Genomic DNA, 72,089 nt, shown 5'->3' on the forward strand with positions numbered 1-72,089 from the left:
GAGCTTGACTTCTTCACTTCCAATCTGTATTCCTTTGATTTCTTTCTCTTGACTGATTGCTATGGCAAGAACTTCCAATACTATGTTGAAGAGTAACGGTGACAGTGGACAGCCCTATCTAGTCCCCGATCTGAGGGGGAATGCTTTCAGCTTCTGTCCATTGAGTATGATGCTGGCTGTAGGTTTGCTATATATAGACTCCACTATCTTGAGGAATTTCCCGTCTATTCCCATTTTTTGTAGAGTTTTGAGCATGAATGGGTGTTGGATTTTGTCAAAGGCTTTCTCTGAATCTATTGAGATAATCATGTAGTTTTTGGCTTTTCTTTTATTGATGTGGTGAATGACATTGATTGACTTATTGCTGTTGAACCAGCCTTGCATTCCTGGGTGAATCCCACTTGGTGGTGATAAACAATCTTTTTGATATGTTGCTGTATCCAGTTGGCCAAGTACTTGTTTAATATTTTGGCATCTACGTTCATAAGATATATTGGTCTATAGTTTTCCTTTTTGTTCTGTCCTTATCAGCTTTTGGTATCAGGGTGATGTTGGCTTCATAAAAGGTGGAAGGGAATATTCCTGTTTCTTCAATCTTATGGAAAAGCTTCAGAAGTATGGGTACTAACTTTTTCCTGAAGGTTTTGTAGAATTCATTTTTGAAGCCATCTGGTCCAGGACTTTTGTTGTTGGGGAGATTCTTAATAATGGTTTCAATTTCTTTGTCTGTGATTGGTGCATTTAGATTTTGTAGTTCTTCTAGGCTCAATTTTGGAAGGGCATATGCTTCTAGGAATTGTTCCATTTCTTCCAGATTCTCTATCTTGGTGGCATATAGTTCTTCATAGAAGTTTTGCAGGATTCTCTGGATTTCTGTGGTGTCAGTTGTGATATCTCCTCCATCGTTTACAATTCTATTAATTTGAGTCTTCTCTCCTTTTTGTTTGGTGAGTCTGGCTAGGGGTTTGTCAATTTTGTTTAATCTTTCAAAGAACCAACATTTGGCTTCATTGATCTTTAGTATGGTTATTTAATTTTCGATGTTGTTTATTTCTGTTCTAACTTTAATGATTTCTGTCCTTCTGGTTGCTTTAGGATTCCTTTGTTCCTCTTCCTCTAAGTCCTTGAGGTGTGCAATAAGGTAGTTCATTTGAGCTTCTTCTTGGTGTTTTATATGTGATTGTATGGCTATAAGTTTCCCTCTCAGTACTGCTTTAGCTGTGTCCCAAATATTTTGATAGGTTGTATCTTCATTTTCATTAGTTTCCAGGAACATTTGAATTTCCTGCTTGAGTGAGTCTCTGACCCAGTGGTTCTTAAGTAGTATGTTGTTTAGTTTCCAAATTTTGTGACTTTCAATAATTTTCTGTTTGTTATTAAATGTTAGTTTTACTCCACTGTGGTTTGAGAAGATACTTGGGATGATTTCAATGCTCTTGAATTTATTGATGCTGTCTTTGTGGCCTAACATGTGGTCTGTCCTTGAGTATGTGTTATGTGGATTTGAAAAGAAGTTGTATTCCAGTTTTTTGGGGTGGAGGAGTCTGAAAATGTCCAAGAGGTCTACTCTGTCAATCTCTTCATTCAATTCTCTCATATCTTTATTGGTTCTCTGCTTTGTTGATCTGTCTAAGTGTGAGAGTGGGGTATTGAAGTCTCCCACTATTATTGTATTACTATTGATGTATTTTTGGAATTCTTTCAGTAGATGCTTGATGTATTTAGGTGGTCCCTCGTTGGGTGCATAGATGTTAATAATTGTTAAGTCTTCTTGGCTGACTGATCCTCTAATCATTATGTAATGTTCTTGCCCATCTTTTATTGCTTTATTTAATTTAAAATCTATCGTGTCTGAGATGAGAATGGCTGTTCCTGCCTTTTTTTGTGGTCCGTTATCCAGTATGATAGATTTCCATCCTTTCACTTTAAGTCTGTGTTTATCTTGTTGTGACAGATGGGATTCTTGCAAGCAGCATATGGTTGGGTTATGTTTTCTGATCCATCCCCCCACCCTGTGCCTTTTGATGGGTGAGTTTAAGCCATTGACATTTATTGATATTATGGATTTAATGTATTGTAGTGCCATTGTTCAAAAAATTTTTTTTGTTTGCTCTGATATATTGCCAGTATTATAGTGATGTTCTTGTTTATAAGAAGTCTTTTAGAACCTCTTTCAGGGCCGGCTTGGTGATGGTTGCCTCCTTTAACTGTTGTTTTTTTAAGAAGGTTTTGATCTCTCCATCTAGTTTGAATGAAAGTCTAGCAGGACATATTATCCTCGGTTGAAACTCTTTTTCATTCAGGGCTCGATAGATATCTTGCCATTCCCTTCTGGCTTTTAGAGTTTGAGTGGAGAAGTCTGCAGATAATCTTATGGGTTTTCCCTTGTATGTGACTTTTTGTTTCTCTCTTGCAGCCTTTAGGATCCTTTCTTTATCCTTACTTCTCCTCATTGTGACTATGATGTCTCTTTGTGTCTTCAGGTCTGGGTTGATTCTGTTTGGTACTCTCTGGGCCTCTTGAATCTTGAGGTCCTTTCTGTTATTCAGGTCTGGGAAGTTTTCTTGTATTATTTCCTCTAGAATGTTTGCTTCCCCTTCCTCTCTTTCTTCCTCTGGCAGGCCAATTATATGAATGTTACTTCTTTTGAGATCATCCCATATGTCTCTGCTGTTGTTTTCAGTGTCTCTCAATCTCTTTTTGAGCTCTTTCACCTCTTTCTTAGTTTTCTCTAACTCATCCTCTGTCTGACTGATTATGTTTTCTGTGTCTGTTAGTCTGATTTCCCTTGCCTCAGCTTCTTTTTTCATTACAGCTATTTCAGCTTTCAGTTCTCTAATTGCCTCAAGATAATCAGTATTTTCCTTGGGGGTCTCAACTGTTGTTTCCCTAATACTGCCATTCCTTTCCTCCAATGTTGTTTTCATTTCTGTGATTAATACGTTTATTATTGCTTGCATACTTTTCTTATCTATGGTTACTTCTGGATGATTTGTAGTTTCTTCTGGGCTCTTGTCTTCATTCATTGGAGTAGCAGTTTTATTAGTTTTTGATCTACCCATTTTTTTGATTTATGTGTTTCTTTTTTTTATGCTCTGTTGTTCCTCAGTTGTTTTGTCTTGAGTACAAGTAACACTGTACTAAATACCTTTATGACAATTGCACTCACCAACCTCAGGAACTACAGTAGCTACTGAAGCAAGTATTGAAGCAGTTTGATCATTACCAGTTAGCCAAACAATTTCTCCAGTCCGTGAATAAATAGTAACCAAATCCCAGTGAAGAAGAAAGAGAAAAGAAAGGATAGCAAGAATAGACAGTTATGAAAATCTACTATGCACTGTATATTCTAGAGGTAACACGAGGGGAAAGGGAACTAGAGCAGAGATACACACATAGAAAGTCCACTCTGAGTCAGATTTCTTCCCCAAAATAACTCACAAATTCAGAAAGGCAAAGAAGAAGGAAGAAGTGTATGACAAGATAAAAAAAAAGAGGCAAGAGAGAGAAAAGGGAAAAGATAAGAAAAAGAGCTGTAATTAAAGAGCAGTGAAAGGAAATTCCCAAATGTGTATCAGTGAATTCAAAAAAGCATACTGTTTGGTGGTGTGGGGGCGGGGGACTGTGACTTTGGAAGCTATAGGATTAAGGAAGAAAGGATGACAATAATGAGAAAAAGAAAAAAAATAAAGAAAGAAAGAGAGAGAGAGAGAAAAGAAAAAGATAAGAAAAAGTACAGTCATAAAAGGGCAGTGAAAGGAAAGGTTTTTTTTAATGTATGTATTTATTTTTAATTATTTAATTAGCTATGCGGGGTGAGGTGGGTGGGTTGGCTACTTAGAAAGAAAAAAGGCCAGAGGTTTCGGAAGGGAATAGACTTAGAATTAATGATACTCCCTCGTGGGACAGGAATTTGGTAAAGAAAAGGATCCCCTGCTAGGAGCTGGTCCCCATGGACTGGTTATGGGGGGGGGGGCGGGGAAGGAGGTATGCTTAGAAATTAAAAGGAAAAAAAAAATTTTTCCCCTTTTTTCCTACTCTAATTCTTAACCCAAATTAAGTTATAGTCACCTCCTTGGTGTCACCGCTAGGACTCCTTATTGGCTGGCCTACTAAAGGCAGAAAATCCTACTGTTTGCAGGAGATGTGGTCAGAGCTCAGCCACTAGCAGCTTCTCAGTCCGCCATCTTCCGGGAACCCCTGTCATACATTTTATTCTCATTTTACAGATGGAAAAACAGGCTCTAGGTGTATAAGTAAATTGATTAGTGCTATTTGGTAAGTTCAGATGCTGGAATCCAAATATTTCTTCAAGCTTGAGATTATTATTAAGTCAACAAATGATCTTTAAAGACAGATGCTACATTGTTTACACTGTGCTAGCATATTAATTATGCCTGGAGATACTCATGAAAACAAAACCAATTCGTTTAATGACTATTCCAAAAACACTACGAAAATTGCTAATTACTAAGAAACTTCTCTATTCATAGAAGAAAATGCAGTTTATGAACCCTATAACTAATAGTAAAATGCCTTTTATGTTTATGGTAAATTTGAAATCCATTTTAAAGTATAATGACCTGTAGTATCCAGAAAAAGTTATATCTTGCTGACTATAATTTGATATAAAAGTTTTTATATTTCAATATAATAATTAAAAGTAATGGAGAAGATCATACTATACATAGCATGTAAATAATGAGAGACATTTAATTGAATTCCAGGTACTACTGAGACCTGCAAGTCTCCCTTGCCCTGGAGGTTTTGTGTAATGTGTCTTCGTTTCCTTTAGTGTCTTTTTATTGTTTCTGGTCTGAGTTTCTCATTTGATGAGAGATTGTTTATGTGATAGGAGAAGACCATTGGAGCCAAATAAATTTATATCTCAAGATATATTATTTCTTAGATCTCCAATTTCCTTATTGGTAATTATGGAGGAAAACACTAACTTTTTATTACCCGAGGATAAGTGAAATAATGATAATGATGTGTAGTGCCAGAAATTCAGTCGAATTACCATAAATTGGGTGATTTAAACACAGACCTCCCCCACAACACATATACAGGATTCTAGGGACTGAAAGTTCATTATCAAGGTAATGGTTATTTGGCTTCCTATGACTAGTCTTATCTTTGTTTTCAGATGATGGCTTTTAGAGAGAAAGAGAGACAGACAGACATAGACAGAGAAGTACAGATATAGAGAAAAGATGAGTAAGGGAGAGGGAAGAGGTGAAGAGAAAAAAGGAAAGGAGAGTAAAGGGAGTACCAGGAATAGCATTGGATGGGTTGCTCACATAATGGAGAAGGAAGAGAAAAGATGATTAGGGGAGGAAAAGAGCAGTGGAGAGGAGAGGAGAGGAGAGGGGAGGGGAAGGGAGGGGAGGGGAGGGGAGGGGATCACTAATTTCATCTTTTTGTTAGATCATCACCTATGGGATTATGATCCACATCATTATGATTTCAATTAACTTCACCTTAAAGCATCCTGTCTCCAAATACAGTCACACGGAGAATCAGAATATCTTATCTGTTTTTCTTCCCAAACATACGGATTTTGGAAAGAAGAACATATGATATCTCATCACAGATCTGCTTCTTGTATTTTAAAAACAATTTTAAAAGTACTCATTTTTCAAGCTCCACTTTCCTTTCAGTTAAAGGAGATGGTAGAATATATTTTAGATCAACTTTCTGAAAGTCCTACCAGCCCAAGTGACCTAATTAAATTCCATGTCCTCTATGAGTTTATTTGTGAGGAAGCAAAGAGGACATTTTCTTCTTTTATGATCTTAAGTCTCTGATCTGTGTTTGACAATGTCTACCACAGGGTCTTTAAAAGCTTGATAGGGTCACTAATAGAATTTTTTGGCAGAATAGCTGGAAGGTAATATCACTTTTAGTTCTGCAGTTAGTAGGAGTGTATTATTGCTCCAATCGAGCTATTTCAGAACTCACTGCTTAAACAATGACATTTTCTCAGAATTGGCCTTTACTGCTAATTTTCATTATAATTGGTGGTACTCCCTTTCACTAACATCAGTTTTCTTGATAGGTAGCTAATTACTGTTATTATTATTTTCTCATTGATGTTGCAGGGAATTAAGTATAGGTTTCTTCTTGTCAATTTTAAAGCATCTTAACAAGAGGAATGAAGTTCCACTAATAAAATAAGGTGGGAATATTCTTGAACTGGAGAAGTGAACTAGAAATCAAGAGAATATATTCAAGTTAAAATACATAATTAAATATATTTTTGGAATGTTTGTAAGAGTGGAAGAAAGAGATAAAGGAAAGGTGGAGAGCAAGAAAAGAGAGGAAGAGAGTGGATATGGTAAGAAAGAGGGACATGTAGAATAAAAGACCAATATAGAAAAATAACTACATTTAGACAACAAACCAGAATTACACAAAAAGATGAATGGCATCAACCTCAAGTTTTCAGAAATCTTACCAACTCAGGGACAAACATTAGTAAGAATATACATAGAGTCCTAAGCTTCCAGGCTGGGGGAAGTATGGATTTTAAAGAGAATGAGGAAGATTTTTTTTTTTCTGAGTTAGAGTTGAAGAAGGCAATAGCTAATTATTACTAGCAACTTATTTTTTTAAACATTTTATTTTATTTTATTGATGCTTATTTATTCCCTTTTCTTGCCCTTTTTTGTAGTTATTATTGTTGTCGTTGTTGGTTAGGACAGAGAGAAATGGAGAGAGGAGGAGAAGACCGAGAAGGGGAGAGAAAGACACCTGCAGACCTGCTTCACCACCTGTGAAGCCACCCCACTGCAGGTGGCGAACCAGGGGCTCGAACCGGGGTCCTAACTCTGGTCTTGTGCTTTGCACCCCATATGCTTAACCTGCTGCGCTACTGCCTGACTGCTTACTAACAACTTATTAAGGAGTTTGGTTTACTTTGAAAATCCCATGGTTAAGATTTACTATAACATACATAACTTCACCATAATTTATGTCATTTAATGCTATTTACAAAGAACTATATATTAGATATTAACAGGACCAGTTGCTTCTGATCTACCTGGTCTAGGATTATAGGTAATTTAGTATTTAAAAAAAATGTCAAAGAGGGTATAGAGGTGAGGTGATCTAAGTTAATATATTATGTAAGTGGTAAAATAATAAGTCGGGATGAAAATTGGAATGTTATAGTTAATGTACTACTTTGTACTCTGTCTCTCAAAGAAAAATGAAATTAAATTAAAATTCTATGTTAACTCAAGAAAATTTTCAAGTTTTCACAGAAAGTGTTATTTGAAAACAGAAGACTTATCTTCAAATTAATTTTTATTTCTTATTAAACAGAAACCACAAAAGTAGAAGTAGTTAATCTATATAAAAGATCACTTAAAGCCCACCCCCAGAGTACCATATCCAATCCCCTCCCTCCATAGCTTTATCCCCATGGGAAAAAGATAAGCTCTGGGGGGTAGGCATTGTGTGGAAATATACCCCTCTTATCCTATAGTCTTGTCAATATTTCCATTTTATAAATAAATATTTTTTAAAAAAAGGGGAAAAAAAGCTTTGCTGTCTTTGTAATTGCTGGGAAATTATGCAGATGCAGTCACATCTGCCATGTTGTCCCCTCAGGCTACTGCTAGTTCCCGTGAGAGTTGGGACATTCTCGGAGTGCCTGTTTCGCCATGTTGTGCCCTCAGGGCATTGTCTATTTACCCGCAATATTTGGAGTGCTTTGGTCACTCCTCCCCCTTCCCATTCTCATGAGAGTTATTATCCTATCCTGGAGTGCTATGATTACTCCTCCCCCTTCCCATTCTCACGAAAGCTGCTCCTATAAAAGCCCTTCTTCTTCCGCACCTCTCTCTCTTGCCAGCGCTTCACTTCGGTGTTCAGACGCAGGAAAGGTTACTGCGTGAGGCGGCCATTTTCGCTACCTCCACATGGCCCAACCTGCTTCTCTAGCATCCAACTCTGAGGTGCCAGCGCAGATAAAGATTAGTGTTTCCTCTTCGCTCTGGACCTCCTCTCTCTCTTCTCCGCAGCACACAACATGTAATAAAAAAGTTTTATTTGTATTCCTTAGAATCCTTAATGAAAGCTCATTTTCCTATCTGTAGCCTCTGTACATGTTTAATAAGGTCCATACCTTCTGTTACTTCATTTAAGTCCAATATTTGTAGTTGATTATTTTTGTCTACATGATCTCTTACCATGATGGTATATTAAGTCCCTAACTACTATTGTATTGCTTTCAATATATATCGTCAGTTTTGTTAGGACCTTTTTCAAATACTTGGGTCTATATATGTATGGATACTAGTTATATCTAATAAAATCATATATGTTTTTGACTATACTATATATTGCATATAACTTACAAAGTTATTGTAAATTTATAGACTTTAACCAGGGTTAGTACTTACTATTTCCTATGCTTTTTCCAGATGTTATCAACAGAACCTCTTGTGCCACTATTATTCTTCAGTAAAATGTGTCTTCTAAGCAAGAGCTCTCATAAATGCCTAAATTAACTCTATTGCTTCATTTTTACACTTTTCTGACACTTCAGAGTCTGTGGTGCATCTTGAATGAATCATCATTTACACAGAAATCTCCATTGAAGGAAAATTTATGCATAGGGATTATGAAAGAGTTTATGAAAGGCAGAATTCCTACAAGTCTTTTTATGCATTGTGATTAGAGAATATAATGTTTCTTTGAAATTAAGCTTTTAACTGAAAGTGAAGAAGCCTCAGGGCCTCATCTACATTTCCATAATAGGCTGACTTACTTACTCTTTTATTGGATTCTTTAAGTAAGAAGCTACTTTTGTTTCTATGGGATGCAAAAACTCTCTAAAAATAAACTCAGAGTCATTTTTGACTTTTTAAAAAATATCTCTATTTTGTTTTTGGAAATTATATGATGAGTAAATTGTATGTAAAAACAGATCAAAATACTTCTTAATTGTGCTTTCATGATACATTTTTTTCCTCAATTAAAACATGTTCACAAATTTAATGGGGATATAATATTATATATTAAATATTACTCTGAAACTTACTTTTATTTAAGCAAAGTTAAAATATTTGTGTGTTTTTATTTGTGGAACTAACGATTTTAGGTAAGTTAGTAAACATGTATATAAATATTAATTGGGTAATGACTGTAGACTTAATCACAGGAAACACAAAAGTTCTTTTTTCCATTTGATTAAAGAAACTTATTATGTTAAGCTACTGTGTATATGGAACTCAGATGTCAATTTTTAGAAAGAATAATTCTCCTCATGTACTTTTATTTATTTTAATTAGATTGTATAACTATTCAAAGAGAAACTTCACCTCTGTTCACATAAAAGACTAATTTAATCTATTTCTTAACTCTGTTCTTTTAATGAAAAGACAACTGTTTACCCTAGAAGTAATAAGCTCTTGAAATTAAGTTCAGGTACTACTTACTCTCTTCCTTAACTCAACTACATTTTTATATGCTGTGTTGAACTGTCTATAATAAAGACATCAAGTTCATTCTCAATGACCTTTTCATGGATTTCTAACCATAATTTAATTATTAATAACTATTTTTAAATTTTATTTGTTATTACAGGGGTTACAATATTAGTTATAGTTCCATACCACACCCACCAGCAAAGTTATTTTTCCTCACTTTTCCATTTCCCAAAAATAGCCACCAGATTCTGTATTTTTTTGTAGGTTCATGTGTATCAATTCTCTATATTTCACATATGAATGAAACAATCTGGTAGTTGTCTATCATCTCTTTTCCTATTTGCTAAGTTATAGTTATTTGCAAACCTCCAATTCAGTTTATTTTTTCCAAATGACACAATATCAATCATGTATTTCTTCTTTCTCTCTCCATCTCTCTCTCTCTCTCTCTTGCTTTCTCTTTCTTGCAAAGAAGTATTTTATGGACTATATACCCCATAAATTTTTTAGGTAGTCATCTGTTGGTGAGTATTTAGGCTGCTTCCACTCTTTGGCCATTGGGAATAACACAGCTGTGAATCTGGGGGTAAATGTGTCCCTTTGGATGTGTTTGTGTGCCTTTTGGGGAAATGCCTGGAAGTGATATTGCTAGGTCACAAGGCAATTCCATTATTTTTTGTTTAAGGACTCTCCATACTGGCTTCCAAGGGAGTGCAGCAGTTTGAAGTCCCACCAACAGTGAAGAAGAGTTGGTTTTTCTCTGCAACCTTACCAACAGCTGTTCCCTGTTCTGTTGAGTTAGGCCCCATTCTCACAGGTGTGAAATGGAACTTCAGTGTACTTTTGATTTGCATTTCTTTAATGATAAGTGAAGTAGTACATTTATTTATATGTATGTGGGCTATATATATCTGTTCTATGGAAAACTACCTTTTTTTCTTCTTGTTGAGCTGTACCATTTCTTTATAGATATTTAATATTAACTTGTTTGTCTGGTGTGTGATGTGTAAATATTGCCTCTCAGTTAACGAGTTGACTGGTTATCCTTAGGTAGTTTGCATTCAATATCTAGAAAATTTTACTTTGAGATAATCCCATTTATTTAACCTTGTTTTCATTTCACATGCCCATTGAGACTAAATACTCCTTTGATGTTAATATTAATGTTTTGCTGAAATTATTCTCTACCATCAAGCCCCCAAATCAAGCATGTGTGTGTATGTATGTGTACAAATATATGTATGCATATCATGAGGTCCCCAAAAAATATTTTAAGATCTCACTATTCACATAGTTATGAAGGTGATCTTTGTGTTCAGCACATGGTCAATTCTTGAGAATGTTCCATGTGCACTTGAAAAGATTATATATGGGAGAAGGGGAATATGGCGGACTGAGAAACTGCTAACAGCGTGTTCTCTAATCACATCTTCTAGAAACGGTAGGATTTTCTGCCTTTAGCAGGCCTGTCAATAAGGAGTGACACCAAAGAGGTGATTATAATTTAATTTGGGTTAAGAATTAGAGTAAAGGTGACACGGACTAGCGGGGCTCCAGACTTCCCAGACAGCGCCGGGCAAGGCGAGTGCCCTGGGCATTGTCCTCCGCCCGGGAAGGCGGCTCCTCCGCCAGTTGCAGAGTGCTGCTGGGCGGCGGGCAGAGGACCCGGAGAGAGCACTTTAGCTCGGGGGCTTTCTCTTGGGAGTCTCCAGGGACCAGCGCGACCCTGAGGGCGGATCCAAAGACTTCTTGAGTATATCTCTCATTGGATCAAAGGACTTGGAGCTAGTTTTCATTTTGGAGAAATCCTTTAAAAAAGTCTGGAGGGGGGGGGTTTCCCGGAAGATGGCAGATGGAGAAGCTGCTAGCCACTGAGCTCTGAACACACTCCCCTGGAAACAATAGGATTTTCTGCCATTAGCAGGCCAGCCAATAAGGTGTCCTTAGACACCAAGGAGGTGACTATAACTTAATTTGGGTTAAGAATTAGAGTAGGGAAGAAAATTCTTTTTTCTTCCTTTTAATTTTCAAGAATACATCCTTCCTGCCCCTCCCCCCCATAAGCAGTCCCTGGGACCACCTCCTAGCAGGATACCCCATACCACCAAACAGGGTGGTTTTTTTTGGAATTCACTGATACACATTTGGGAAGTTCCTTGCACTGCTCTTTAATTACAACTCTTTTTCTTATCTTCTCCCTTTTCTCTCTCCTATCTCTCTCTCTCTCTCTTTTTTTTTAAATCTTGTCATACACTTCTTCTTTCTTCTTTGCCTTTTTGAATTTGTGAATTACTTTGGGGAAGAAATCTGACTCAGAGTGGACTCTCTATGTGTGTATCTCTGCTCTAGTTCCCTTTCCCCTCTTGTTACCCCTAGAATATACAGCGGATAGTAGATTTGCATAACTGTCTATTCTTGCTATCCTCTCTTTCTTTTCTCTTTCTTCACTGGGATTTCGTTACTATTTTTTCACGGACTGGAGAAATTGTTTGGCTAACTGGTAACGATTAAACTACTTCAATACTTGCTTCAGTTGCTACTGTAATTCCGGAGGTCGGTGAGTGCAATTGTCATAAAGGTATTTAGTACAGTGTTACTTGTACTCAAGACACAACAACTGAGGAACAACAGAGCATAAAAAAAAGAGAGAAAAACACATAAATAAAAAAATGGGTAGATTAAAAACAAATAAAACTGCTACCCCAATGAAGGAAGACAAGAGCCCAGAAGAAACTACAAATCAGTCAGAAGTAACCATAGATAAGAAAGTATGCAAGCAATAATAAACTTATTAATCACAGAAATGAAAACAACATTGGAGGAAAGGAATGGCAGTATTAGGGAAACAACAGTTGAGACCCCCAAGGAAAATACTGATTACCTTGAGGCAATTAGAGAACTGAAAGCTGAAATAGCTGTAATGAAAAAAGAAGCTGAGGCAAGGGAAAGCAGACTAACAGAAGCAGAAAACAGAATTAGTCAGACAGAGGATGAGTTAGAGAAAACTAAGAAAGAGGTGAAAGAGCTCAAAAAGAGAATGAGAGACACTGAAAACAACAACAGAGACATATGGGATGATCTCAAAAGAAGTAACATTCGTATAATTGGCCTGCCAGAGGAAGAAAGAGAGGAAGGGGAAGCAAACATTCTAGAGGAAATAATACAAGAAAACTTCCCAGACCTGAATAACAGAAAGGATATCAAGGTTCAAGAGGCCCAGAGAGTACCAATCAACCCAGACCTGAAGACACCAAGACACATCATAGTCACAATGAGAAGAAGTAAGGATATAGAAAGGATCCTAAAGGCTGCAAGAGAGAAACAAAAAGTCACATACAAGGGAAAACCCATAAGATTATCTGCATATTTCTCCACTCAAACTCTAAAATCCAGAGGGAGTGGCAAGATATCTATGGAGCCCTGAATGAAAAAGGGTTTCACCCAAGGATAATATATCCTGCTAGACTTTCATTCAAGCTAGATGGAGGGATCAAAACCTTCTTAGACAAACAACAGTTAAAGGAGGCAACCATCACCAAGCTGGCCCTGAAAGAGGTACTAAAAGACCTCTTATAAACAAGAACATCACTATAATACTTGCAATATATCAGAGTAAACAAATTTTTTTTAGAACAATGGCACTACAATACATTAAATCCATAATATCAATAAATGTCAATGGCTTAAACTCACCAATCAAAAGGCACAGGGTGGGGGGATGGATCAGAAAACATAACCCAACCATATGCTGCTTGCAAGAATCCCATCTGTCACAACAAGATAAACACAGACTAAAAGTGAAAGGATGGAAACTATCATACAGGCTAACGGTCCACAAAAAAAGGCAGGAACAGCCATTATCATCTCAGACACGATAGATATTAAATTAAATAAAGTAATAAAAGATAGGCAAGGACATTACATAATGATTAGAGGATCAATCAGCCAAGAAGACTTAACAATTATTAACATCTATGCACCAACAAGGGACCATCTAAGTACATTAAGCATCTACTGAAAGAATTTCAAAAATACATCAATAGTAATACAATAATAGTGGGAGACTTCAATACCCCACTCTCACACTTAGACAGATCAACAAAGCAGAGAACCAATAAAGATACAAGAGAATTGAATGAAGAGATTGACAGACTAGACCTCTTGGACATTTTCAGACTCCTCCACCCCAAAAAACTGGAATACAACTTCTTTTCAAATCCACATAACACATACTCAAGGATAGACCACATGTTAGGCCACAAAGACAGCATCAATAAATTCAAGAGCATTGAAATCATCCCAAGTATCTTCTCAGACCACAGTGGAGTAAAACTAACATTTAACAACAAACAGAAAATTATTAAAAGACATAGAATTTGGAAACTAAACAACATGCTCCTTAAGAACCACTGGGTCAGTGACTCACTCAAACAGGAAATTCAAATGTTCCTGGAAACTAATGAAAATGAAGACACAACCTATCAAAATATTTGGAACACAGCTAAAGCAGTACTGAGAGGGAAACTTATAGCCATACAATCACATATTAAACACCAAGAAGAAGCCCAAATGAACGACCTTACTGCACACCTCAAGGACTTAGAGGAAGAGGAACAAAGGAACCCTAAAGCAACCAGAAGGACAGAAATCACTAAAGTTCGAGCAGAAATAAACAACATTGAAAATTAAATAACCACACTAAAGATCAATGAAGCCAAATGTTGGTTCTTTGAAAGATTAAACAAAATTGACAAACCCCTAGCCAGACTCATCAAACAAAAAAGAGAGAAGACTCAAATTAATAGAATTGTAAACGATGCAGGAGATATCACAACTGACACCACAGAAATCCAGAGAATCCTGCGAAACTTCTATAAAGAACTATATGCCACCAAGCTAGAGAATCTGGAAGAAATGGAACAATTCCTAGAAACCTATGCACTTCCAAAACTGAACCAAGAAGAACTACAAAATCTAAATGCACCAATCACAGACAAAGAAATTGAAACCGTTATTAAGAATCTCCCCAACAACAAAAGTCCTGGACCAGATGGCTTCACAAATGAATTCTACAAAACTTTCAGGAAACAGTTAATGCCCATACTTCTTAAGCTATTCCATAAGATTGAAGAAACAAGAATACTCCCTTCCACCTTTTATGAAGCCAACATCACCCTGATACCAAAAGCTGATAGGGACAGAACAAAAAAGGAAAACTACAGACCAATATCTCTGATGAACATAGATGTCAAAATATTAAACAAGATCTTGGCCAACTGGATACAGCAACACATCAAAAAGATTGTTTATAATGACCAAGTGAGATTCATCCCAGGAATGCAAGGCTGGTTCAACATCCGTAAGTCAATCAATGTCATTCACCACATCAATAAAAGCAAAGCCAAAACCACATGATTATCTCAATAGATGCAGAGAAAGCCTTTGACAAAATCCAACACCCATTCATGCTCAAAACTCTACAAAAAATGGGAATAGATGGGAAATTCCTCAAGATAGTGGAGTCTATATATAGCAAACCTACAGCCAACATCATACTCAATGGACAGAAGCTGAAAGCATTCCCCCTCAGATCAGGGACTAGACAGGGCTATCCACTGTCACCATTTCTCTTCAACATAGTATTGGAAGTTCTTGCCATAGCAATCAGGCAACAGAAAGAAATCAAAGGGATACAGATTGGAAGGGAAGAAGTCAAGCTCTCACTATTTGAAGATGATATGATAGTATACATAGAAAGACCTAAAGAATCCAGTAGAAAATTACTGGAAGTTATTAGGCAATATAGCAAGGTATCAGGCTACAAAATCAATGTACAAAAATCAGTGGCATTTCTTTATGCAAACACTAAATCTGAAGAAGAAGACATCCAGAAATCACTCCCATTTACTGTTTCAGCAAAATAAATCAAATACCTAGGAATAAAGTTGACCAAAGAAGTGAATGACTTGTATACAGAAAACTATGAGTCGCTACTCAAGGAGATAGAAACTGATACCAAGAAATGGAAAGATATCCCATGCTCATGGATTGGAAGAATAAATATCATCAAAATAAATATTCTCCCCAGAGCCATATACAAATTTAATGCGATACCCATCAAAGTTCCACCAAGCTTCTTAAGAGAATAGAACAAAAACTACAATCATTTATCTGGAACCTGAAAACACCTAGAATTGCCAAAACCATCTTAAGGAAAAGAAACAGAAATGGAGGCATCACACTCCCAGACCTTAAACTATATTATAAAGCCATCATCATCAAAACAGCATGGTACTGGAACAAAAATAGGCACACAGACCAGTGGAACAGAATTGAAAGCCCAGAAGTAAATCCCAACACCTATGGGCATCTAATCTTTGATAAGGGGGCCCAAAGGATTAAATGGAAAAAGGAGGCTCTCTTCAATAAATGGTGCTGGGAAAAACTGGGTTGAAACATGCAGAAGAATGAAATTGAGCCACTTTATCTCACTAGAAACAAAAATCAACTCCAAATGGATCAAAGACATAGATGTCAGACCAGAAACAATCAAATACTTAGAGGAAAACATTGGTAAAACACTTTCCCATATACACCTCAAGGACATCTTTGATGAATCAAACCCAATTGCAAGGAAGACTAAAGCAGAAACAAACCAATGGGAGTACATCAAATTGAAAAGCTTCTGCACATCCCAAGAAACTATTAAACAAACAGAGAGACCCCTCAAAGAATGGGAGAAGATCTTCACATGCCAGACATCAGACAAGAAACTAATCACCAAAATATATAAAGAGCTCAGCAAACTTAGCCGCAAAAAAGCAAATGACCCCATCCAAAAATGGGCACAGCATATGAACAAAACATTCTCCTCAGAGGATATCCAAAAGGTTAACAAACATATGAAAAACTGCTCTAGGTCACTGATTGTCAGAGAAATGCAAATTATGACAACACTAAGATACCACCTCACTCCTGTAAGAATGGCACACATCAAAAAGGACAGCAGCAACAAATGCTGGAGAGGATGTGGGGACAGAGGAACCATTTTACATTGCTGGTGGGAATGTAAATTGGTACAGCCTCTGTGGAGAGCAGTCTGGAAAACTCTCAGAAGGCTAGACATGGACCTTCCATATGACCCAGTAATTCCTCTCCTGGGGTTATACCCCAAGGACTCCATAACACCCAACCCAAAAGAGGTGTGTACTCCTATGTTCATAGCAGCACAATTCATAATAGCTAAAACCTGGAAGCAACCCAGGTGCCCAACAACAGATGAGTGGCTGAGAAAGCTGTGGTATATATACACAATGGAATACTATGCAGCTATCAAGAACAATGAACCCACCTTCTCTGACCCATCTTGGACAGAGCTAGAAGGAATTATGTTAAGTGAACTAAGTCAGAAAGAAATAGATGAGTATGGGATGATCCCACTCATCAACAGAAGCTGACTAAGAAGATCCGAAAGGGAAACTAAAAGCAGGACCTGATCAAATTGTAAGTAGGGTACCAAAGTAAAAACCCAGTGGTGAGGGGTAGACATGCAGCTTCCTGGGCCAGTGGGGGGTGGGAGGAGCGGGAGGGATGGGTCACAGTCCTTTGGTGGTGGGAATGGTGTTTATGTACACTCCTAGCAAAATGTAGACATATAAATAAGTAGTTAATTAATATGAGAGGGGGAAATCAATTATATGTCTCAAAGTTTCTCAAAAGACAAACTGAATCTTTTTAATATATAGGCTGTGTATTTGATATGCGGACTCTCTCAAAAGCCTAGACCAAGTAGATTAGAAGCATCCAATAGCACAGCTATATACAAGATACTGGGTACTGTCCAGCAAACCATAACTAAGGGACTTTTCAAAGTTAACCCAATTAACAAATAATGTGATGATAGTATTAACTATCGATTGTCTTTTTGAACCCTAAGACAGCAGGAACCTCACATCTTCAATATAGAGCCCCTACTTCCCCCAGTCCTGGAACCCTTGGATAGGGCCCACTTTCCCGTATGCATCTCCCAATCCAAACCAAATAATATTGCATCCATCGTTCACAACCTAACCAAAGCAACGATGGCCACCTCAACATGCTTCACCTCAGACTGTATCCAGAGACTTCACGTGTGGAATGACAACCCGTCAGCTTCATTACTCGGGTGAGACCTTTCCTTTTATAGTACACTCTAATTTCATCTCAGGTAGTTCACTTTCTAACAAAGTCCCATAACCTAGATATACACCAGTTTCTGTGAGAGAGAGCTTATGTGCACACATATCCATAAACTACTGCAAAATATATACCTGAAAGCAGAAGTACACTAGAGTTTGCAGTGAGTACCCCCCTAACACTTCCTCTCCACTATTCCAAGCTTGGGATCCATGATTGCTCAACAAATTGTTTGGCTTCATATGTTAACTCTCTTTTCAATCACCAGGTTCCAGATGCCACCAGGATGCTGGCTAGGCTTCCCTGGATTGAAGACCCCACCAATGCGTCCTGGAGCTCAGCTTCCCCAGAGACACACCTTACTAGGGAAAGAGAGAGGCAGACTGGGAGTATGGACCGACCAGTCAACGCCCATGTTCAGCGGGGAAGCAATTACAGAAGCCAGACCTTCTACCTTCTGCAACCCTCAACGACCCTGGGTCCATGCTCCCAGAGGGCTAGAGAATGGGAAAGCTATCATGGGAGGGGGTGGGTTATGGGTATTGGGTGGTGGGAATTGTGTGGAGTTGTACCCCTCCTACCTTATGTTTTTGTTCATTAATCCTTTCTTAAATAAAAAATTTTAAAAAAGAAAAGATTATATATTATTATCTTTTGAAATAAAAGGTTCTAAATATGTCTGTGAGGTTCCTCTCATCAGTGGCCTCACTGAAGGCCTATATTTACTTGTTGAATATTTCCTGGTTATTTCTCTTCTGCTGTGAGTGGTGTGTTGCGTTCTACTATAATTTTGTTGCTATTGATATCTCCCTTGAGTTCAGTTAATGCTTGCATTATATATTTAGATGCCTTCATATTAGGAATATTTATGCATATGTATACATATGCATACATATATATGTACACATACACACACATACTTGATTTGGGGCCTGATGGAAGAGTAAAAGGTGTATGATATATGTATTTTAATGTTATTAGGGACCACTACAAAAGACATACATTCTAAAATAACATAAAGTAAAACTCAAAATCAAGGGGGAATTACTGGATTATTGGTTTGTGTGTGTGTGTCCTTTGGGTGTAAGTAATCTGCTAGCCATTTTGATAGTCATCAGTAAGCAGTTACATGGATATGAAGTTAGAGATTTTGGTTTGGAGCATCATATGTTTCTCTCTGTTCCTCACCCCCACCACCACTCTTCTAGGTATGCCTTTCTACCTTGGTCTATGGTTGCAAAATAAATAACATTAAATCTGTTTTCAAGGCTCTCATTCATTAAATGGAAGTTAGATATAAAATCAAACAGTTTTAATAAGATAAGTGTCATATTAAGCCATTAGCAAGGAGTTATAATATGAGAGTCTGATATTTGCTTAGGATAATCACGCAAATCTTGACAGATGGTGATATTTCAACAATATCTGGATGGTATAATATGGGCAACTTCCCAAGGGAAAGAGTGAAAACTTGACAAATTATCAAACTACAATCGTCTCAAGATAAGTATAATGCAAGATAAGCATAATACAGGGGAGGAGAGGAAAAGAGAATATTAGACCACAAATTAATTTTATGTCAGTCTAAAATTATTTAGGATTTATTCTATACTATATCTTTGAGGAACCTAACTGGAGGAACTATAAAATGAATTAATATTTCATAAATGTATCCAAGATTGTATGATATTAAAATGGGCTGTAACACAGGTAGATAATCTGTCATATTATTCTAATAGCAAGCTAGAAGAGACATAATGAGTTCCTTGTCTTGAAAATATTGACATAGATGCATCTAATTTTCAAGAATGACTCAAAATTGTTAATTTTTGGACCATAATTCTCCTATGTTTCATGAGTTTTATTGGAAGTATTATATGAATATTAGATAAACTATCCTACATGTGTTTTATTTGCACATACACATAGACTCAGATTCATTGCCTTGAAAATAGTTTAGTGATAAAGGACAAATTATCTTAAAGTGTGATAAAATTCACTGTGACTTCTACTACTCCATAACTTCCCTGGGGAAATGTTGACTTATAACACAGTTGTCCTACCAGATTTTTTTTTTTTTTTTGCTCACTTGTAGGATATAAGGACTTAAGATACATAAACTTCATTCTTCATTTGTAGGATAAAGGATTTAAGATACATAAACTTGCAAAAAAAAAAGTGGCCTGTCTAACATTTTTCTGAGTGGCTGGCAAAATAGTTCTCTTGAATAGTGTGCTGCTTTTCCATGAAACCTAGTTTTGAGCCTGGCCCCCAAAGCAATGAAGAAAGCTTCAGCGTTATTCTCTCTCTCTCCCATTCTCTCTCTCTCCCATTCTCTCTCTCTCTCTCTGCCTCTCTGTCTTTATCTTAAAAAACAAAAAGACTTTGTGGTGACTCTGGTATCTATCATAAAGAAGGAAGCCACAACGTTTGTGATATAGAAATATAACCATGTATTCTTATAATCTTGTAAGCCATTATTTTAATATATTAATTTACTATGTATTGATAGAGACAGAGAAAAGGGGAGAAGATATATCTATCATAGATAGATAGATAGATAGATAGATAGATAGAGAGGAAATGGGGGTGATAGACAGATGATACATAGATAAACCCTTGCATTGTTTCTCGTCTTGTAAAGCACTGTTGTGCAGGTGATGACAGGGGCTTGATTCCAAATCTTTGTGTGTTGTAACATGTGTGCTTGACCAAGTATGCCATTGCTCAGTCTCTTATAAGCCATTATTAAATCACTGATAAATATTTTTTTAAAAAAAGACTTGTCTCTGGAGTCGGGTGGTAGTGCAGCGGGTTAAGTGCACGTGGCACAAAGGACAAGGACCAGCTTTAAGGATCCACATTGGAGCCCCCCGGAGAGTAGCTTCACAGCCGGTGAAGCACGTATGCAGGTGTCTATTTTTCCCTCCCCCTCTCTGTTTTCCCCTCCTCTCCATTTCTCTCTGTCCTATCCAACAACGATGACAACAATAAATACAACAATAAAACAAGGGCAACAAAAGAGAATAAATAAATATTTTAAAAACTTGTCTCAAATGTGTAATTGTACATCTCCTTGTGATAGATGTCAACACACTACAACTTTCAACACTTAATCATCTTCCTTACAATAAGACACTGGATTCCCAAGCCCTTCTTGAGTTCTCTTCCATTTTCCTCCTTTAAAATTCTTGTGTTGATTGCATAGTACACATCTAATTAAGTTTATTTAAATTTTTTATGATCTTTATTTATTATATAGAGAAAGCCAGAAATCAAGGGGGATGGGGGTTATAGAGAAAGCCAGAAATCAAGGGGGATGGGAGAGAGACAGACAGACACTTGCAGCCCTGCTTCACCACTTGCAAAGCTTTCCCCTAACAGGTGGGGACCAGGGGCTGGAACCGGGTCCTTGCTCACTGTAGTGGGTGCACTTAGCCAGGTACATCACCACCCAGACCCTTAAGTTTATTTTTTACTAAAATTTTTTGTTTATTATTTATTCTGGATATAGACAGAAAGAAGTTGAGAGGTTAGGGGGAAATAGGAGACACCTACAACACCACTTCACCAGTAGTGAAGCTTCCTCTTGTTGATATCTAAATAAATGTATAAAAAAATATTTCAAAACAGAATATATCAAGTTTTAAGTATCATTAAATTGAAATAATCAGGCATGTTGGAAATCTAGAAAAAGATTGATATCTCAACGTGAACAAGAGAAAGGTATAAACCATTCCCTCAAAATAGTTTTCTTAGATAATCTTATTATATTTTTGTTTGTTTCTCTTTTTCTTTGAAATATTTACTACAATTGCCATTTTAATTGTTTCTATAAACAATTACAGAAAAATAGGACCTAGTGGGGGTTGTACTGTTATGTGGAAAACTGAAAAATGTTATGGGTGTACAAACTATTGTATTTACTGGTGACTGTAAAACATTAAGCCCCCAAATAACAAAATATAAAATAAAAATTATAGAAAAATAACTAAAAATATTTTACTTTCTTATTAGTCAAGTTAAAATAATAGTTAAAGCAGAGATCTAATGCAACATTTTATGAATGATATGACATCTGCTGTATGAATCTGTCCCAGTTTGATGACATATGGTAAAGTAATAATTCAGTGCCATTTTACTTTCATTATATACAGAATGTCTGGCAAAAATTCTAAGTACCAGTTGTGCTTCAGGAAAATATATTTCTTATATCCTTTTATAAGTTATACTATGCAGAAATTTCTCATGGAATAGAATCATACTTAGTAAGACAAAGTCACATTTTATTTACTGTAAATACAGTTTATAAGAAATTCATTCACAATTTCATTGTACATCTCATTTTTGAAAAATAATTGATAAGCGTTAACTAAACATTTACAGCCTATACTCAACAATTTGATATGAAATTTAATAATATTCTGATAAATATAATTCTGACATATCAACATAACATCTTTTATAGAGATCTTTTTCCTTTTGCTTGCCTTAAAGTTCCACGAAAAATGCTAATATTTGGATGTATAATCTTGTTCTTAGTACTACATCTGTACCCAATTAAGATTTGCTTTACTTTAAAAATTAAAATATATCTGTGTAGATACTTTTTAGAAACATCAATTTCTAATCTTTTTTTAAAGTTTTTTTTTTCAGAAATTTCTGAATCTGTTTCGAGGAATAAAACAGAGTTCTTTCTTGCCTTTTGTCACTAAACACTAGTGATTAAGTGAAAGCCTCTCCTTTTCTTGTTGTCAATCTTGAGAACCCCCTGAACTCCAAATGACCAATTAGTGCCAAAGCAGTGAAGACACTTCAGTTATCTTGGGTTAGACTCTGAGCTGAGCTTTCATTTACGACTGTTAACAGCCTGACAATTAGATTTCTTTCTTAATTTAAGATGGGTTATTTGGGGATGCTGGAGTTTTATGACTACACTTTTCAGTTTATTGTAGTCTAAATTCAATTTTGAGCTTACTCCCCTCTTCCTTCCATGTATGTTTTATAATGTAAATCACTGTCACAAAATAAAATATCATGTAGAAGTTACAGAGACATGCCTTTAAGGATTGTCTGGTATATTTTATAAATTCTGTCAACTTTTGATACATAAAAATAAAATTTGGATGTTTTAAAGTTCTTTAACCAAACAATTCCTACAATTTCCTGCTGAAATATTATTTTACCTGAAAATTTGTGTATTTTTTAAAATTTTTACTTATGAAAAGGAAACACTAACAAAAACCATAGGATGAGAAGGGTACAACTGTCCCATAAATGATTACCTCTCCCCCCAAGGTGATATAAGCTAACCTTGTCAGACAAAGTAGAGACAACAAAAGCTGAATACGGGCAAGAGACTGGCATACTTTATTTTTATTTTTTATATATTTATTTATTTCCTTTTGTTGCCCTTGTTTTTGTTGTTGTAGTTATTATGTCGTTGTTGGATACGACAGAGGAAAATGGAGAGAGGAGGGTAAGACAGAGAGGGGGAGAGAAAGATAGATACCTGCAGACCTGCTTCACTGCCTGTGAAGTGACTCCCCTGCAGGTGGGGAGCCAGGACTCAAACCGGGATCCTTCCTCCAGTCCTTGCGCTTTGCGCCACGTGCGCTTTGCGCCACGTGCGCTTAAACAGCTGCGCTACCACCCAACTCCTGAGACTGGCATACTTTAATCATGACTCTTTAGTCACTACCAGGTCACCACATCAGGTGGGGCCCTAATCAAGGAGGCCTAGGATACCCACACAGACATAATGGTCCTAGATCTCTAACAGATCCCTCTCACTATTGTCACTGGTCACCTCTATCAGGAACTACATAATGGACTCCTGGTGGGCTCCTATAGGACCTGGTCCTCAGTGTAGATGAGCAAGGGTGGGGAGTCTTCCATTCTCCAAAGGGAGGTTGGATAGCATACTCTGCCTGTCACCTGAGGATGATGGACCCTGAAATTAGCATAGCCTGGAATGTTCTAGCCATAACCATGGAATGAGAGCTCAGACCTACAGGGATGCAGTGGTTACATAGGCTCCTGTACTGACTATGGGCCCCAGATCAAACCTGTGGGGTTTATAGTTAACAATATTTATATACTTTCCCTATATTTGGGGAGCTACTTTCTTCCATGATCCTGCTTTATGGTCCTTTTTCCAACTATGACACTGTCTCCTCCAGACAATACCTTAGGTCACCTGAATATTAGATGTCAGGAGCAAGCAAAAAACTAGTAAATTTATGAGCCCCTTAGAATATACCTAAAATAGACCTACTAGCTTCTTATAAAATGGAAACCCCAAATCTTCATTTGCAATCAGACTTTAGGTTCATGATTAATCAACAATTTGTTCTGCTTTCTTTTTTAATATATTTATTTATTTATTATTATTGGATAGAGACATAGAGAAATTGAGAGGGGAGGGTGAAATAGAGAGGGAGAGAGACAGAGAGACACCTGCAGCCCTGCTTCACCATTTGTGAAGATTTCCCCCTGCAGGTGGGGACCAGAGGCTTGAGCCCATGTCCTTGTGCACTGTAATTTGAGCATTTAACCAGGTGTGCTTCCACCTGGCCTCTTGTTCTGCTTTCTCTCTTAACTCTTTTTCAGCCACCAGGTTCCAGATGCTACCATGATGCCAACCTGACTTCCCTGGGCAGACAACCTCACTAATGTGTCCTGGAGCCCCACCTCCCCAGTTCCCTACCCCACCAGGGAAAAAGAGAGACAGGATGGGAGTATGGATCAATCTATCAACACCCATGTTCAGCAGGGAAGCAATTACAGAAGCCAGACCTCCTACCTTCTGCACCCCATAATGAAACTGGGTCCATGTTCCTAGAGGGATAAAGAAGGGGAAAACTATCAAAGGAGAGGATTGGATATGGAGTTCTGGTGGTGGGAATTGTGTGGAGTAGTACCCCTCTGATCCTATGGTATTTTCAACATTTACATTTTATAAATAAAAAGAAAAAAGAAGACATAACTATTATTTTTAGTATATGGATAATATATTTGAATTTATTATTTGAAGAACCATAAGGTGTCTTTAATATCTTATACATTTCCCCTTATGTTACCATTTTGGTTTAAATCATTGCTTCAAGATTTAAGTCAATTGATTTTGGGGAATTTCCATATCTATAACAACTTTTTCTGGAAGTCCAGATTTGATGACTTATGGCTTCTCAGTTTTAGCACTTCTTACAATCATAGAAGTTTCTGACCAATTTTAAGGTTTTGTAGAACTAGAATTCTAGGACTAGTTGTCAATTTGTTTCAGAGAATTATCAACAACAAATCTCTCACCTATGAGATTTCACACTTTCACTGTTAGTATTTACCTGATGTGATTTCATGAGTGTTTTCTCTTGTAAATATGCTTCTGACTTGTTCTCAAACTTATTACTATAAAGATTTAACTTAAAACTGAATTCTTGATTTTTCTCTGTGTCCTATTCCCTGCCACATCCTACTTACCCTAATTTGTGAAAGTGGATTCTTTCTTTTTTCAAGGACTAAAACACAATATTGTCACAGTTCCTTTCCTTGTCCTGAACAGTAAAGAACTGACAAGGAACTTTCACATCACCTGCATGATTTCTTGAATTTAGTATTGCTAGTGCTGTCAAAAATAATAATATCAATTTTCCAATGTATTAAATATCTCCAATGTATTAAATATCTTAGGAGGTCATGCTAATTGATTTCCTACTAGCAGAAAATATTTACTTGCTTAAGACACCTTTTATTAGACTTGCTCAATAGGAGATGATTTTTGCAGTATTCAAGATACATCCTGTATTTTGTCTTTCTCATGCATAAAACTGTGGTTTCAGTGCTTCTTTATCCCAGTTGACCTCATCTCTCTCGCTCTCTCTCTTTGTGTGTGTGTGTGTGTGTGTGTGTGTGTGTGTGTGTGTGTCTATCACTCACTCTACCCACCACCAAAAAGTCCTGGTATTACCATGCCAATTAATTTCTCTTCATCTCAATCTTATTTTAATTTTGCCCCACTGGAGTTAGTTTTCCTTTTTGTAAGAATCCACTTTTTGATCAGGAACAGAATTTTCTGAATGGCAAATTTACCAGCATAACCTTAAATAAAAAAACTAAAAGGTAAATTATTAGGGTAAAATTTATTAGGTAAAAATTAGGACTGCATGAAATGGGTGAAAGTTCAAAATCTGGTGTTAACTAGAAAAGTCAGCAAACAATTCAAGAAAAATACACTTGAAATCTGTGAAATTAGTATGGACAAAGTATCAAACAAGCCCAAAATGAAAATACCTCCCTGGAAAACAGACCAGTGTGACAAGGAATGCTATGTGTTCACTGTTCCTTTCAGTTTTAAAGCACCTGTCAGACCCTAACACTGTGTCATCAGAAGGCTTGGGGACTGAACTAGGAAAGTTTATGGCTAAAATCAGAATGCCTCCAGGTTTTAGACTTCATTATGAAGTTTCTTTACTAAAGAAGTGGGAGATAATCAGGACAGCATAGTTTTCTAATAATAGTGACATATTAACACAAAGTTATTACTTTAAATCATTATCTATTTATGGATATTATCTTATAGTACTGTAAATTATCCAAATTCAAATAAGTTTTCTGTAACCAGAAACCTGGTGAGACAATTTCCCAGAGACTCTGGGATAGGATTTACCTCCCAGATCATTGAGCTCAATAACTGAAATCACTTCTATATGGTTATAGGACTGAGATTTGTTTTCCTTGTTTTCTGGTGATTGGTGGTTACTCTTAGTTCCTAAATCTACTTTTATTTTCTAAACTGAAAAACAGGAAAGGAAAAATTTTCCAGGGTAAAAATTTCTACAGGAACCTCTACAGTCATTATCCAAAATATAAAATAATAAATATAAAATAATATAAATAATATAATATAATACAAAATAATAAGAATTATCCAAAATATAAAAAAATTAAAGGAGAGCTACTGGTATAATGAAAATATGATTAAAATAATAATAATAATAGCAGGACAATGTAGAGAAATCAACAAATGGTGATCTAGATTTTGGATTATAACTGTCTTTAATAAAGAAAAAAGCATTAGTTATGATACATAAAATAAAGAGAAAATAAGCTATACAAAAGATAACAAATTACAACAAATATTTATACCATTAATAATTCTAGTTTCCTAATCCTTATGCTTACAAGAACCATGGAAATATACACATAATCATTTGTATTACTCAGTAATAAATCAAGAGTAACTAATAAAACATAACAAATAAGTACATATGTGCAAAGTTAATAGAAAGAAAAATATAGTTATAAGGTATTGGATTAATACAAATAAAGTCAAAATAAAGAAATAAGGGTCAAAGAGATAGTCCACCAGTTAAGGTATATGAAGTACTTGGCACAGGTTCAAATCTCAGCAGAATATAGGTGATTTTGCACAGAGGAAGGTATGGTGTTGTAGTATCTTTATCTTATTATTTCTCTCTTTGTCTCTTCATTTGAATTTTAAAAAACAGTCTGGGACTTCCAGGGCAAAGATATAGCTCCCTAGTCATGGAAAGTTAGATCTATCCCAGAAAACAAATATCACAACAAAATAATTCAAAGGACTTCACATAAAAACTTCTGGGACTTCTGTTAAAGAAACATTTCTATCTAAAGGTAGGTGATTATGCATGGAGATCAGGAACAGGAGGGGAAGGAAAGAACAATTCTTAACAACACTGCCTGTGGGTGCCATTTGCAGTGCTTCAAATCCATGTAGCATATTTAAAGGGCCTATGTGGAATCACATAGGGACCAAGTGGGTTAAACAAAACAGAACAACAACAACAACAGAACCAACAACAAAAGTAGATCTGGACTGCCTTTTACAGCTTGAGAACCCAAAGCCCTCTGATTAAACTCCAAAAATCATTTAGAGAAACCAGGGAATGTAACATGGTACCATTGTGGCATCAGGGGAATTTAATGACATTTTAAACTGCCCAACTGTCATAGAGAACCTCTTGATGGAGGTTAAACTGCTCTGCATGAAACAAAAGTGACTTTGACCTCACAACATAGTTTGGAAAAAGGAGGAGACAGGATTTTATCCCTCACTACTGCCTGGACTAAGTCTCTATTTAGGAGACACCAGGTGTCACATAAGATCAAAGCTTTTCTCATTCCTCTGCAACACACATGCAAATCAGATAACAGAACCACCTGTGGGCAACAATGGAAACCAAAACAGATGGGTAAAACTAGGAACATAATGGTTCTACAAAATCATGTGAAGACAAGAAGCTTGATGTAAATCCAGAAAAACTATTAGAAAAAATAGTTTAGGGAATACATTTTTAGGAAATCTGGAGAAATACAAAGCTCTGAATTTAATATAAAAAAGTAAATTAAGAAGAAATCCTTCACTTCAAAATTTTGCTTGCTAGGAAAACATTAAAAGCAGAGTTACAAGGTATGAAGGACACTTTGAATACATTCCAGTCTCCAATAGCAAGTCAAGGAAGTACACTTACCCATGTAAAAGAAATAACAAAAGCAATAGAAGAAAAACTAGCTACACTCTTTAACTTCAAAGTAGAAAGAGAAAAAAGGTTTAGGAAAAATAAAGGAACTCTTTAAGAGATTGGAGACTCCAACCACACACACACACAAAAGTCTCAGAATTATAGGGGTCTCTAAGGAAGAGAAAGATCGAAGATAGAAGAGAACACGGAGGTCAATCAGTAGTGCACAGGGCTAAGCACACATAGTACCCACTTAAGGATCCCAGTTCAAGTCCCCAGCTTCCAACATGCGGGGGGGGGGGTCCCCTCACAATCCATGAAGCAGCTCTGCAAGTGTCTATCTTTCCCTCTCGCTCTCTACCTTCTTTTTTCAATTTCTCTCTGTCCTATGTAAACAACTGAAAAAATGGCTGCAGGAGCAGTGGCACTGAGCTCTAGCGATAACCCTGGAGGCAAAAGAAAAAGAAAACAAAAACAGGGAGCAGAATATATATATATTCTTCTTCTTCCTCTTCCCTCCTTCTCCTTCTCCTTCTCCTTCTCCTTCTCCTTCTTCTTCTCCTTCTTCTTCTTCTCCTAAATCTGGGAGGTTGTAAGGGTACAGATGGTCAGAAAGTAGAGCGAACTTCCAAATTCCTAAATTCCAATCCTACCCCAAGACACATTACTGTGAAACTTTCAAAAGTCAAGGACAAGTATCAAGCAGTGACACATCTGGTTTAACATTTACATCACAGTACTCAAGGATCCATGCTCAAGCCCCTGGTCACCACCTGCAGGGAGAAAGCTTCACAAGTGGTGAAGCAGGGCTGCAGGTATCTTTCTGTCTCTCTCTCTCTCCCTCTCTATCTTCTCCTTTCTCAATTTGTCTCTGCTTAATAATAAAATTTTAAAAAGTCAAAGACAAAGTAAAAATAACAAGCTACCAGGGAAAAGAAGAAAGTGACATAGTCAGCATAATCGGACTTACATCAGATTTTCCTATGGGACCCAGGGAAGCTAGTGGAGAGTGTCATGGTACACTCAAGGTTTAAAAGACAGTGAGTGCCAGCCATGCATAGTTTACTTTGGAAAACATTCAGATATGAAGAGGCAATCAAAACTGTACCAGGCATTCAAAACTAAAGGGGATTGTTATTACCACACCAGCCTTGTAAGAGTTATTGAAAGGCATATCACAAAGAAAACAAACAAACAAACAAAACAGGGAACAATGAACTCTCAGTAAGGTAATGCACAGTGAAAACAGTATGCAAAGCACAAGCCATAGAAATAAGAAATGGGGCCTGCTGTTGGCACACTGGTTAAGCACAGGCATTGTCATGCACAAGGACCCCAGATTCTAGCCCCTACTTCCCACCTTCAGGGCGGATGCTACAGAGTAGTGAAGCAGGTCTACAGGTTTCAGTCCTTCTCTCTCCTTCTCTATCTTCCCTTCCTGCTCTCAAATTCTCTGTCATATCAAATAAAATGAAAAAAAAAAAAGCAAAGTGGTGGGTTCATAATGCTGGCACCAAGCCCCAACGACTATAAATAAAATAAATAATAGATAAATAAATTGCTCTTAGATGTAATTTCATATGGCACATATGAAATTAATTTACATATAATTAATTTATATAATACACATATATATAGCACATTTATATACACACAGTCCCCTATGTCATTTTTAAATTATATGATTTTTTCTCTTTAGTACTTTTTAATCTTTCATAATTCTTTTTTTCTTTGATTTCCTCATCCTTCTAATATATATATTAACTTGCATCTCTTTGAATTGTTAATTATTTATGAAATTATTCTGTTCTTACTTGTATTTCTTTACACACTTCTACCAAAAACATTTCTTTTTCCTTCCTTTTGATTAGCAATTATATAGTGGTATCTGCCTATTTCTTCCTTAAGAATACATATTTTTATTTGCCATGTTTCATACATGTGCTAAAACTCATTTTGCAGTAAAAATTGTGTATTACATTTCACTCACTTTACAGCAACTTTTTTCTTTATTTTTTTCTTCACAATGGAGTTTCTTTCAGCTCTGGTTTATGGTGGTGCCTTGGACTGAAAGTGAAACCCTTCAGTCACATGTAGGAAAGTCTTTTCTATAATTATAATCCATCAGCCCCTCCAGACTCTAGATTTTAAAAAAAATGATGGGAAAAGGAGGATGTTAAATCAAGGAGTTTTATTATTCAGTGTTTTTTTTTTTTTTTTAGTTTTTTTTATTAGTGATTTAATAATGATTAACAAGATTGTAAGATAACAGAGATACAATTCTGTAGAAGTACCTCATGCTAACCGATTGCGCCACTGGAGCTCTTGCAGGGATACAATTCTTACCTATTTAATTATATTTTTATATGGTTTGGAGGTGGGTTTTTTTTTTTTGTCTCCAGGGTTATTGCTGGGGCTCAGTGCTGGCACTACAAATCCACTATTCATGGAGGCTACTTTTCTCATTTTGTTGCCCTTCTTGTGGTTGTTACTATTATTGTTGTTATTGCTGAATAGGACAGAGATAAATAGAAGGGGGAGACAGAGAGGTAGAGAGAAAGATAGACACATGCAGACCTGCCTCCCACTTGCGAAGAGACCCCCTGCAGGAATACAATACTATACAGTTCCAACCAAAAAAGTTTCATGTCCCATTGCCTCCACTGGAAGTGTGTTGGTTTTGCCCTTATCCAGTTTTTATACTCCTTACTTTATCTAACAAGGTTAGACTTAAAGTGATTGAGGGAAGAGTGGTAAGAGAGGAGAGTATTTAGACCCAAGTAGTAAATATTTGATTAGGCACTTTATAGTGTCTTCTTTAGGTTTTCCTACTTACTTGCTGAACTTATTGCATCTAAGTTTATCCCCACCTCCCTACAAAGGAGCTGAAACTCTACCATTACCCACCCTAACCCCCCCCCCCAATCATTTACTGTATATTCGGTGTGTGTGTGTGTGTGTGTGTATAAGGACTTTCATTGCTTTCTTTTTATATCTGTTACCAAATGTCCTTCATTTCTCTGAAAGAAAACTACCTGATTATTTTATTCATGTGTATAATCTATAGATCTAAAACATTTGAACTTGTAAAAATATAATTAATCAAACTATTTCTAAGACTTTGTGAAATCTATGGTGCTTATCCTGGAGGGGAGGTGTAGAGTCAGGAGAGGAAGGTGGAGAGCACAGAACTGTGGTGATGGGTGCTATGTGGAACTCTCTGTGTAATCTTATAATATTGTAAATAATTGTTAAATCACTAATAAGTTATATTTTAAAAAGAATAGGGAAAACTTCCAGGTTGTAAATCAATAACATTAAATTATAAAATATATTATCACTGAGGAGAAGATAACACAATTGTTTTGTTGGATATTTTTATTTATTTATGGGATAGAGACAGGGAAATCAAGAGTGAGATGGGAAGAGAGAAGAAGAGATATCTACAGCATTGCTTCACCTTTCATGAAGATCTATCTCCCTACGTTGTGGCCAGGAGCATGAACCCAGGTCTTGGAGCATTGTAACACATATGATCTACCTGTTGTACCACCATCTCACTCATAATAGCATACTTTAAGTTTTTATTTTTTTACTATTTATTCATTCCCTTTTGTTGCCTTTGTTATTGTACTGTTGTAGTTATTGTTGTTGCTATTGATGTCATTGCTGGATAGGACAGAGAGAAATGGGGGGGGGAGGGGGAGAGAAAGATAGACATCTGCAGACCTTCTTCACTGCCTGTGAAGCGACTCCCCTGCAGGTGGGGAGTTGGGGTCTTGAACCAGAATCCTTATGCCGGTTCTTGCACTTTGAGCCACTGGCACTTAGCATGCTGTGCTACCACCCGACTCCCAATAACATCATTTTTATGCAAAAAGATTTCTATGCCTGAGGCTCCAAAGTCCTAATCTCAGTTCCCTGCCCCACCAAAAGCACAAAACAATACTCTAGTTAAAGATGAGTAAACTATATGTATATCTCTGAACTAATACTGTCACTATCTTAATATCTTAAAAAGCAATAGGAAAATTCAATCTGAAGGTCAGGAAAACGTGAAATGATTAAAAAGGAAAGTGCAGGCTCTTGGGTTTGTCTGTGATGTATTCTATGGGGAAATGCAGGGTGGACTAAATATTGTATTTCAAGAGATTACGTAAAAGGAAACTGGTTATTAATTCAGTTGGGGTGAAGCCAGGGACACTTTTGAAGTTATTTAAAGTGTGCAAAGTAAGGAGTTTGATGTGAGCTGCAGATCAGTACATGGATTTAATTTACTTTTAATGCTGTCAGAAGAAAACACAAAAGTGCTAATGGGAAAACTTGTGGTATTTCTCCTCAAACAAGCTAAAATGACAGCATGTTTGTTTTCAAAATAAATGACGTAAGGCCTAAAGAAATTGGTGTAGTCGATCTAAAAATTCTATTATGTTATACTAGTTACATAAAAAAGTATATCTACCCTACACCTATGGAAATCTAATCTTTGATAAGGAGGCTCTCTTCAATAAATGGTGCTGAGAAAACTGGGTTGTAACATGCAGAAGAATGAAATTGAACCACTTTATCTCACCAGAAACAAAAATCAACTCCAAATGGATCAAAGACCTGGATGTCAGACTAGAAACAATCAAATACTTAGAGGAAAACATTGGTAAAACACTTTCCACCCACACCTTAAGGACATCTTTGATGAATCAAACCCAATTGCAAGGAAGACTAAAGCAGAAACAAACCAATGGGACTACATCAAATTGAAAAGCTTCTGCACATCCAAAGAAACTATTAAACAAAGAGACCCCTCACAGAATGGAAGATCTTCACATGCCATACATCAGACAAGAAACTAATCACCAAAATATATAAAGAGCTCAGCAAACTTAGCAACAAAAAAGTAAATGACCACATCCAAAAATAGGCAGAGGATATGAACAAAACATTCACCTCAGAGGAGATCCAAAAGGCTAACAAACATATCAAAAACTGCTCCAGGTCACTGATTGTCAGAGAAATGCAAATTAAGACAACACTAAGATACCACCTCACTCCTGTAAGAATAGCATACATCAAAGAGGACAGCAGCAACAAATGCTGGAGAGGCCTTGGGGACAGAGGAACCCATTTGCATTGCTGGAGGGAATGTAAATTGGTACAGCCTCTGTGGAAAGCAGTCTGGAAAACTCTCAGAAGGCTAGACACCATCCAGTAATTCTTCTCCTGGGATTATACCCAAGGACTCCATAACATCCAACCAAAAAGAGGTGTGTACTCCTATGTTCATAGCAGCACAATTCATAATAGCTAAAACCTAGAAGCAAACCAGGTACCTAATAACAGATGAGTGGCTGAGAAAGCTGTGGTATATATACACAATGGAATACTATGCAGCTATCAAGAACAATGAACCCACCTTCTCTGACCCATCTTGGACAGAGCTAGAAGGAATTATGTTAAGTGAGCTAAGTTATAAAGATAAAGATAAGTATGGGATGATCCCACTCATCAACAGAAGTTGAGTTAGAAGATCTGAAAGGGAAACTAAAAGCAGGACCTGACTAAATTGTAAGTAGGGCACCAAAGTAAAAACCCTGTGGTGAGGGGTAGACATGCAGCTTCCTGGGCCAGTGGGGGTTGGGAGTGGGTGGGAGGGATGGGTCACAGTCTTTTGGTGGTGGGAATGGTGTTTATGTACTTCTAGTAAAGTGTAGTCACATAAATCACTAGTTAATTAATATGAGAGGGGGGAAATTAATTGTATGTCTCGAAGTTTTTAAAACACAGATTTAGTCTTTTTAATATATAGGCTGTGTATTTGATATGTGAACTCTCTCAAAAGCCTAGACCAAGTAGATCAGAAGCAACCAATAGCACAGCTATATACAAGATACTGGGTACTGCACAGCAAACCCTAACAAAAGGACTTTTCAGAGTTAACCCAATTACCAAATAATGTGATGATGACATTAACTATCCATTGTCTCTTTGAACCCTAGGACAGCAGGAACCTCACATCTCACTATAGAGCCTCTACTTCCCCCAGTCCTGGAACCTTTGGATAGGGCCCACTTTCCCGTATGCCTCTCCCAATCCATATCAAATAATATTGCATCTGCCGATCGCAACCTAATCAACAGAAAGATTGCCACCTCAACATGCTTCACTTCAGACTGTGTGCAGAGACTTCAGTTGTGGAATGACTACCCTTCAGCTTCATTACTCGGGTGAGACCTTTCTTTTCATAGTATTCTCTAATTCCATCCCAGTGGTTCACTTTCTAACAAAGTCCCAAAACCTAGATATACACCAGTTTCTGTGAGAGAGAGCATATGCTCACATGTATCCATAAACTACTGCAAAATATATACCTGAAAGCAGAAGTACACTAGAGTTTGCAGTGAGTACCCCCCTAACACTTCCTCTCCACTATTCCAAGCTTTGGGCCCATGATTGCTCAACAATTTGTTTGGCCTCATATGTTATCTCTCTTTTCAGTCACCAGGTTTCAGATGCCATCAGGATGCTGGCCAGGCTTCCCTGGAATGAAGACCCCACCCATATGTCCTGGAGCTCTGCTTCCCCAGAGACCCACCCTAATAGGGAAAGAGAGAGGCAGACTGGGAGTGTGGACCAACCAGTCAATGCCCATGTTCAGCGGGGAAGCAATTACAAAAGCCAGACCTTCCACCTTCTGCAACCCACAAGGACCCTGGGTCCATGCTCCCAGAGGGATAGAGAATGGGAAAACTATCAGGGGAAGGGGTGGGATATGGAGATTGGGTGGTGGGAATTGTGTGGAGCTGTACCCCTCCTACTCTATGAATTTGTTAATCTACCCTTTCTTAAATAAAATTTAATAATTAATAAAAATAATAATATAATAATTATATCAGAAAGAAAATGGGTATTCGAACCAGACAGATGTCAGCTTGAGTACGAATTTAGACAATTAGGTACTTAATGATGTTGCAAAATTTTAAAGTCTCCATTTTCATATTGTAAATATTCAGAATGATTCCATCTTTATAAAGTTATCATAAGGAGATTTGTCCTTTAATAAAGTTGTCATCATTTTGATGAAAAGCTGAAAAATCATTTCTTTAATATCTGCTAAGAAGTGCTATATAAGAGAATAAACAAGACTAACTTGGTTATAAAAAAAAAGTATGTCTAGGGGAGTCGGCCTGTAGCGCAGCAGGTTAAGCGCAGGTGGTGCAAAGCACAAGGACCAGCATAAGGATCCCGGTTCGAACCCCGGCTCCCCACCTGCAGGGGAGTTGCTTCACAGGCGGTGAAGTAGGTCTGCAGGTGTCTATCTTTCTCTCCTCCTCTCTGTCTTCCCCTCCTCTCTCCATTTCTCTCTGTCCTATCCAACAACGACAATAACAATAATAACTACAACAATAAAACAACAGGGCAACAAAAGGGAATAAATAAATAAAATAAATATATTTTTTTAAAAAGTATATGTATGTGGTTGTATTTTTTTAATTCAATTTGTCTTCTTTTTTTTATTTGGGATAGAGAGAAATTAAGAAGTGAGGGGGAAGATACACAGAAACAGAGAGAGATAGACACCTATAGCACTGTTACACTGCTCCTGAAAATCCCAATTTTCAGGTGAGGCAAAGTAGCTGGAATCGGGTCCTTCAGGTCTGTAGTGTATGCACTCAATGAAGTGTGCCACCACTTGGTTCCTGCATAGCTTTACTTTATAGTAAATAAAATTATTATAATTACTTTTGCTCATAGTCTAATTTCTTATTTGTTAAGCATTGGTTAAATAAGTGCATAGTGTGAAAAATCTATTGAGATGTTACCAGTAATTTTTTTTTCCTTTGGGTGCTCTGGAACCCTATACATGCATGATTACTCCACTCCCAGGTTGACTTTTTCATTCTTTTTATTTTAGATAGAGAGAGATACAGAAAAAGAATGAGGAATCATATACTTAGAACTTTCCCTAGTACTGTGGTTTTGCTGTATAGTGCCAGGGCTTAAATCAAGGCTCTGCACATGGCAAGGTATAATCCTACCAGATAAACAATATTCTGATCCCTACAGTCTATACTGATTATTATTTATTTTGTCCTTCTAAGTTTCTTTTCTTTTTCTCCCTTCTTTCCTTCCTTCCTTCTTTCCTTCCTTCCTTTCTTCTTCTTCTTCTTCTCCTTCCTTCCTTCCTTCCTTCCTTCCTTCCTTCCTTCCTTCCTTCCTTCCTTCCCCTTCTAAGCTCCACTTCAAGCAGAGAATAATAATATCCCTCCACTTTCCACTTCTGGAGTGGAAACATGAAGCTGAATTTTGAGGAAAGAAGCAAGAATTTGTGACAAAAACATCTTCTTACTTGGAAAGAGATTTTGTTTTATGGGTTCTGTAGGTACTGAGATTTCATGAGCATTATATATCACAATGTCTTTCAAAGGAATTTTTAGTTGTGCTTAGTATGTTATCATACCACTTGAACAGAGTTGCTTCACTGTCATTGTTCACAAATACACTCTTGGAAGGCATTTATATTTTGTTTCTTTTTTTTTAATGTTCAAGCCTGACATATATTGGTACTGGGGACTGAATTTAGGATTTCTGGTGCCTTGGGCATGAAAGTCTGTTGAACTACGATAGTAATATCTTCCTGGAGATTTTTTATTGGCCTTTTCACCGTATCATTTATATTGGAAGCAAATGTACACTAAACAATAATTTATGTCATATTTGCTTCCTTAGTTTTTAATCTTTATTCTCTTAAATGGAAGCTAGCATCAAATATATGCAGCTTTCATATAGCTTGACATCATCACTTTTCTGAAATATTCATAGTCACAATCACCATTTCAAGATACAAAAAGAAACATCTGTGAGAATTAATAAAAATTACCCTCGTTCATCAACAAACCTTCAGACATCTAATATATATACAGACACCTAATATATATATATATATATATATATATATATATATATATATATATATATATTTTTTTCCCCACAAAGGAGACTGTGATTGTCCGGCTTGTGTTGGTGGATAGTGGAGACTGTGATTGTCCGGCTTGTGTTGGTGGATAGTGCTTTTTTTTTTTTTTTATAACTGAAAACAAAAATTGAAACTTTATTATTTTTTTAAAATTTCTTCTTTGGAGGATTAATCACAGTCAACAATAAAATACAATGATTTGTACATACGTAAAATTAGTGCTGGCCAGGCTTTAAAAAGTTCTTGTATTAGTTTAGAGGGAGACTTGGACTGGCTTGCTGTCCTTGTCCTTGCTTGGTCCTGCCATTGCCCTCAGGCTCGCCTGCGTGTCCCCAGCCACTGGGAACAAGCTGGGAGGATCTGAAGGATAAGTGGTCTCTTGTAGGCACTTGGACTTCTCTGCATTCTTGACTGTACCTGTTTGTATCTGAGTCTCTGCACTCCCAGACCGTCCCCACAGTGTCCAGTGTCCATTGTGAGAGTGTAGAGAGCAGACTTCGGGGCACACAGCACTGTGTGCCAATATTTTAAGTAGATAAAATAAAGTATGCCTGTCCAAGAAATTTTTTTCAAGAGGATGGAAGACATTAAATGATGAAAGGAGAGTCTATTCAACAGATGTTGCTTGGTAAATTGCATCGAGATGTGTAGGAGAATGAAATTGGACTACCACGTTTCACGACATGCAAAGGTAAACACCAAATGGATGAAAATATAGATATTAGGACAGATATCATAAAATGCTTAGCGTAGGGGGTCTGGTGGTGGCTCAGCAGGTTAAGCACCCATGGTGCGAAGCGCAAGGACCTCCATAAAGACCTGGATTGGATTCCCCTCCCCAACCTGCAGGGGGCTTGCTTCACTGTGAAGCAAGTCTGCAGGTGTCTATCCTCATTGCCTGCCCCTTCCCCTCTTCTCTCGATTTCTTTCTGTCCTATCCAACAACAATGACAATAATAACCACAACAATGATAAAACAACAAGGGCAACAAAAGGAGTAAAAATGGCCTCCAGGAGCAGTGGATTCATGATGCAGGCACTGAGCCCCAGCACTAACCCTGGAGACAAAAAAAAAAAAAAATGCTTAGTGGAAAACATTGGCAGAACACTTTTCAGTGTAAGCTTTAAACACTTCTTCAATCACTCAAGTCCAATTGCAAGGGAAATGAATAAAAAATAAACCAACTGAAAATCTTGTACACAAAAGGAACCATCATAAAAATAGAAAGACAACCTAATGAATGAGAGATGTTTTCACTCCATACAACAAAGGGCTGAAAACCAAAATACATAAAGAACAAAATTCAACAATAATAAAAAGCCACTGAAAAATGGGAAGAAGTCATGAACAGAATGTTACCCAAAGAAGAGATCTAAAGAACTGACACATGGAAAAATATACTCAAGTAGTCCAGGAGACCCCGTAGTGCATAAAACATTGGACTCTCAAGAGGAAGTCCCGAGTTCAATCCCCAGCACACATGTACCAAAATGATGTCCTGTACTTTCTCTTTCTCCTCTATCTTTCTCATTAATAAATAAATAAAATCTTTTTTTAAAAAAAGAAAAATATCTCAAGGTCACTGAATATCAGATAAATGCAAATAAAGGCAACAGTGTGATATTTTACACCAGTCAGAGTGTCATGCATTAGAAATGGCAACAGAAGATGGTTACATATAAATAACAGCTAGGTTGACTCTCCTCAAGAAATTTCTTCATATCCTGGCATCTCTGAATGTATACTGCTAGACTGTAGTTCATACTAGATGAAGGGATAAACACATTCTCTGACAAGCAACAGTAGAAGGAATCAACTATTCCCATACCAGCTCTGTAAGAAATTCTAAAAGGTCTTCCAGAAACAACATCACCCAAAATCATGCCATATATCAGAATACTCAGAGAAGTTCAGAATAATGGAACTGAAATCTTAAACCCATAATATCAACAAATGTCAATGGCTTGAATTCACCCACTAAAAGGCACAGAGTAAGAAGATGAATCAGAAAACAAAACCCAACCACATGTTATCTGGAGGAAACTCATCTAATTCAACAGGAAAAATGCAGACTCAAAGTGAAAGAATGGAAAACTATCATACAAGCTAATGGATCACAGAAAAGGGATAGAACAGCTATTCTAATATGATGCAATAGACTATATTAAATAAAGTAATAAAAGGTAGGATGGGCATTACATGATGTTTACAAGATCAGTCAACTATGAGAACATAACAATTATTAACAGTTGTGCACCCAATCAGAGACATCAAACTATGCTAACTATCTACCAAAAGAACTCCAAAAATATGTTGATAGCAGCACAGTAGCAGACTTTCACACCCCACTTTCTCCAAAAGACTGATAATCTAGACAGAGAGTTAATAAAGAAACAAGAAAATTAAATGAAGAGATAAAAAATAAACTAGAACTCTCAGACATTTTCATACACATAGATTTAAGTCCACATTGGACATTATCTAGGATAGACCATATGACAGGCAAGAAAAAAAGTGTCAACAGATTGAAGAGCATTGAAATCATCCTGAGCATCTTCTCAGACAACAGTAGAATTAAATTAATACTTAACAAACAGAAACTTAGTAAAAATTGCTATATGTGGCAACTCAACAGAACACTACTTAACACTTAACACTTAATTACTGTGTCAAAGAAAAAATTAGGAGGGAATTAAAATGTTCTTATAATCAAATAACAATGAAGACACAAGCTATCAAAAATACAACATGTGGGGCCGGGTGGTGGCGCACCTGGTTGAGCGCACATGTAACAATGCACAAGGACCTGGGTTCGAGCCCCCAGTCTCCACCTGCAGGGGGAAAGTTTCACAAGTGGTGAAGCAGTGCTGTAGGTGTCTCTCTGTCCCTCACCCTCTCTATCCCTCCCTTGCCTCTCGATTTCTGACTGTCTCTATCCAGTCAATAAAGAAAGATAATTAAAAAAAATTTTAAAAAATACAACATGTGACACAGTAAGTCAGTGCTAAGAGGAAAAGTAATTGGCATATAACCACAAATTAGGAAAGAAGGAAAAAAAATCAAGTAAATAACTTGAATATAACCTCTAAGGACTTAAAAGTATAAAGGAAACCTAAAGAAACCAGATAATTGAAATAACTAAAATTAGGGCAGGGGCAGAAATCAACAATTATATGCCAGTAATCTAGCAAACCTAGAAGAAATGGGAAATTTTCTAGAAACATTCGTCCTTCCAAATTTGAACCAAGAGGAACTAGAAAACATGAGCAGGCAAATCACAGCCACAGAAATTGAAGCAGTTATCAAGAACTTGCCCAAGAATAAAAGTCCTGGACCAGATGGTTTTACAAATAAATTCCATAAAAACTTCAAGGATGAGTTAATACATATACTTTAAAATCTGTTCCAAAAGGTTGAAGACACAGGAATACTCCCTTCCACCTTCTAGAAACTAACATCATCCTGATTCCAAAAGCAGATAGAACACAAGAAAGAAAACAACAGACCAATGATCATGGATGTTAAAATATTGAACACATTAATAGCTAACCATATAGAGCAGTATATTAAAAAGATTGTACATCGCAACCAAGCAGGATTTATCTCAGAGTGGCAAAGCTGGTTTAATAAATCAAAAAAATGTAATCCACCAAGTCAATAAAAGAAAAAACAAAAGCCTCATGATTGTCTCAACAGATGCAGAGAAAGCCCTTGACAAAATCTAATATCCCAACATGATCAAAACACTACAAAAATGGGAGGAGATAAAAAAAAATTCCTTATTCTAGTTTAGTCCATACAGCAAGCTAACAGACAACATTATATTCAATGTTGAGAAACTGAAAATTTTCCCCCTTTATAATCTCTTCCAAAAGGTTGAAGACATAGGAATACCCCTTTCCGCCTTCTGTGAAACCAATATCACCCTGACTCCAAAAGATGATATAAGACAGAAGATAGAAGAAAACAACAGACCAATGAACATAGAACAGGTACTAGACAGGGCTTCCCAACATCACCATAACTATTCAACATAATGTTGGAAGTTCTTGCCATAGCAATCAGACAAGAGCAAGGAATTAAAGGGATAAGTCAAACTGTCATTATTTGTAGATGACATGATATTGTATGCAGAAAAACCTAAAGAATTCAGCAAGATGCTCCTGGAAATTATCAGACACTTAACATTTTGTCTGATCACAAAAGAATCTTCTCCTACTCCATAAAGAGTTTTTCTATTTGGGTGGTAGTTTTTTTGCTGTGCAGAAGCTTGTAAATTTGTTGTAGTATTGCTGATTTACCTTTGTTTTCCTTGTGAATGAATTTGAGTTATTGAAGATACCTTTAAATATTAGATTGGAAAGAGTTCTGCCAATGTTTTCCTCTAAATATTGTATAGTTTCTGGGGAAAAAATAAAGTGCTTGTAGCTATTTCTCACTTACCAGCTAAATATTTGTCTTGCTTCTCCTCACTCTATAACTGCTAATTAAATGAATTCTGCAGACTTTATTATTTTACAATGTAGGTCAAAACATTACATCAGACCAGAGTAAGTGAAAAAAAAAAAATTTAACTGGGGGCCAAGTGAAGGTGCATCTGGTTGAGAATACATTTTATAATACACAAGGTACCAGGCTCAAACCCCTGGCCCTCAGCTACAGAGGAGAAACTTCATAAGCAGTGAAGCAGTGCTAAAGATTTTTCTCTCTCTCATTTTTATCTCTCCATAAATATGTATGTATATAAATATATATCTTTCCTTCCCTCTCAATTTATCTCTCTCTTTCCATAATACATAAATAATTAAATAAAACATTAAAAAAGAAAATGTTTAACCATAAATGAAATTTGATGATATAATGTTATATGGAATAAATATATAAATTGCTAAGCATGTACTATTTGGAAACTAATTTGACCAGAAAACTTTTTTCTATATAAAAAAATGACCATACAATGCAATTATCTGCCTGAGTTCAAAAAAACAAAAAGAATGTAAGAGCAAGAGAAATTATTACGGTCTTTTCTGTTGAAGGAGTACCTAGCTTGCCCATATAAAGATGCAAACAGTTCCACTAGAAATAGCCCAAGCCAAAGTAAAGATGGAGCATGCAATTGATTTTAATCTCCTTCCTGAGACATTGATTCTTGTGCACTTTACTTTACCTAGTCCAAATATTGATTATGGTAAGTGGAGATGTTTTTTTTCCCCTCAAGTTCTTGATCAGTGAACTAAAAACTGTCATTTTTATAGATATTTACCGAGAAAGATATAGACAGCTAGATAAAGAAAAAGCAAAAACGAGCTATAAATCAAACTATTGATATGAAAATAGTTATGGAGAAGTGTGTTGCTGAAAAATGAAAACAACTCTTAAAATTTAGTGATTTACACTATGAAAATCTTAGAAAGTTACAAATTTCATTTGCAGAATTCCATGGTTCATATTTGAAGAAACTTAACTATCTTCATGCTTTGTGTGGCTTATTTTTAAGACATAGAAGATGTATAAAATAATTATTGAAACCCACCCTATCAGGCATTCCAAAGACGCTGTTATTAAGTACCTTAGATGCGTGGATTTCATAGGGATTTGTAGAGTATATTGGTAGAAATATGACTTAGTTTCACACTTCTGACCCTTAGACTATAGGTCTCAGAAACACATGTAGTTAAAATTAATAATTATAATTCACAGACCCTTGTATAATCAGAAAAAAATAGTGCAATTATTAATGTGGCTTGTGCACACCAAAAATTTTAAACAGATTTTTTTTTTTTTACCAGTTCGACACCTCCCCCACCTCCACCATCCTGTTTTCCTGGTACTGCTAAATTACAATTAGTTTCTATGGACAAAGAAGTCTAGAAAAACAAGACAGTTATTATCTAGATTTATAAAACATCTTATCTCATGTTTAAAATAAAAACAGAGGGTTTAATAGTAGGATATAGTTTTGATATTCATTTCATTTTACTATGTTTTCCCAACCTTCAACTTTTTTGAGATAATAATAATTTATATGCATGTTTCAGGTCTGAAATTTTATATTTCTCCTGGCATAAGTTGTCTCATCCCATACGCCATCAATATCAGTAACTATCTATCAAAGTCTGTTGGATACAAATTATTCTTGCTAGATATATTTCCCTGCCCCTTTTGGTGATCTCATTTATGCAATCAGACTCCAACATATGCTGTGCCTTTGAATTTCTCTGTTCCCTTGCTTATTGTTATGTCCTACATTTAAGGGAGGTGATTCAGTATTTGTTATTATGCTGAATCATTTACCTTAGCAGAATCCTCTCCAGTTCTATACATGATGTTGCAAAGGGCATGATTTCATCCTTTCTCATAGTTGAGTAGTTTTCATTTATACATATGTATACATGCACACACACACACACACACACACACACACACACACTCCCACATCCTCCTATTCCACTGTCCATTATGGGTACAAGGATTAACTTAATATCCTGCAATGACTAAAATGAAAGTAGGGCACCAAAGTAAAAGCCCTGTGGTGAGGAGAAGGGTGGACATGTGGCTTCCTGGGCCGGTGGGGGTGGGGTGGATGTGTGGGATGGGACACAAACTTTTGGTGATGAGAATGGTGTTTATGTACACACCTATTAAATTGTAGGCATATAAATCACTATTTAATTAATATGAGAGGGGGGAAATTGATTATATGTCTGACAAAGGGACTTTTCAAAGTTAACCCAATTACCAAATAATGTGATGATAACATTAACTATCCATTGTCTTCTTGAATCCTAAGACAGCAGGAACCTCACATTTCCACTATAGAGCCTAAACATCCCCCAGTCCTGGGACCCTAGGGTTGGGCCCACTTTCCCATATGCTTCTCCCAATTCTTATCAAATAATATTGCATCCACTGATTGCAACCTAATCAACACAATGAGTGCCACCCCAGTATGCTTCACTTCAGACTGTGTCCAGAGACTTTAGGTGTGGAATGATAACCCTTCAGCTTCATCACTCGGGTGAGACCTTTCCTTTCATAGTGTTTTCTAATTCCATTCCAGGTGGTTCACTTCCTTCCAAAGTCCCAAAACCTAGATATATACCAGGTTCCAGGAGATAGAGGATATGTTCACAGGTATCCATAAACTAGGGCAAATATATACCTGAAAGCAGTAGTACACTAGAGTTTGCATTGAGGACCCCCCCCCCCCCAATACTTCATCTCCACTATTCCAACCTTTGGGTCCATGATTCTTCAACAATTTGTATGGCTTTGTATGTTAACTCTCTTTTCAGCCCCCAGGTTCCAGATGCCATCAGGATGCCGGTCAGGCTTCCCTGGAATGAAGACCCCACCAATGAGTCCTAGAACTCCGCTTCCCCAGAGACTCACCCTACTAGGGAAAGAGAGAGGCAGACTGGGAGTATGGATCGACCACTCAACACTCATGTTCAGCGGGGAAGCAATTACAGAAGCCAGACCTCCCACCTTCTGCAACCCACAAAGACCCTGGGTCCATGCTCCCAGAGGGATAGAGAATGGGAAAGCTATTGGGGAGGGGATGGGATATGGAGATTGGGTGGTGGGGATTGTGTGGAGTTGTACCTCCCATCCTATGATTTTGTTAATGTCTCCTTTCTTAAATAAATAAATAAAAATAATTAACTAATTAAAAAAAGAAAAAAAATCCTGCAATTTACATAGGAATGTATATATTTCTTTGTATAAGTGGGTTTTAAAATTTTTTTTTAGTGCATAATGAGGGTAAGATTGTTAGATCATATATTAATACTATTTTCAATTTTTTGAAATCTCCATACTGTTTTTTTCTTTTTTCTTTTTTTTTGCCTCCAGGTTTATCACTGGGGCTTGGTGGCTGTACTACAATCCACTGCTCCTGGGGCCTCTGTTTTTCCATTGTTGTTGCTACTGTTGTTTGATAGGGCAGAGAGAAATTGAGAGAGGAGGGGAAGGCAGAGAGGGGGAGTGAAAGACAGACACATGCAGACTTGCTCCACTGCTTGTGAAGTGACCACATGCCCCACCCCATCCCTTGCAGGTGGGGAGCCAGGCAATCAAACCTGGATCTATTCACAGGTCCTTGTGCTTCTCATGATGTGTGCTTAACCTGGTGTGCTACCTCCCAGTCCTGGACCTCCATACTGTTTTACATAGGGATTGAGCCAATTTATATTCCCATCAACAAGGATGGACACAAACTTTTCTTTTTTACACGATCTCACGAACACTTCTTGTTTCCAATCTTGTGTGTTTATTTATTTATTTAATAATTGTATTGGTGGAACTTAAGAAATGAAAAAAAATTGAAAACATAATATAAAACTTAGACTGAGCTTGGTGTATTTCACCAAAGCAAAGAACTGTTGAGAAGGCAGGGGCCTGGAGGGTTGGCTTTTGGGTCCTACTTCTGGTCTTTTTAATATAAATTATTCTCATGTAATTAGGCAAAAAGCTTCTAAGTCCTGCAGGGAGTCAAATGATTCTTCCATTTCACTGTCAGCAAATCAAAACCAAACTTCCCTTTTCATGTTCTTTGCATGATTTCAAATGCTCTGAGTTAAATTGATATCAATACACATAATCAGTGGCCTCAAGTGGGTTTGCTATGGCCTGCCTGGCACTTTTCTTCTTCCTTTTCCACTTCTTCTTTCCCTTCCCTTTCTCCTCCTCCTCTTCATTCTCCTTTTTTAATGTTTTTATTTTATTTTATTTTATTTTATTTTATTTTATTTTATTTTATATATATTATTTTTTTTTAAAGTTTCTCCTACTCCAGAGGATTTCTTTCAGATAAAACATGACAAAATGGACTCAGTCATTACAGTGCACAAGGACTGGGGTTCAAGCCTCTAGCCCCCACCTACAAGGGAAAGTACTAAAGTGGTCCTGAAGATGTCTCCCTTTACCTCTATATTTTATTTTATTTCTCTATTTTTTATTATCTTTATTTGTTGGATAGAAACTGAGAGTGTAGGGTAGACAGAGATGGAGAAAGAGAGAGACACCTGCAGACCTGCTTCATCACTGGTAATATTTTCCCCTGTAGATGGGATCTGGGGGCTTCAATCTGGCTCTTTGCACACTGTAACATGTATGCTCAACCAAGTGTGCCACCGTCCATCCCCTCTCCCTCTCTATCTTTCCTTCCCCTCTCAATTTATTTGTCTCTATCCAATAAATAAATACTAAAATATTTTTTAAAGTGACAAAAGACAGGAGAGGCATCACAGTACTGAAGCTTCTCCTAATGATGTAATTTTTTTGTTATACCAAGATCTTGAACTTGGGATTCACAAATGAAGTACCCTTCCTGCAGGTTGTGACTGGGGGTTCAAATACATCCTTGCACTTGGTAATATGTGCACTTAACTGTGTGTGCCACTGCCCGACCACTGGATTTGAGATTCACATATATAGGAAAGCAAGTCAATTATCTTGCTCCTGAAGACTATTTTCTTTTCCTTTTTTTTTTTCTTAGAGACAGATAGAAATATAAAGAGGAAGAGAGAGAGAGACCAACACTGCTCTACCACTTGTGAAGCAACCCTTCTACAGGTAGGGGCCAGAAAATAGTATTTAGTCTCAATTACTTATTTTTTAAAGCTAATTGATTTACTTTTTTCTTCTTTTTACAGTATAATCCTTTAAATCTTTTTGAAATCTTTATTTATTTTGAATAGATACAGAGATTGTGAGGGAAGGGGAAAATAGAGCAGGAGAGAGACAGAGAGACACCTGCAGACCTGCTTCACCACTTGTGAAGCTTTCACCCTACAGGTGGGGACCAGGGGCTTGAACTCAGATCCTTGCACACTGTAATGTTTGTGCTAAGCCAGGTGCACCATCTAAAGAGAAATCAGATCACCTCTGTGCTACTTTCTGTTGTGACAAGGATTGAACCCACAGGTTCACACATGCATGGCATTTCTTTACCTGTGACCACCTTGGAGACCCCTTAATTGCCTCTTCAAAGGTTCTAAATTCAAATACAGTCACATTGGATTATTTAACTTTACTATGCACATTTGAGAACACAATTAGTTCCTAACACTTAAAATGTGCTTCTTTATAATGCCATGACTCTAAAATGGATGTTCCTACTTACTGTGTTGAGAGATAAATATTGTTAGCATAGAACAATTCCAGATGGTTCCATTTGTTTTGATATGCTTTTTGAAGGAAAAGAGGATAGCCAATATTATAGTCATTGAAATTTCTATCAGCCTTTCTTTTAGCTCCAAGATATTTTGACAATCTCAGGTAACATAAAGCAGACATTCCCTGCTGTGATGAGATTAAGGAGTCCCTGTGCATAGTCAACACAGAATTTTCTTGTCACATATATTCCCCCTATATTTCTGCTTATGCATAAGAAATATATCTAGTAATGCACATTTCAGATAAAGCATATTTTAAGAGATTTGTAGCTACCATTTTACACTTGCAATAAATAACTTAGTGTTAAATGGCAATTGTGCAAAGATGATGTGACATCTTTTGTAAAATTTATAAACAGTCATAAACCACAGAATGATTTCTCCCTTTTAGATACTTGAGGAGCCAAGGCTCCCTAAAAATATAAATAATTTCAAGTGTTAACTGAAAATAAATTCATTTCCATTTAAAAAGAATATCTTAGAGAGTTTAATAAATATGTAATTTCTTCATTTTCCATTGCTTAAATGCCTGACTTAATCTTCGTCCTCTGAAAATATACCCACAGAATCTAGACAACGTCTGAGTAATATCATACATATTGGACTTTCAAGTTCATTTGCACTTATTATATAAGCTATCTGTCTTGGGTGTTTTTCTTGTTGTAATTATGTAATTTAGCTAAATATTACAGAGCAGTAAGCTCTTAAATTTGAATCAGAGTTATTTCTATGAATGTGAAGTTGAATGTTTTAGAAAGAACCTGCAATGTGAATCACTATTAAATTGCTATCAATACAATTTCACAGATTTGGATAAAAAATTTAGGCTTATCTACTGTTGGCTCGTCCTGTTTTTCATTTTTCTCTAAAAAAATACTAAAAATGGGAAATGCAAATGAATTTACAAATAAATAATAATTAAATTTTATTTCCAATGAAAAAGTCAAGCCTAGTAAAATATACAAGAAGAAATAATTCCAATTTTTCATAATTATAATTTCTTTTCAGAAAATAAGGATTTGGAGTCATATTCCAAATTTGGTATGTAAGATAAATCATGCTGATGGTTTCTCAGTTCAGAAAAGTTGTAAAGTATTGAATTCCACATTTAAAATGAATGAATTTAGCACCCATTTGCACTCACACCATGGTACCATGCACAAGAGCCCAGGTTATAGCTCCCTTCCCTTTCACTCCCATCACCCTGCAGGGAGGTCTCTCACTAGTGGTAAAGCTGATCTGCATGTCTCTCTGTCTCTCTCTCTCTCTCTCTCTATTGGCCTCTCCACTCTCATCTTCTCTTAATCCTATTAAATAATAATAAATAGAAAGAAAACAATGGCCACCGGGAGTGGTGGATTTGTAGTTGATGCACTGAGCCCCAGCTATAACCCTCGTGGAAAAAAAAATTAAATTAAAGAAAAAAAGGTAAGGGGCCGGGCAGTGACACACCTGGTTGAGTGCATATGTCACAGTGCACAGGGACCTGGGTTTGAGCTTCTGGCCCCCACCTGCAGGGGAACAGCTCTGAAAATGGTGAAGCAGTGTTGAGGGTGTCTCTCTGTCTCTCTCCATTTCTATCACCCCTTCCCTCTCATTTTCTAGCTGTCTCTATCCAATAAATAAAGATGATTAAAAATAAAAAAAGAAAAGGCAACATTTACTATATAAACTATATCTTTATAGAAGTAACTATAAATGTACCCTAGTGGCAGCAATCTTGTAAATCATTATTTCTTTAATAAAGCTATAGCAGAAAAAGAAATTAATTATATGAAACTACTATAACTAAAGTGGTTTCAATGTGTACACAACTATTTTCTTATTTTTCAATTGTTTTATTTTTAAAGTAATTGTGGCATCATACTTATTTCATTTTTAAGCTTAAATGCTGAAACCTCTATAAAAATTCAGTAGTATAGAGTACAGGAAATTTCTGATTTGGTGAATACATCATGCTGGGAGGCAGCTATTTCCAAATCCTTAGCATACTATCTCCAATGCTTCTAATCCATCTTGATATAATTTTTGTAACTTTTCATCTGGGTGTTCATTTATGATCTTTGTTATATCCTTTAGAACAAACTGGTCAGTGTCAGTAAGAATTTCACTGATTCTGTGAATTACTCAAAGTATTGAAACCAAAGAGGGAGACATGGAAAACTGTATCTATAGATAATCTGTCAGAAGTCTAAGTGATACTACAACTCATAAGGCACATAAAAGTATACTCCTAAGGCAACAATAAAAATCTTTTATCTCATCCCTAGTTTGTGCTGTTTTTGTCAGAGCTCTATGATTTTTGCATATCTTATAAACTCTGCAAGTTAAAATTATTGTCTTTACGTTAAGCAATCACTTGGTTTTCAAAGGAATTACAGGTTTTACCTAGATACATAAGATTCTCCCCCCCCCCCCATTTCATTGGATAGGACAGAGAGAAGTTGAGAGAGTAGGTGGGTGATAGAGAGGGAAAGATAAAGATAGATACCTACAGACCTGCTTCATTGCTTGTGAAAAATCTCTCCACAGGTGGTGAATTATGGGTTCCAACCCTAATCTTTCTGTGGGTCCTTGCGTTTAGTACTATATGTGCTTAACTGGGTGTGCTACCACCCAGCCCAGATACATGAGATTCTAATATTAATGGCCTATGAAACCTTCTCTTCCAATTTTATGGAATGATAGTTTAGGAAAGGCAGATCTTTAAAGAATAAAAAAAAGACTAAATTCTCTTGCTTAGTTTGCATGTACAAACTGGATTTTTTTTCACTAAGTCATTAATTATTTTCAAAATAATTTTAAAGCTAATTAAAAACTTTATCTTTGGGTACAACAATTTCCTTTATTAATTACTCTGGTGAAGGTATAATATAAATATATTGATAATTTTGAACAAATTTGCTTTTCTTTAAGTAGCTGAGAAGTTATTATTATTTATTTTTGCCTCCAGGATTATTACTAGGGCTTGGTACCTGCACCATGAATCCACTAATCCTGGGAGCCATTTTTTCCCCATTTTTGTTGCCCTTGTTGTGGTTATTATTATTCTTGTCATTGATGCCACTGTTGTTGGAAAGGACAGAAAGAAGTGGAGAGAAGAGGGGAAGACAAAGAGGGGGAGATAAAGATAGACTCCTGCAGACCTGCTTCACTGCCTGTGAATTGACATCCCCCACCCCCGAAGGTGGGGAGCCGGGGGCTTGAACCAGGATCTTTATAGTCTTTGCACTTCACACCATGTGCACTTAACCCACTGCACTACTGCCCAACCTCCAGTAGCTGAGAATTACTTACAATTTATCAAATATAAGTTCCCTATGCTTTTGTTATATCTAAATCCTCTAAAACCTAAATGTGATAGTGTATATAGAGAATCAGTATTTGTGAATAATGAATGAGGTAAGATACTAAATGTGATAAACATTATTGGATATGATGACAGTAATAACTATATTATGATATGATAAATGCCATGATCATGACTAATAACTTCATGCAAAAAAAAACATTAACTTGCTGAAGAATAGATAGTAGGTAGATCTGATTAATAGAAATATAAGTGAAATCTAAATTCAAGTGATAGGGTATTTCATGTTTTATAATTCTATGTTTTCACCAAATAAATCTATATTATTTTCCAATTGAGAGTCCTACAAGTGTCCAAAGCCATTCCTTATTTACTATAATTTACTATATTATAATATTGTCAACTTAATACAAGATAATTGAAATTTTAAACTAAGTAATTACTTTAGTGATATTTATATTCTAAGTAGTCCTCAATGGCTTTTACAAAATATTTCCCATATTTTTGAGTTAATAAGATGTTGCAGACCATGTTAGTGCTAATTTGCATAATTTAAGTATTTACGTATTGTTGCTGAGGAATTATTCTGATTCAGTCTCCGCCCCCAGGTTTTACTACGCCCCACGAAATCCTAGCATTGCCCCCTTCAACCAATCCTGGCCCTACACGTCACCCCTGGTTGTCACCCAATAAAAAGCCCCCTCACCCCCCCCTCTCTGGGCTCTCAGCTCTCCCTCTCTGAGGTCTCGCTCCCTGCTCTCCCCCCGTGGTCAGGTAGTGGGGATGGCCATTGCCGACTGGCTCCACATGGTCTGAACCAAACCACCCCCATCCTATAATAAAGATTTGTGTTCCCCTTTGCTCTGGATGTCCGCTCTCTTCTCCATGGTGCAGCCCGACACCAGACCACCACAACAACATCTGGCGCCCATCATGTTCCGTACCCACACCACGCCCAGCCTGAGGTCTCCGAAACTGCCCAGACACTTCTGTGGCCCTGCGTTTCCCTCCACCATGGGAAATTTCTCGTTTTATGAGGAGGTGTCCCAGTCATTATCTCTTGACCTGGGACAGATTCGCGGTGTCATAAATGGTTTAATTTCGCTACTCCTTGGATTTTTTTAACTGTGGTCTCCACTTTCAAGATATGTAAAACGTGGTATGCCATAAGGATAAGTGACCTTGAGGCTGAGGTATGAGAGTTAAATCACATGTGCTTAAGACGTAGACGTCCTAAGCGATCAGCGGCTAAACCCAAGAATTCCGTTCCCACAGACACACACACACACGTGTTCGGATGCTCCTCCTCTGACCCCGCCCCCTTCCGCCCCGGTTTCAGCTCCGCCTGTGGTTTCTGCGTCCCTGAACCCCCCCCGCCCCTGCCGCCCCAGTTTTAGCTCCGCCTGCAGCTTCCGTGTTCCTGACCCCGCCCCAGGCCCCTGCAGCCCTGGTTTCAGCTCCGCCTGCAGCTTCTGCGTTCCTGACCCTGCCCCCAGTCTCAGCTCTGCCTGAGGCTTCCTCATCCCTGACCCCGCCCCCTGCTGATACGTCACCATTAAGGGACCTAGTGGCTGAGATACGAGAGCTAAAGGATATTTTTTCAGCATTTAAGGATTTTAAACCATGTGCAGTCCACCCCGGGAGCTCCGTCCCCGTAGATATGCGTTTAGTCTCCCCTGAAGGCACTACAGCAGTTTCTACGGCACTTTCCACTTCTGTAGCTCCCTCTCCCACTCCATGGGACCAAATCCACACATTCCCGGTAAACTTGGACCCTTCTAAACAAAACCCTCAGCCGTGGCAGCCATATTCCTCTAAAAATTTTGGAACACTCAGACAAGCGGTCAGGGAGGACGGAATGCATCTCCATGGACCAAGTCTGTCTTGAGGAGTTTTTACCAGCATCTAAATACACCAAAAGACTGGAAAGATCTGGCTCGTGCTGCACTCCCAGACCCACTCTATCTTCAGTGGCAGGCATGCTTCTGCGATGAGTGCTCTAGACAATCACAGGAAAATAGTAACAAACAGGTAGAATGGAATTCTGATGCTTTGTTTGGAGCAGGAGCTTATGAATCTGGAGCTCAGCAGGCAGAAGCCAGCTTTCCAACCAGTTATTTTGAACAGGTACGCACCTGTGCAACACAAGCATGGGAAAGGGTGACCACACCCAATGTAGATCCGTCAGCTCCCATTAACTCTTTTCACCAAGGCTCTGATGAATCATTGGCGAGCTTCATCTCAAGGGTGAAGAGAAGCTTAGAGAGAAAGATTTATAATCCTGACGTCCGCACACCACTCCTGCGCTCTATTGTCTGGGAAGGCATGACACCACAATTCTGTCAGGTATGCCTTAATCTTAAACACCTACACCCAGATAATTGGATTCTAGCGACACAGGAACTTACATCAGGCAATTATGGGGCACCTGCTATGACGCAGGTCTATGCAGTTGCCCCACGTAAGCAAAACGGGGCCTGCTTTCAGTGCGGTCGCCAAGGACATTGGCGTAACCAATGTCCTGATAAGTTGCGACCATGCCTCCAGTCAGGGAAACCACGCCTCCAGCCAGAGCAATCCCGCTTTCAGTCAGGGAGCCAGAGACCACGTACTGTTTGTCCAAAATGTTGTAAGGGGTTTCATTGGAAGAGAGATTGTTGGTCACAATTTCATAAAGATGGTTTGCCCCTGAATGGTACAAATTCGGGGCCTGAGATTTTATGGACCACTCCTGTTTTAGAACAAGGTCACCCTTCTATGACAGTAAAGATTGGCAATATTCCTTTTAAATTTTTGATTGACACAGGGGCAGCAAAGACGATTTTAAGGCAAGAAGAGGTTCCCCAAGATTGGGAACTCATCCCTGGACCCAGTTTACATGGAATAGGAGGGATGACGAGAGCATTTTGCACATGAGACTCGCTTATGTGGGAAGACCCAGAAGGTTCTACCGGACACTTCTGCCCTTTGGTAGCTAATATTAGCACCAACTTACTGGGCAGGGATCTTCTGGAATGTCTTAATGTTAGGATATCCACAGACGCCTCTGCAGAGTGCAAAACTCATTCCCGCGATACCAGGTCTATTCAGCACCCCCAATACTAAATGCCACTGTTCGTAGCCAAACACCCCGCTTAAGCTGGCTTTCTAATGAGCCTGTCTGGGTGGAACAGTGGCCTTTACCTAGGGATAAGCTAAAAATTTTAAAAGAGCTCGTCCGAGAGCAGTTGTTCTTGGGACACATTCGTCATTCTGGAAGCCCATGGAATACTCCTGTCTTTGTGATTAAAAAGCGCTCGGGAAAATGGCGCCTCCTTCAAGATCTCCGTGCAGTAAATAAAACCATGCAGGTCTGGGGCTCCCCCAAAAGGGGTTTGCCTCTTGCTTCTGCAATTCCCACGGGAATTCCAATCATAGCTATTGATATACAAGATTGTTTTTTCTCTATCCCCTTGCATCCGCAAGATTGTAAACATTTTGCCTTCTCTGTTCCGTCTGTTAATAACGCCAGCCCTGCTGATAGATTTGAATGGGTGGTGCTGCCCCAGGGTATGGCCGATAGTCCTACAATTTGTCAGGAGGCTGTTAAATCTGCCCTTGTCCCATATATTCATAAGGGCCTTAATATTTTTCATTATACAGATGATATTTTAATATGGGGAAAATCAGATACAGATCTCTATGCCTTACATGATTTTCTCATTCCTGCATTAAAGAAAAGCAGCCTTAATGTAGCCCCTGAGAAGATACAGCTAATCCCTCCAATATCCTTCCTAGGTTCAGAGATTTCTCTAATGCAAATTCGTCCCTTAAAACCTAATGTTACCTACCCTTCTAACCTTACTCTTGCTTCTTTACAAAGTTTTCTAGGAAATTTAAATTGGCTTAGGCAGTATCTCTATCTGCCCACAAGCTGCCTCCAACCACTGTTTGACCTGTTGAAAGGAAACAAATAGCCCTCTTCAAAACGTAAGTTAACTCCTGAGGCCTCCTGGGCACTGGAAAGGGTTAACCAGGCCCTCCAGGACATGCACCTTGTTCAATTCTCCCCCTCCTCTCTGGTAAACCTTCTAATCTTCAACTCCACCCCCACAGTAGTAGGGGCACTGTGGCAAGACCATGGGGTTCTCAAATGGCTTCACACGCCAGTAAGAGGAGCTCCAAGACTTCTCACTGAGATAGATGCATTAGCATTCATGGTTCACCAAGGGAGAAATAGGTCTGTGCAAGTCTTAGGGAAAGAACCGGATTTAATCATTCTGCCCTTTTCTCTCACAGATACAGAGTGGCTTATACGCCATCATTCCCGCTTTGCCATAAGCTTCGTGGGGTTTCCAGGACAAATAGATAACCATTTTCCTTCTAATAAATTGATAGCTTCTTTACCTCTTCTGCCTCTACTAGCACCTAAACTTTTCTCTCGGGATCCCATTCCCTCTGCTCCTACAATCTTTACTGATGGTGGAAAAAGCGGAGCTGCTGCCCTTATATATTACCCAGAAAAACAATCTCCTAAACCTCTCTTTACTGTGCTTCCTGATAATTCCCCTCATTATAAAGAACTTTATGCTGTTTTTCTTGCACTAAAAGCTGTACCAGAATCCTTCAACCTTTTTTCTGACAGTGTGTATACTGTTAACTTACTTCCATGGCTTGCTCGTTCTTATGTGAAAATTGATGACAACCCACTTTCCCCTCTCTTGATTCAAATCGCCTCTATGCTCTGTTCTTGAACCCAACCACTGTATATTCAATACCTTCGTTCCCAAAGCCCTCTTCCTGGTTCCCTGTCCGAAGGGAATGCCGCAGTTGACCGTCTTGCCTCCACAGGAACTTTCCCAGTCTCTGTCTCTGATCCTGCTAATTTTCATTCTCTAACCCATGTTAATCTTAAAGGTCTTCGAGCTCGATTCCCTGATGTTCCTGTACCACAGTTAAAACATATCCTCGCTACATGCTCTTCTTGTGCAAGTTTCATAAAGACGCCTGCTATCCAGACCCTTGGGGTTAACCCCCGAGGTTTAAAAGCTAATGCTATTTGGCAAATTGATGTCACCCACATACCAAACTTTGGCAAACAAAAATATGTGTTTGTCTCAATTGATACCTTTTCTAAATTTATGTGGGCTACAGCTCAGACAGGAGAAAGTGCTAAAAAGCTTGTAAGCCATATGCTCTCTTGTTTTGCCATTATGGGGGTCCCATTATTTTTGAAAACAGACAATGTACCTATGTTTACAAGCAAACAATTTAAAGATTTTTGTTCCCTCTGGAATATTACTCATACCACGGGCATTCCCTACAATCCACAGGGACAAGGCATTGTCGAGAGGGCCCATCAAACTCTGAAGGCTCAACTAAATAAAGATAAAGGAGGAACATATCCCCCAATATCCAGCTAGCAGAAGCCTTAACTACGTTAAATCTCTTTAATATTTACAATAACTCGGCCTTACCCCCTATTATTCTTCACTGGCAAACACCATCTACCCTCCCATCTATTAAGGTCAAATGGAGAGACCCACTCGATAAAGTTTGGAAAGGGCCTGACCCATTATTGACCATGGGAAGGGGTTTCGCATGCATTTTCCCTCAAAATTTCTCTAAACCTGTCTGGGTTCCTGCCCGCCATGTCTGACAATACCCGCAGGATGGCGCTGTTATTCCTGAAGAACAAGAAATACTACAAGAGGACAGATGCAGGATACATCCCAGGACCCATAATACAACATGGCAGAACCTACAAAATCTGGCTCACAGAGACCTCTCTCCTACCCTTTCCCTGTATGTCTTATGTTATAACTGGCCAGTTGTTTTTGTGAGTGAGTGTGTTGAATGACAAAAAAAAAAAACAACTTTTTTTTGCATGACCCATCTGCTTGGAGTACTCTAAAAGGTAATTGGCTTTATATAAAAATGCTGGATGCAGCCAAAGTTTCTGGAGATGTCCAGAAACATTCCAATTTTTTTTCTTTCTCCCTCTTTTGAATTTTATATATAGTTTTGGTATATATGTAAGTGTTTAGTCTTAAACTGTGTGACTAATGACAGATTTAAATTTGTTTTTAAATAATGTGTTTTTATAACAAAAGTTCTTTTTCCTCCAGTTTGTTATAACTAAATGTTTATGGGTATGTTTCAAGTTTGGTAACACTAACTTAACAGTAAAAAGTGTAACCCTACAGCTACACTTTTACCAGACAAGGTAAAAATTAATTTGTTAAGGTAACTTACTATTTAGGTAAAAGTCTAAATGTTCAACGTGACTATTCATTCCCAAAACTAAACTATATAAATTTTATATACAGGACAACTTTGAAGGGCCCCCAAAGGTGCCCTGTAAACTATCTTGTGGAAATTAATCCACAACAGATCTGGCATCAATCTGGCACTGTAAACGTTAAAATCATTGTCACGAATATGCGTTAACTCTCTAAGCAATTTGAGTCTGTTTAAAATACATATTTTAGCTAAAATTGGTCTCAAGATCCTGCTTTAGAGGCTGCTACAGGAGGTCAAATTAGATGAGCTTTAAATAAAATCATAAAGAGATTCTAAACCAATTATAATCATCGAGGTATCAACTATAACAAACCTATAACTTGTTACAAGTTCAAATTAACCACGAGAAGCAGATCATTTGTGTTTCTTTCACAGGAATCCTGGAAAAACCATCTGAACCCCTGCACACCCTGACGTCACCCACTAGATGGCATGACTACCGTGGCACACCCCCCGAAACCCTAGATGTCACTCAACGCGATCTGAAGAACCTGATACACAGACTCCAAGGACAGAACTTTCTTCATGCCTGGTTACCGTTCCTGCTTCTGACCTGCTTGTCACATGTTGGCAGTTCCAGCTGGCTATCTACAGAAAAGCAACATTCCAGCGGCTGACCTCCCTCATGCAGCGTTGCATCCCCTGCCAATTCTTCCCTTAGCCATCTACTTTGAACTGAGACTTGTATCGGACTTTCTGACATACCCTATATACATTTTACACAATTTTGAAGCAGCTTATTTCCCTTCACGCTGCTGGTTTTTCATAGACTGATACTGAGTAATTCATAGACTTTACAGACTGTTGCCTTGAGGACTATACAATGCCAAATAGCCCCTCTGTTTGGTGGGTCATGCCTCCCGCCTCCCCCTCATTATGTACCCTTGACCCTTTCCCCACCCAAGCAGGGAATGTTCCTTTACACACCAATCCTTCCCTTCACACCACACTGGCTTTTACTACTCCCCTACTTGTCCCTTCCTATTTTGTTATATCATTTAGGCTTGTGCCTAAAAGGTTTCTGCCCCATGATAGTCTTTTACAGACTTTGTACATCTTATGCAATTACTAGATAGAAAGATAGAAAAGATGTAGAGATATTGTGAAGAGATGGTTGAGCAGGCTACGCTTAAACCTATGAGATGAGTCTCTCCAGGTAAGTCTCTCTCTCTAAAGAGGGGTTGAGCACAGGAGGACGCATAAATCTCACAAGGTTCGCAGCCATTTAAGCCTTCCCTCCTCCACAGAAAGTCCTACATCTTCCCACCTGAGCATGGCATTCCTCTAAAACATTTAAGCCTGCTCCATTCCATTTTTCTTTACTGTGTCCATTTATATATAAAGGAATAGGAGGAGATGTTGCTGAGGAGTTATTCTGATGCAGTCTCAGCCCCCAGGTTTTACTACGCCCCGCGAAATCCTAGCATTGCCCCCTTCAACCAATCCTGGCCCTACACGTCACCCCTGGTTGTCGCCCAATAAAAAGCCCCCTCACCCCCTCCTCTCTCTCTGGGCTCTCAGCTCTCCCTCTCTGAGGTCTCGCTCCCTGCTCTCCCCCCATGGTCAGGTAGTGGGGACGGCCATTGCCGGCTGGCTCCACGTGGTCTGAACCAAACCACCCCCATCCTATAATAAAGATTTGTGTACCCCTTTGCTCTGGATGTCCGCTCTCTTCTCCGTGGTGCAGCCCGACACCAGACCACCACAATAACAACGTATCTATTTCTGAAAGCAGAGTTCACAGAATTTTATTATGGATAATTACTGATCATTACTACACCAATTTTGCTAATGCTTGATAGTATTACTTTTGTGTAATACACTTCTTTAGAGACAGTGAAACTAAACATTAGATTAAATGACAATTATATTGTTGATGTAGCTATATCATGAGCGTATTGATAATTATCTGTTCCCTTTGTGCATTTTGCATTTAGTGTTTTATATTAATATTTGTTTCTCTTGTTTTGACATTGAACATCTTGCAACACAAAAGTAAGTACATTTTACATATTCTAAAAAATTTATAAACAGTTTAGTAAATATCACTAAAAATCACTAAAATTTTTGTATTTTGTTAGTGGTACTCTTTTTTGTTTATATCAAATTCCACTGGACTCACACATAGACAATTGCATGTATTAATCCTGAGAAAATTCTTAAGATAGTCCTATACAAGAGTGTTTACAATGTATTATTGTTTTTATAGGCTGCATTGGCAATGACATTTCAAATTTTAATAGACGGTAGTGACTTGAGAAATATACTTCTCACAGTTGTTATCTAGAGTAGTTACACAAATAGTGAATATTACATGTATTTTGAGTCAAATTCTTAAATAATATTCAAATAAAATGATATTTGTTCTGGGTTTGAAGTCATCCATTTGATTCAGTTAGATGTATCCTAAGAAGAGATTATTATTTTGTACCTCTTTACCTTCCATCTAGTGACTCATAATAATCATATTACCTATTGTTGTCTTTCAGAAAACGTAATAACTGTTTCATTGTTTTTATAAAAAAGAATTTAGTTGAAAATTATGTTTTATGAAAAATGGTAAAGAACATGTTTAAATGTATTTTAGGTCCCATTGTCCTCACTCATCTTTGTACTTCATATTCAACTATATAAATCAACTCAAGTCATTTGTAATATTTGAAGCATAAAATGTCTGTGTTCCAATAATTTCACATATGAAGATGTTCAGGAATGAGCTTACAAAGGGTAATGGGTGAGAATGTAATTCAGAATCATATGGCTTTTTCAAGTAGCAGTCTAGTCATATAAATATTGATGAATGACTCAATACTATGAAGTATTTGAATTACTATACACAAAATTTATACAGTTCAGGAAATGAATCTTTTAATTACATTGACAAACACTCTATACAAAGTAAATACATATACAAAGTGTGCATAGATATATTTCATCAGCAGAAAACAGTTTTCAAATACAAAGATACTAGAAGTAAAGTAGAAAAAAATTACCAACATTGCTTTCAAAATTAAATAACTTACAAGAATTATTTTACTGATGTTTTCATCTGCATATTTTATAGTTTCAGGTCTAATATTCAGATATTTAATCAATTCTAATCTAATTTGTTGTCTGTTGTCAAGTGATGATCTAGCTTTGTTTTTCTACATTTGGCTATTCTGTTTTCCAGACATCAAAAGTTGGAAAAACATTCTCTTATTTACTAAATGATCATCACAGCTTTGTCATAGATTAGATGTCCATTGATCTGTGGATTTATTTCTGGGCACTCTATTCTATTCCATTGTTCCAGTGGTTTAAGTACTTTTTTTTTTTTCAAATACCATACTGCTTTAATAATCACTGCTTTGTAGTATAAACTGAAGTCAAGGAACATGTTATTTCCACTTTCTTCCCTCTTCTCTCTGGATTTCTTGAGCAATTTATGATATTTCACATTTTCACACAAAGTTTAGGATTGTTCTATTTCCTTTATGAATATTATTGGACTATTATAGGAATTCCATTGAATCTAAAATTATTTTAGGTAGAATGATCATTTTATCAAGATTTATTTTTCTAGTAAAAAAAGGGGATTTACTTCAATTTTATTGTGTCTCTATTTCTTTTAAATTGTGCCTTATAGTTCTAATTATAGAGGTTCCACCCACCTTTTGTTATATTTATTCCAAAGCAATTCAATTTTGAATGAGAGTTCCTCTTTTATCTCCCCTTTTTGCAGATTCATTGATTGTGTATAGAAATGTCAAAGATTTAATGTTAATTAACAGCATTGTCTATTTTAAATAAGTATCTTTTAAAAACAGTATCTTTATATTATTAAATAGATATAGAAAGAAATTGAGAGGAGAGGAGGAGATAAATAGGGAAAGAGACAGAGAGACACCTGCAGCCCTGCTTCACCACTTGTGAAGCTTTCCCTCTGTAGGTGGGGACCAGGGACTTGAACCCAGGTCCTTGAACTCAGGTCCTTGCACACTGTAATGTGCACACTTAACCAGATGTGCCACTGCCTGCACCCCTGAAAATTTATTATTTGAGGTTATATCATGCCATTTCTATGAATTTTTTATAATTCTTTGGCTATGTCTTTAGGTGTTTCAGTGTATAGTATAATGTCTGATGCGAACAGTGATAGCGTATTTTCTTGCTTTCCTTTAATATTCCCCCACTTTTTTGCTTGATTGTATAAAAAAGTACTTCCAGACTATATTGAACAACAGTGATGAAAATGAATATACTTGTGCACTTCCAGATTTCCAGATTTTAGGAGAAAAGCTTACATTTCTTTTTCTCATTTAGTATGATGTTGATTTGGGATTTATCACAGATGGTCTGTGTTATATAGCAGGTTTTTCCTTCAAATTCCTCTTTCTTAGCGTATATATCATGAATAGTTATTAAATCTTGTCAAAAGATTGTCATTTTATGCCCAGTTGAGTGCTCATACAACAATATGCAATAACCAAGATTCAAGCCTACAGTACCCGCCTCCACTCCCCACCTGCAGGGGAACGTTTCATGAGTGGCTGAATAGTGTTACATGTTTCTCTCTCTCTCTCTCTCTCTCTCTCTCTTTCCTCCTAGCTTATTGCTGGGGCTCAGTGCCAGCACTAAAAATCCACTGCTCCTGGTATCCATTTTTTTTCCACTTCATTGGATAGGGCAGAGAGAAATTGATAGGGGAGGGGAAGATAGAGAGGAAGAGAGACAGAGAAACACCTGAAGAACTGCTTCACTGCTTGTGTAGCAAACCCCCTACAGGAGTTCAAACAAGGATCCTTGTGTGGGTCCTTGCACTTAGTACTATGTGAACTTAAGTCAGTGCACCACTGACTGACCCTCTTCTGTCTTTCTCTATTTCCCACTTCCCTTTTAATAACTGTATCTAACAAATAAATAAATATGATATTATACTATTTTAATAAGTTATTGTTATAAAATATAAACTGAAATTGAAGAGCATAATAGCTCTGTTTATTTCCTTTTCTCTCAGAATTGCTTTTGCAATTCACGCAATTTTTATGATTTCACACAAGTTTTGGGCAAGTTGTTCAATTTCCTTGAAGAACATCACTGGGTTACTATGAATGTTTTGCTTAACTTATAATATCTATGACAGTCTTTTTTAAGTTGGCCTTGTTTCACCAACATTAGTTGTAACATTCTTTCCATTGAGCTTTCCCCTTTCCTATGTCTTTGTTTTCTCCTGTTGTTTGTGTTCCTGATTCTTTTCTACAGCTAATAACCTCATTTAAAACTGGAGTTCTTTTGTTTCTTTTTTTCCCGGGGGGGGGGGTGGGCTTTCAGAAATTCTTGCAAGGTAGGAATGGTGGTCGGAAAATTCTTTAATTTCTGTATGTTGGAGGTAAAATATTTGTGGCTAATAATTCTCAGCTTTAATACTTTGAATATAAAATTCCACCCCTCCTTGCCTCTAGGGTGGCAAATCTAATGAAAAGAAGAGGTTTAATTTACTACCTTGGATATAATGTACACAGTGACAAAATATGATTAATCGAAATAGGTCTGGCATTTGAGAGAACTTCAGCAACATGGCCACTCTTGAAAACCAGAAAATGATTCAAGAAAAATAGTTTCTAGCAGACATAATAGTGAGAGAATATTCAAAGTTAAAATAAAGAGCATGAAACTTACAAGATTGTCCTTTCATTTTTCTATTTATGGAAAAGACCGTGAGAAATTAACATTTTTGTTATATAGGATGGGGATATTCAATTTTACCCTGTGCCCAAGAGTTTAAATTCTGAGTTATTTTTTTTAATATTTATTTATTCCCTTTTGTTGCCCTTGTTGTTTTATTGTTGTAGTTATTATTGTTGTTGTCATTGTTGGATAGGACAGAGAGAAATAGAGAGAGGAGGGGAAGACAGAGAGCCTGCAGGGAATACCCCTCAACACTTCATCTGCACTATTCCAGTCTTTAGGTCCATGATTGTCCAACAATTTGTTTGGCTTTGTATGTTAACTCTCTTTTTAGCCACCAGGTTCTGGATGCCAACAAGATGCTGACCAGACTTCCCTGGACAGACGACCCCATCAGTATGTGCTGGAGCTCCACTTCCCCAGAGACCCATCCTACTAGGGAAAGAGAGAGGTGGAGTGGGAGTATGGATGGACCAGTCAATACCCATGTTCAGCAGGGAAGCAATTACAGAAGCCAGACCTTCCACCCACAACCCACAATGACCCTGGATCCATATTCCCAGAGAGATTGAGAATGGGAAGACTATCAGGAGAGGGGATGGCATATGGAGATAGGATTGTGGGAATTGTGTGGAACTGTATCCCTCTTATTCTATGGTTTTGTTCATGTCTCCTTTCTTAAATAAAAAAAAAAAATAACAAAGTTAAAAAAAAATGTGCCACCCAAAATGGAACTAAGGAGTCCCATGAGCTAGGAAAGGTCTCACCAGATTATTGTAACTAGAAGGTTAACATTCCAGGCCTGGCATCTATAGACAGAGTCCAAACTAAAACATGTCAGGATGGTACTGGGTGCATTGATGTGGCTGAGAACAGCAGATGCAGCATCAAATGGTATGGATCAAGAGAAGCATGAAGGAAAATGAGCAAAGTCATAGAGCTTCCAGGACTGGAAGAAATTCTGATTTTTTTTCAGAGAATAAGGAAGGCTCCTTTCTTCCTTAGAGTTTAAGAATGTAATATATTAATATTTATTATTATTATTATTATTATTATTGTAACCAAGTTATTTGGGAACTTGGTTTATTTAGAAAATTCCATGGTTAGGATTCACGGTACCATACAAAACCTACCGTGTTGATTGTCATTTAATGCTATTTAAAAATAATTATATCTTGGGTTCTGACAGAACTGGTTGCTTCTGGTTTCCCTGATCTAGGATTATAGATGATTTAAATTTCAAAAAATGTATATTAGAAGTACATTAACAACTTAATCCCAGTGCCAGAATTCAATCAGTCTGCAAATTTGAGATCTTAAGTGCTTAGATTAAAGGAATATATACTCAAACTAAAATCTATGCATTCAAAAACTCAAGACATTCTGTCTATTTTCCCTCTCAGTCATATTGATGGGATTTACAGTTAATGGTATTTATATATTTTCCTTTTATCTGGGAGTTACTATCTGCCCTGATCCAATTTTCTAGTCCTATTCCCAGCTCTGACATGATCTTCCCAGGCTATACTTTTAGCTTACTTGAATGTTGGCTGTCAGGCTCACACAAAAATTACTGAAGTCATGGACCACTTGGAATATACCTATATAAATATAAATATAAAACTGACTTCCTAGCTTCTTCCCACAAGAAGACCCTTAATTCCATTTACTCTATGTTTATCTTTAGATTCCTGTTTATTAAACAATTTTTATGCTTTATATTTTACTGCATTTAGTCACCAAGTTGCAGGTGCTATGATTATGATATCCTGATCTCCCTGGAAAGATAATCTCACCAATGTATCTTGGAACTTCACCTCCCCCTGAGTCCTATCCCATCAAGGAAAGATAAAAATAATCTGGAGATATGGATTGACCTGCCAATACCCATGTCCGGTGGAGAAGCAATAATAGAATCCAGACCTTCCACCTTCTGCACCCCATTAAGAATTTTGATCCAGAGAGATAAAGATTAGTGAACTTTCCTGTCTATGGGGATGGGATACAGAACCTTAGTGGTAAGAACTGTATGGATTGTACCCCTCTTATCCTACAATCTTGTCAATAATTATTAATTCACTCATTAGGGTAAAGAAGTGACAGAACCAGTTATTGGATTTTCTCAGTCTTCATAGCATTTTGTCTAGAATGATAAATACCAATAAGATATATATGATTAAATTCAATCTGTAGAGTTAAAAAAATTAAATTAATAAAATTTTGTTTTTCATTCTTTATATTTATTTCTAAAAATGTATTTATTTGGGCCCAGGCATGGCACAACCAGTAAAGTGTACAAGTTACCATCTATGAGGACCTGGGTTTGAGCCCCCAGGTCCCACCTTCAGGTGAGAAACTTCATAAGCACTGGAACAGGATGCAGATGTTTCTCCTTCTGTGTCCTTTTCTCTCTTGTGCCCTATTTCTGTCTTTGTCATAATTTAAATTATTTACTTAAGGAGAGAGAGAAGAGACAGTAATGCTTCTATCAACGATATTCAGTGACAATATTGAAATGTTGGTCTCACACACATAAAATGTTTACTCTTCTTAGTCACTGTCTCATATTTATTCTGTTGGTATATTGTTATTATCATATATATTCATATATATTGTAGAAAGCGATTTATTTGAAAGGTAAATGTTGAATTCAGTGTATTATTAAATATATATACAAAGCATTGATATTCGTAAGCATAAACCAATTTATGGTTACAAATAACTTTGTTTCTTTCAAAAATATGCAGGACACAGAAAGTGATGTTCTAAATTCTGCACATTTGAAATTTAAATGATGTAGAAAATTGTATTTATATCTTCAGTTTATCTTACTAATGTCATATGGCCTTTGGTATAAATAGTTTCTTGATGAAATTTATCCCAGGGTATTTCATTAAAACATTTTGATGAAATTGGAGAAGACTTATTTTTAAAGCACAACTAATATCTTAGGAAATGTAAGAGTTATCCATATATAATAACATGGTAATGCATATGTACAATACAACTTACAATGTGAAACATGTTGCTATGTCACCTGTTTATTTTTAATTTTTTTGTTCTTTCTTTATTTTTTGGATAGAAACAGCCTGAAATCAAGAAGGAAAGGGAGTAGAGAGGGAAAGAGAGAGACACCTGCAGCACTGCTCCAGCACTTGCGAAGCTTTCCCCCTGCAGATGGGGACCAGGGGCTCGAACCTGGGTCCTTGTGCACTGTAACAGGCACTCAACCAGGTGCGACACCACCTGGCCCCATCAGCCTGTTTAATATGTTTAATATACCATTATCACTAATATGTTGTTACTAGTCTGGACTAAAGATTTACAAATGCTGATATTCAAAATGATGATACTTGAGAAGTAATTTATTATTCATGATCCTAAACTCAGATTTATTGGATATTCAGGAGACAATCGGTAAGCAGGATCTATGATTGGGTGCTGAAACATGGGTAGAATACTGTAGTTGGATATAGGACTGGGAGGAGATGAACCTCCAAAATATTTGAAAAATAGTAAATTCTGACTCTGATCATCCATATTTTCATTTACACACAATATTAATATATTTCCTTGCAAATATACATGAGGATAGTCCTTTCAACATAGAATCTACAAATTTCCACCTTCTCTGACCCATCTTGGACAGAGCTAGAAGGAAGTATGTTAAGTCAGCTAAGTCAGAAAGATAAAAATGAGTATGGGATGATCCCACTCATCAACAGAAGTTGATTAAGAAGATCTGAAAGGGAAACTAAAAGCAGGACCTGACCAAATTATAAGTAGGGCACCAAAGTAAAAACCCTGTGGTGAGGGGTAGACATGCAGCTTCCTGAGCCAGTGGGGGGGTGGGAGTAGGTGGGAGGGATGGGTCACAGTCTTTTTGGTGGTGGGAATGGTGTTTATGTACACTCCTAGTAAAGTGTAGTCATATAAATCACTAGTTAATTAATATGAGAGGGGGAAAATTAATTGTATGTCTCGAAGTTTTAAAAACACAGACTGAGTCTTTTTAATATATAGGCTGTGTATTTGATATGCGGACTCTCTCAAAAGCCTAGACCAAGAAGATCAGAAGCAACCAATAGCACAGCTATATACAAGATACTGGGTACTGCACAGCAAACCTTAACAAAAGGGCGTTTTCAAAGTTAAACCAATTACCAAATAATGTGATGATGACATTAACCATCGATTGTCTTTTTGAACCCTAAGACAGCAGGAACCTCACATCTCCACTATAGAGCCTCTACTTCCCCCAGTCCTGGAACCATTGGATAGGGCCCACTTTCCCGTATGCCTCTCCCAATCCATATCAAATAATATTGCATCTGCCAATTGCAACCTAATCAACACAATGATTGCCACCTCAACATGCTTTAGCTCAGACTGTGTCCAGAGACTTCACGTGTGGAATGACTACCCTTCAGATTCATTACTCGGGTGAGACCTTTCCTTTCATAGTATTCTCTAATTCCATCCCAGGTGGTTCACTTTCTAACAAAGTCCCAAAACCTAGATGTACACCAGTTTCTGTGAGAGAGAGCATATGTTCACACCTATCCATAAACTACTGCAAAATATATACCTGAAAGCAGAAGTACACTAGAGTTTGCAGTGAGTACCCCCCTAACACTTCCTCTCCACTATTCCAAGCTTTGGGTCCATGATTGCTCAACAATTTGTTTGTCTTTGTATATTAACTCTCTTTTCAGTCACCAGGTTCCAGATGCCATCAGGATGCTGGCCAGGCTTCCCTGGAATGAAGACCCCACCCATATGTCCTGGAGCTCAGCTTCCCCAGAGACCCACCCTACTAGGGAAAGAGAGAGGCAGACTGGGAGTATGGACTGACCTGTCAACGCCCATGTTCAGCAGGGAAACAATTACAGAAGCCAGACCTTCCACCTTCTGCAACCCACAATGACCCTGGGTCCATGCTCCCAGAGGGATAGAGAATGGGAAAGCTATCTGGGGAGGGGATGGAATATGGAGATTGGGTGGTGGGAATTGTGTGGAGTTGTACCCCTCCTACCCTATGGATTTGTTAATTTATCCTTTCTTAAATAAAAAATATAATAAGATAATAAAAAAAGAATCTACAAATTTGATATATTGTGATGATTTTTAAATTGGCTGTAGAATTAGCTCTTGTGCACTGGTCCTTGTATATGGTAATATGTGACCTTTATGTGATACTGCTGGGATCCCTTTTTCCTCCCCTTTCCTCCCCTTCCCTCCCTTCTCCTCCCCTTCCCTTCCCTATCCCTCCCCACCCCTCACCTCCCCCCTCCCCTTCCCTCCCCTTCCCACCCCTTCCCTTCCCACCCCTTCCCTTCCCTTCCCTTCCCTTCCCTTCCCTTCCCTTCCCTTCCCTTCCCTTCCCTTCCCTTCCCTTCCCTTCCCTTCCCTTCCCATCTTTCCCTTCCCTTCCCTTCCCTTCCCTTCCCTTCCCTTCCCTTCCCTTCCCTTCCCTTCCCTTCCCTTCCCTTCCCTTCCCTTCCCTTCCCATCTTTCCCTTCCCTTCCCTCCCTTTCCCTTCCCTTCCTTTTCCCTTCCTTTTCCCTTCCCTTCCTTTTCCCTTCCTTTTCCCTTCCCTTCCCTTCCCTTCCCTTCCCTCCCCTCCCCTCCCCTCCCCTCCCCTTCCCTTCTCTCCCGTTCCCTCCCCTCCCGTTCCCTCCCCTCCCGTTCCCTCCCCTCCCCTCCCCTCCCCTTCCCTTCCCTTCCCTTCCCTTCCCTTCCTTACTGTTGTTTTAGGATTGGTGTCTGCACTATAATTGTACTATTTCACACAGCATTTTCTTTTCCTTTTTTCTCTTTGATTTGATAGAAGGAGAGAGAGAGAGAAAAAAATCTTCCTCATTGTTCTGCCCCTTATGAAGCTCCCCCAATATGGCAGAACTGGGTACTTAAACCTGGTCCTTGCACATGGTAACCCTATAAAAAAATCTCTTATTTCTACTACTGAAATCTACACTTACAATATATCTTCAGAATAACCAGGTGCTGACATAAATTCATGATCTTTCAATCATGCATTCTTGAAATAATGAATGTACATATGCACACATATTTCTTCTGTATCACATCTTACAACTGCATTGATTCACTGAGCATTCCAGAAAGTTATCTTTAGAGAAACCTTGAAAAAAATGTTCGTTTCCTGAAAAATAATCTTTTCCATGCATCCTCTCCCCTTAGGTAATCTGAACCAAGAAAGAAGGTCAGTTAGTAAGGAAATAACATTATTATTATTTTTTAAAGCCTTGTTATACCCTACAGCTGTTTCATGGGAAAACTTTACTAGGAAATGAATTAATATTTTGTAGTTTGCAGCTTCAAATTCTCTTTTTTAGTATTGTTAATATGCTACTGGCTATGGGCAGTGGAGTTTACGTTCTGTAAATTATATTTTATATCATCTCCTAGGGGCTCTTTGTCTTGCTTTTCATTTACTACACCAGTACATTATTTGGCTTCATGTAAGAACTTGAACATTATTCTGTTGTTCACTTTCAACTGCTAAAATACTTTTGATCAATACAACTTGCAGAAAAAAATAGGTCATAAAAGCAAAGTCTTTAATAGAACATTTTTTCATTACTAAAACTTTCTGTGCAAGCCATGAAAACCAAAGGCCTTGGCCCTGTCTCTCCCTTTAAGTATCTGCAATGTGACTTTTTTATTACTATTAAGTAGAAACTATATATGTACACTTCATTCATCCTTGAAGAAACACATAGAGTTTGAAGTTATTTAATGCTATCATATAAATTTCTATACAGGTATTTCTAGTTGCAACCAGAAGTGTGTAAAATAATGGGGCAGAGCTAACGGCTTGATTTAGTGTCTTCTCCCAGAAACATCTCTGCCTTTTGCAGGAAGCTTAGATTCAAAAAATAGAAAACACAAAAGAAAGTTCTATATGTCTATGAAAATATGTGAGGAAAAATTATTTTTGGTTTTTCACACATGGACCTTATAAAATTATATAATGCAATGGCATTTTAATAACATTTTAAAATATATGAAATGTATCAAAAACCTTGAGAACGAACTCAGTTAATGGAAGATATAATTTAAAGACTCTCAGGAAACTTAACACTGTTAGATTTCTTTCTTCTGTAGGAAAACATTAAACATCAAAATCTTCCATAATTCTATCCAGTAAAATATATCAAATTGTGAAGGCAATAATGTCTTTACTCTTTCAATTCTTGAGACAGAAAGACAGGACTTGGGATTTGGATGCTCTGATACTGAAGTAATTTTTCTTCAAAAATATATTCAGAATCAGGGATAGTAAGGGCCCACATACTGAAATAAACTTTGTATAATAAATTATTACTAACAGTTTTTTTTCGCTCTCTGCTTAAGCAACATCTTAAATGGGTCCTTGTTCACATTCTATTCTTGTTAAGATTATTAGTTTAAGAAGACAGGATGTCATGTAATTCATCAATGAATCATCAGTTTAGATTGTTTCAGCTTTGTCTTCATTGTACATAAACTGAGTGAAAAAAATCTATTTTTAATATTTTTATATTTATTTATTTTTCCTTTTGTTGCCCTTGTTTCTCATTTTGTTGTAGTTATTATTGATGTTGTCGTTGTTGTATAGGACAGAGAGAAATGTAGAGAGGAGGAGAAGACAGAGAGGGGGAGAGAAAGATAGACACCTGCAGACCTGCTTCCCTGCCTGTGAAACGACTCCCCTGCAGGTGGGGAGCCAAGGGCTCAAAATGGGATCCTTACAGCAGTCATTGTGCTTTGCACCACGTGCGCTTAATCCCCTGCGCTATCTCCAGATTGCCGAAACAAATCTGTTTTTAAAGTGCATTTTATCAGATTCATTTTTTGCCACCAGAATTATCTCTTGGGCTCAATGCTTGTGCCACTCCACTGTTCCCAGCAGCCCTTCTTTTTTTCTTTCTAAATAGAGTGAGAGATAACTATAGCACAGCTCCACCACTTGTGAAGTCACCACATACTCTGATAAAATTCTGTGTCCTGCCCTCTCTCCCATAATCCTCATGCCTCTCACAAAATCTAAGAGACAATTTGTTTACTATTTTTTTTCCGAAGTTCATTTTGCATTAGTTACCTGTATTTCACATATGAGTGAAACCTTTTAGTGTTCATCTTTATCACTTTACTTATTTCACTTATCCATTTTGTTGCAGGGAAAAAGTTTGAGGTTTTAAAATATTGTTTCATAACCAGCTGGCTCTTGAACTTACATGAAATTTCTCTTTTTAATTTTAATTATTTTATTACCACCAGGTTTATTGTTGGGGCTTGGAGTCTGCAGAATGAATCCACACTTCTTGGTGGGCCATTTTTTTCTCTTTTTTAAATTTTATTTGATAGGACAGAGAGAAATTAAGATAGGAGGGGGAAATAGGAAAAGAAAAATATAGATACTTGCAGACCTGCTTCTCCATTTGTGAATTGCTTCCCTGTAGGCTGGGACCAGGGGCTCGAACCTGAGTCACTATGAGTACGCTCAACCTGGTGTGCCATCACCCTTGACCTACAGAACATTTATAGGAAGCCACACTTTATGATTTCAACATTTAATTGTTTGCCACCAGCACTACCAGAGGGATTTTATGTGTATTTTTAATTGATGTTATGGTTTTATTTTCCTTTATCAAGATAATGTTAGTTTACAATACTGTATAACTTTTAAAGGAACAGTTTCACCTCTCTTCAAACTGTGTTGCCACAGCATGCTCATCAACAACCTATCGATCTCTCTGCCCTGCAGCTCACTGAGCCCTCTTCCTCCAGCTCTCATCCTTTGCTACCCTCAGCGCTATGTCAAGAGTCTCAGGGTTGGTTTTCATTTGCTTCATCTAATCGTTTTTCTGGTTTCTTTATATAAATAAGAAAACACTGCATTTTTATAAGAAAATTTGAAAAGTGAGAACTTCTTCCTACCAAACAACATTAATTTGCTTGTCAGAAAGTCTATGTATCACTATGATTATTCAAAGATTACATCAAATGACATGCCCCCCAGCCCCATTTTATTGGGAGGTTTATAGTTTATAGTGTAGTTGTTGACATGGGTTGGATTTCTCATATCTCTGTGGTTGCTTTCTGCAGAAAACATTCCCAAATTTGTTCCTTTTGCATCAAGACCTTCTTCAGCCCCTCCTTTTCCCTCCTTCTCCAGTGTCTTTTACTTAGGTGCAGTACATCTTACTGAATTCAATTTTCACCTTATATTTTCATTCATTCATTCATTCATTCATTCATTCATTTACTTATTTGTTTTATAAATGAAAACATTGACAAAAATCATAGGATAAGAGGGGTACAACTTCACACAGTTCCCACCACCAGCTCTCCTATTCCATCCCCTCCCCTGATAGCTTTCCTGTTCTTTATCCCTCTGGGAGTATGGACCCAATTCCATTGTGGGATGGAGAAGGTGCAAGGTCTGGATTCTGTAATTGCTTCCCCACTGAAAATAGGCATTGACAGCTTGATCCATACTCCCAGCCTGCTTCTCTCTTTCACTAGTAGGGTGGGGCTCTGGGGAAGCAGAGCTCCAG

Source organism: Erinaceus europaeus, chromosome 8, assembly GCF_950295315.1.
Source record: "Erinaceus europaeus chromosome 8, mEriEur2.1, whole genome shotgun sequence".
NCBI lineage: Eukaryota > Metazoa > Chordata > Mammalia > Eulipotyphla > Erinaceidae > Erinaceus > Erinaceus europaeus.